General features: G+C 38.2%; 1 protein-coding gene across 1 annotated transcript; it reads right to left on the bottom strand.

The window, feature by feature from the left end:
- Positions 1-14,827: 14,827 nt before the first annotated feature.
- On the bottom strand, positions 14,828-38,826 carry CAND1 (cullin associated and neddylation dissociated 1). Its single transcript, XM_057377326.1, has 15 exons — positions 38,585-38,826; positions 34,124-34,267; positions 27,412-27,566; positions 25,513-25,636; positions 24,835-25,091; positions 24,647-24,752; positions 24,011-24,156; positions 22,626-22,918; positions 21,839-21,980; positions 19,724-21,217; positions 18,877-18,972; positions 17,009-17,178; positions 16,746-16,910; positions 16,408-16,515; positions 14,828-15,379 (listed from the first exon to the last, which is right to left on the bottom strand). Exons 1-15 carry the CDS (start codon positions 38,650-38,652, stop codon positions 15,155-15,157), a joined length of 3,693 nt encoding a protein of 1,230 aa, XP_057233309.1. The 5' UTR covers positions 38,653-38,826; the 3' UTR covers positions 14,828-15,154.
- Between the last annotated feature and the right edge of the window lie 25,704 nt (positions 38,827-64,530).

The following is a 64,530-nucleotide window of genomic DNA, read 5'->3' as shown; positions in this document are numbered from 1 at the left end:
AATCCTGGGAAATACCTGACTTTTCTTTCACTACACCTGGCTGGTGGCCATTCTCCTTGCTCACTTGGGCMTGGGTAGCAAATGGCTGTTTCTTGTATTTTCTCTTGCACCTGTCAACATCAATTAATTATTTTAAAATATTTTTTATCTCCATATATGGGGCTTTTTGACAAGGAGCTGCAGTCCATTCCTTTTTCYTTAAAGACTGACATTAAATCTGGAGCAAGGTCCCAACCTGGCAGATACCATAGTGCCTCATCAGTGATATCTGAATTAGAGGCTGAGCCCAGCGTTCATTATTCACTTAAACAAGTGTTTTGACAAATTCCTATCAAGCAGCGATCTGGATTTTAGAACAATAGTATTCTGAAGTGACTTTGCAAGAGCAAAGAGAAACCTAGCAAGAAAATTGCAGCAGCGGCTCTACTAATCAATACTTCCATTTATATTAAAGCAAAAATGGTTATCTTTGATTTTAGCATAGAACATGGTTCTTTCAGTTTTGCCATTACTTGCACAGAAATATATTCTGGACAGGGCAGCCCATTTTCATTCCTAATCATTTAAAGGGAAACATTGTCAGAAAAGTCTCTGTGGGTGCTGAGGGACACCAAATTGGGCAGGAGGCAGCAATGTGCCCTTGTGGCCAAGGCGGCCAACAGCCTCCTGGGCTGCATCAGGCACAGCCCTGCCAGCCCATCCAGGGCTGATCCTTCCCCTCTGCCCATCCTGGTGAGACACTCCTGGAGTKCTGGATCCCATCCCGGGCTCCCCAGTGCCAGGGASACATGGACAAACTGGGGCMGGTGCCGTAAAGGGCCRTGAAGATGATCRTGGGCTTGGAGAACCTGCCATGCAGAGGGTGAAGGTGAGGAGCTGGGGCTGCTCAGCCTGGRGAKGAGAAAGCTCTGTGAGGGATCTCATCTGTGTGTACAAATACTCAAACAGGGGAGGAAATGAGTAAAGAAGACAAAGTCAGATTCYGCTCAGTAATGTACTGTGACTAGGGACAATAGGCATGAATGAAGTTAAGCTAAAACAAAGTAAAAAATATTTGAAGTTTTTTGTTTGTTGGGTTTTTGKTTTTGTTTTTTTAATGAGGGTAKACAAGCACTGGAACAAGCTGCCCAKAGAGGTCCAGAGAGTTATTCTTTAATTTTATACCTMTGGTACAGGGTAGCTTCTTTGCTGGTGTTTCATGGTTAGTTGTAGTCTGGGTGGATCAGGGAATGCCCCATCCCACAGTTCTCCCCAACCCTCTATATGAATTTATTAGCCACAACCATACACCTGTATTTATTAAAGCCCTAAAAGCAATTATCTCAGGCTCCACAGCATTTTCACACAATATCACCATTTCTCCTTCAGCTGCCTCTCTTCTGACAGTAATTCTTGCCCTAATTCAGGATGCTTCCTCGCTCTGGAAAGATAATCTTTATTGTCAAGGCAGTGCTGTACAGTTGATAAAGCACCCCAGATTGTAGGAGCTGAGCCAGATAACCTCTGCAGGGACAGAAAGGAGAACAMTATTTTTCTCTCTAACTTGTGCAGTTCCTATAACTACTTTGGGGCTAAAGCAAGTACTTTAGGWAGTGTGAGATAATATGAAAATATTACTCTCAGAAGTAACTGACATGACAATCAGAGGATGCTACGTCCTTTTGTTACCATTAATATGCATTTTGTGTATTCATRGCCTCTGTGTCGGCACTGAGATGTAATTTGTTTAAAAACACACCAACGTTAAAYCAAAACAGATATATTAATGCTTGTCAATATAATTTGAAACATAAAAATTTATAAAAACTAGTGGKTTTTCCCTACCTAGAGAAATTAACAGGATTTTGCACAAGGTAACTCAGAGCAGACGTGCTCTCAGTGGTTCATTAGAATAAATATCATGAAGGAATTGGATCTGGAAGTTGAAGGTGAGTATTCACATCCAGAAAGKTACAATTTAGGCAGCAAAGCTGTAAAAACTGCGAACAAAGGCTCATCTTGGCCAGAATGATCAATGTAAMCTCTTTGCCATTACTGAAGCAAACTTATTCCTGAAGCTGGAGATGCAGGCCCTGCCAGAAATGGCCACACTGAACAGCCACTTTTCCCATCGTTAGAGCAATGGTGATGTTCCTGAGTGAAAGGAGCTGACAGCCTGTAARTGTACAACCCCAGCAGCCCTTGTGTTTGCTCCATTCAGCTCCTGGCTGAATTGCATTCTATTGTAGTGGTCTAACCAGTGGCACCAAACTGTTTCACACTGAATTTCAGTCATGAGTAAAAAATCCAAATCTCAAATATTTTCTTCACATTTACTTTTGGCATTACAYGAACTTAGCAAAACAGTTTTTGCTTTGTCAGCTAGATACCAAGGTTTTTAAATGGACCGTTTACCCTTACTCCAATACTTGCRTTATCATATTGGACCCCCACAAATAGGGATATTTTGAAACCTTGAAAAAGCTCATTGCTTGCTTGTGCATCTTAAATTACCCATTCATTTCTTAATAGCTGAGAGCACTCAAGCATGTCAGTTTTATAACATTCTCTGCAGCTTTATGTGCTTTGGTTCTTCCAGAAGCAACACCCACATGCAGAAAACTGGTCCATAATAAGTACTTAGCAGTCAAATAGTGTATTTTAAAACAGAAGTTTCTTCTTGAATTGTCTTAAGCCTCAGGATGTTCCAGTTTGTCCTTTCTAGTTAAGGTATGTCGGGGCACAGCAGGGGCACCCCTTACCTTCCTCATCTTCTGACAAAGGGATGACATTTAGAGTATCACTACAAATGAGAAAAATACAGTTCTGTCAAATTGACTTTAATTTTGTCTTAACTAAGATAAAATTTCAGCTGGTATTTTACTCTGAGAACACTGTAAGTATCATCCTTGACAAGCTGTTCATACAAAAAAATTGTCATCTTAGGAAATTCATTATCATTTTGATGCCTTAAATCCTGGTTGTTCCTGAAAGCCAAAATTCATAATTGAAACAGGGTTCTGGCAAAACCAGCAAGTTCTGATGGCAGCTTAAACAAATTGAGCTCTTTAGCACATAGGTCAACTTAAAACTGTATTTCTAACTTGAGTTTTGAAATGTATACAAAAGCTGGTTTTCCTTTCCTTTTTTTCCTTAGGTACACATCTACTTGTATCAAAGCTGCAGTTTCCTTCAGCGGTTTTTCAGCTATAATATTGGGCTGATTAGCACTGATTTTTGTTACATTTAGACCCCAGCAAGCACACAGAGTGCAGTTTCTGTAGGCATGAGAATAAAATAATTTTCAAACTGCATGATTTTCACAATCTTCACAAATTTTGTTTCAGTTTTATTCTAGAGCTGTTTTTCAGAAACAGAAGGTAAAGTTGTTTCCTGCATTATACTTGGCAGGAGAAACCACTCAGTGAATGAAAGTCTCAATTTAGGTGAAATTCAGAAAAGCAAGGTGGACCAGAGACACATCCTACCAGATGAGAAAACTCTGTTAATCTGCCACAGAAGCCAAATCACCGTGTACTWCTACTGAGAACATTGTAAAGGAATACCAGCGACAGTTCTGGGCTCAAAGAGATTGAGTCAGCATTAGAGTGACAAATTTAGATCCTGCTGAGCGAAGGAATCCCTCTGCAGGGGAGCAGCTGTGAACAAACTGTGCTGAACAGAACAGAGGCTCAAAATTAAAACAGGAGGCTGATGGGCTCATTGTCTGCTCTGAGCATCACAGATGAAGCCACTGAGGAGCATGGGCTTGTTGAGCTTAAGCAAACAGGGCAAAATAGCAAGGAGAGTTAGAAAATCAGAGCCTACTTCAGCTCACTGAACTAGTCCTTTTGGGGATGAAACTTCTCTYTCAGGATCTCCTTGACTGAATAGGAATAAACTCCTTCAAGACATTGGGAAGCTGACAGTGAAACTGTAATGGAAAGGAGCAAAAGCTGCTCAGGAGCAGGCAGTGAGAAGTCAGTCCACAGCCATGTCTCTGCAGTTTTCTCTGACACCTGAGCTCAATATTTGCTGCTTTGCTTTTTTTTTCCCCATTAAAAAGACCCTAACCAACATTCCTTTACAACTCCAGTACAATGTGGTGAATATTGTACTATCCTTGGAAAGAACATACTCCTTAGCAAGACAATGAAAGCATCCAGGAACGTTTTTTTTGGTCTGTGCTGGTGTGAGCTGTTGGCAGCTAAGAGAAAAGTTCTGCTCTGAGGGCTTGAGGATCAGGAAAAAGGCTGAAATTAAAAGCAAACAAATAAAACAAAACCCTCTGCAAGACTGAAAATAATAATAATTTAAAAAAAGATTAAAAGTGAGATAAAACAAGCTTCAGCCAGACATGCAGATGCTGCTCTCTCATAGCCGTGGCTGATAAGAACAGGAATCTGCAAGGATGTGTTTTGGTCTGTTTGTGCTCACACTGGACTCCACAGCTTGTTTTCTGCCTCTACTGCTTTCTAGAGCAGAAAGTAAGCCTCAATCTCCACTCACTGTTGCTCAGTTACTGCATTATGGTTGGACAGATCATTCAAAACACTAATCACTTCCTTTTCCATGTTCAGCAGCAAGTAGAGATTTATAGAAACTATCAGAGTTTTGGCTTTTTTTTTTGTTTGTTTCTTTCCACACATTTGTATTTGCATTTGCATATTTCAAATACAATTATTTCATGTTTTGACTTTTGTACAATCCTATCCCTAAGAGCATCTGATACAGCAGCATTTATTTCTGTACTTGCAGCATGAAGTGCAGTCTGCCAAAACCACCTCAAAAGAGCTTGTAGCTCCTGAAGCTGCTGTTGGCTTATACAAACACTTACAGGGACAACTGCTGGGCAGTTACCTTCCCCAGCTTTTCTTACAATGATGGTACAGGTTGTGCTTCATTAGAACCACACACAATTTGTTCTAGGTTACTAGTTTTCCTCCCTTTGGTCAGCCTTTCCAGAACAGAAATCCCATTCTGCAGCATCAGAGAATGCTGCCCATGGAATTTGGGTCTTATTGCGTATTTTGTTTGGTTATGGTCAAACTGTAAAAGAGTACCTGCCCATTAAAAAAAATAAAAAAATCAGTAGCCAGGGTAACTTAGAATAGAAATATTGTAAACATGTACCCATCCTTTTTTCTTTACATTCTAGACCTGAAAAGCAAGTCAGTGTGACATTGCCCAAATACCTTAATTTTACCACTTAAGAAGTGAATGCACTCATTCAGAGGAATCCAAAATCCAAAACCTAGTTTTGTGAGGTCCCTCATGTTAAGAGCCACCATTGCATTACAGCTGACTGCTGAAATGCYGAGAGAAGGGAAATCTTTAGAAAGGTAGAAAGTGAATACAGAACTATGGTGTGAAATCTGCTTTTTCAGCCACCTAACTCAGCAGGTGTGGGGCAGGGGTTTACTGCACTCCTTGCAGCAGTGCCCAGCCGTGCAGACCACACCCCCAGCAGCATTGCCCTGGTGGCACCAGCACCAACTTTGACAAAAGTTACAGCAGAGAAGTGAAGTTTAGAAACGGCTTATAAAGGATTGAAACGGAACTTTGAAGCAAGACAATCCTAACAGAAAGCTTCAGTATCTTGTCAAGAAGAATAAAACTGACAAGATCCATTTCAAATCCATTCTTCAAATACCTGCAATTTTTCATTTGTGAAGAAATCTTGCTGGTTTTCCCTACCAATTGGTTTGGCGTTTGTTAACGAGGTTACAACGCCATCTCCTGGAAGRAAACAACTTGTTGTAACTACTCCTGAAATTTAATTTTCATTTCACTGTGCCCATAGAAGCAGCTTATACGGTAGATTCTGCCATGACAGTACTGCAAGGTGAAGAAACTGGAAGGGCAAAAATAATCTGTCGACCTTTTTTTTTTTTTTTTCTCCTAGAAGACATACTGCAAATAGTTATAATGAGCATTGGGAAAGAAAGGAGAGATGGATTTTAGCTTATASTCCACTTTTAAGAGGCAACAGATTTACAGGTATGGAATCAGCACTTGGAGACACAAGCCTGCTCAAATAGATCTGGCCATTTACTGATGTAAACAGAAATGGAAGGGTTTCTGGTCCAAGAGGTATATATGCCTTTTGGTCAGAGAGTATAAAACCTGAGGTCCAAAAGACTTATAATAMCCCACGGTGAAATCAAAATACCACCAGCAAACTGTTTTTGGATTTGTGTTTCACTGCTTTACAAAAACACCAAGAAACTAATAGTGATGAAACTACTTTCACATAAAAAGTGCCATTGTCAGAATTAATTTTAGCTTTTCCTAAAAAAAAAAAAAAAATCACAACATGGTTTAACACCTAGCATTAGAAAAATATCAAACAATTGTCCTTTTAATCAGATATTTGATGTAAYCTCTACAAATGTAATTCTGATCATCCAGGGAGAGCAGTAACTTTGAAAGATTAAAACACTGAGAGATGGAAACCCCAGACAGACTCACCCATTCTCAGATGCATGTGTATATATATGCACAGACACTYAGCAGAGATTTTAAACTATTAAATGAAAGAACAGAACACATTAATCAAGAATTAATAGCAAGCAAGTATTTTAATCTTGCAGCTAAATGTGACATTTTTCCTAGGCACTCTGCTATATTCATGAAGCATTCTGAAAACTTTGTTATGGAGCATAAAGCACATACTTTATCATCTTGGGGTAACTACTGGCATTATAAGAAGAAATAATAGTTGTTTCCAAGAGTATTATTTATGTATCACCCCACTGAGTGGTATTGTACCCCATGTGCTTGTTACATCCAACCCTACAGCTGATAGAAGAAACAAAAAATACTTCAGTTACTTAAACCACTTTTCTTTCATTCAAAACTTCAGGGCTTGATATTTAAAGCTCTTTAGAAAAAAATGCAAAATGGAAAAATTACAGCAACTTTTATGATGCAAGCAATGTAATCTAAGTCTTGGGCATCATGGCTCCCTGCAGAAAAATCCCAGTGACTAGAATTTTATTAATAAGCCCCTGTCAAAAGGGTAACTTGGGGCTACAGGAATACCCTGTATGCAACACAGCATCTCGGTTTTGATCATAAAAATAACCTTCAGCACTGTCTATATTCACCAACATAGGATAGAGCATTTACTGGTACAGCCAGGCAGAAACTGTTGGATCTTCCTTCAGCAAAGGCCACTGATGAGCTGTGCAGACAGACTTCACAGTGAATAGCCTCTTCTTCAGCCACACGATCAAGAAGCTGTAAGAACAGATTTATCAAAGAAGCTTCTGATGTTGTTCTCAGACACTCTACTTTTAATAAACCTATTTCCACTACTTTGTCAAAGAAATAGCTGGTCTTCCAAATGAAGTGCATTACATATGACATCTTTGTAGTCAAACATACTATTCTGCATGCAGACCTCAGACATTTCCTAGGGCTTCTGTTTCTCTAACATCTGCTCTTGTCAGAAATGAATGTTTTTATTGCTATAGGCTGAAATCTGAACAAAACTACAGAAAAGTATGCAAGATTTAATCAAGGCAAGCAAGACTGGGGTTTGCAGCGACATGAAGCAAATGAACACTGACAGTAAGAGACATCATGTTTACAGTCCTAAAGTGCATGTGCTGGAACATTTGTCAATAAACAGTACAGAAGCACAGAAACAACATTGAGACATTTAAGGCTAACTCTGCTAATAAACACTTAAATCTCCTATTATATTTATTGCTTTCTCAAAGCACTGTCCAGAGAGATTGCTCCTTGATGTGTTCCAAGTATTAGCTATACTTTATAACACTGGCGGCTCACTTTCTGAAAAGAGAGAAGTGGCYTCCTTCAAAGCTATTTACAACAAGTCACTAAGTAAGTCTGCAAATAAATATATTTCCTACTAAAAAAGAAGCATGAGTATTCTTGATTTCAAATTATATTTATTCACTAAACCATGTTAAAACTCAAATAAAGGAGATGAGCATAGACTAAATGCTCTTCCACTTTACCACTGCTGAAGGTGGGAGATAGGAAGAAAATCTGACTTTATTCCGGAAGGATCTTTTAGCTGATCCTGGAAACCGTGCATTATGGTTGTTTGCTTTATTTCATTTGATGCCACAGCAGCATTTTAAGGTTCCTTCTTAGAAATAGATTTAATTTTTTGGAATTACTAAAAAAACTAAATCTTAGTTTCAGCTATTAATTTCTGCCAGAGGCATTTTTTTTAAATTGTATTGAGGTCAATCCTCTAAAAGATGATCCATTAAGCTAATTTTTAGGATGAACCTTCTCTTCAAATGTAACTGTGCACTCACTAAAATTATAGTTGAAAATACATGCAAAAAGTAGAGTATTGCATCCTTACAGTAAACTGTATAGACCTGCAAATGAGCGTAACTCTGCTACCTCTGCTTCCKTACTTCCACTTAATGACCTGTTACAACATGAACTGAATGATGATTAGGCATGACAGATTTTTTCTGCACCACACCGTCAGCATTTCACAACAGCATATTCTGCTCAGCATTCACACATCACACAACCATGGGCCCTCACTATGCACAGGCTCAGCAGCACACTGAAATAGCTCCCAAATTCTCTTCTTTCTGTAGTACAGAATATACCTTTTTATATGAAGGAGCTAAAAACATATGAAATGGCATCCAAATTGCAATGGCAGCCTTTGGGGGTTCCTTTAAAAAGGTTTGATTCCCTTCAGTAGTTCCTGTAAGTTYCAAGGAGACACTTGAAACTTACCTGGGAGGTCTGATCCCCCAGGCATGAAAGATATTACCAGGTCTATTAGGCCAATCATACTAGAATTCATTTGCTCCTGGTATGCACTTCTTTGACCAAAGAATGCTCATTGTATTCTACAGTCCTGGACTCCCATCCACAGAAATACCTAAACCCGCCAATGAACCTTTTACTTTCCCACCCTTCCACATTGCTGGCATATAGCAAAAAATCCCAGCCTGTTGTCAAACTGTTTCTGCACTCTTTCCAATCCCTTTACCAAAGACAGCTTGGGTAATGTGTCAAATACTGTCATGATAGCTAAGCTATGCAGTCTGGAGCAATAAATGCCTAGTGACTCCAGATTCCCCTTTGCATGTGACAGCCTGCCTTTTCCTTCCTTTTAGCCTGAAGTGTCCTGAAGTGTCCTGGAGTGTCCTTGAAGTATCCAGCCATGTTCAGCCACCTAACAGACCTGAAATAAGTAATTAATAGACAATCAGAAATTTTTACTATTTCTAAAAATAGTTTGTAGTTACATGGCCATTGATAAATCCAACTGTTTCTACTTGAATACATGTATTCAAACCATTAAAAATATACTTTCTCTGTGTGTTAATAACCTCTTCATTTTGCCTGTAAAACCATAGACTAGATGCTCAAGACTGAATGCCATTTGAACAAATTCACATTCAGAAATCAAATACCAATGCCACTACAAAATTACACAATTGTGGGGGGGGTTGTCTTATTTTAAAATGTTTGAAGTGAGTAACTGGAAAAATGGTATGTCATTTTCCTAAAAAATAACCTACAACTAAGGTAAAGTCACTGTCAGAATAGTGTATAATCTTCCATGTCATACTTCTTTTTGATCTTTCACACTGGCTACCTGGAGAGACAAATACTCTACCATTTTATTAGAGTTGAGTTCAACCCACTTTATTATATGCCCAAACTGGTACTAAATGAGAAAGCAGCACTGAGTTTAGTATTTCATTTTGCCTGCCCCCTGCCAAGATATTAAAATTAACCATCTGTCCATCTGCATCCTCCGTTCCACACTTCAGTTTTGATGATGAGATAGTTTTAGCAAACAAGTCACAATTCAAACCAGAGTTTCCAGATCTTCCACCTACCATATTAGAAGAAACAAGAACTCTGTACAACTCAGTAACTTTAGTATCTTCCTCTTTAAAAAGACTCATTTCTCCACATTTGGAAAAAATTATGATAATGTTGTTTGGCTTTGAAAAGGAACTGATGATGGGAAATCCAAATTCTTTTTTTACCCTTCTGTCAAATGTGGCTGACACTTYAAAGTTGCCAGCTGTGGAGGGAAAAGAATCGAAGTAGCTGCTCCCATAGATTCCTAGGCAGAATTTAGCTGCTACAATTCAAGACAGCTTCTTATTGGCAAGCTTGGCTTTAGATGATTTGATGCAGTGCGAGCATTTTGAAATTGAGGGGCAAGAGAAAGATTTACATGAAGCTACATTCCATAGAATTCCATGGAACACATAATTTTTTGTCCCTAGATGCCTTAGGTATTTTCACTGCAGGGGGGAGTGCTTGAGCTATGAACTCCCTCAAAAGCTGCATTCAGTTGCATGTAAGCACGGCATCTCTGCATGAAATCCCTCTGTAAAATGGCTACTACATGCAATTAAATGAAAGCAGTCTTGCACAATGGAAATGCCACAGATTTGGAAGACAAGCCTAAACCTTAGAGCTAATAATCTTAGCAAGGACTGAAGAAAACATCTTCCAGAAGCAATGAGATTACAACATCAAATCTCCCTAGGAAGGGTGACATCCAAAGTAACAGTAATCAGGAGTCCAATACTTGTTCAGTTGAAGAGAAGAAMGACTGGATGTTGAATGGAAACTACAGTCATGTGGAATTTGGGGTTTTTAATCTGCTAATAGAGRAGCAGTGGAAAAGAGGGAATTGCAAACTTTTTCTATAGGAGTATCTTTAGTGCACTGAATCAAGTGACACAGCTTATTTCCTGAAGTCTTCAGTAGCTTTATTGAACTGACTCATAATTGTCAGGTGGGAGAAATCCACCTAAGAAGGGAAATAATTTCTGCAGAAAAAAAAATAATGAAAATATAACAAAAACAAATATAAACTCTTTCAGAATAAAAGTATTTTCAAAATTACTACGCACTTTTATCAAAATACTTATTTTGAGAAGAAACAGAGAATAGAAATTACTCCTTTAAGTTCTGGGATCACAAGTCACCACTTGCCAATTATGTTTTTCTTTTCCCTCTGTATTTCCCATTCTTCAAAAATATGATCAAAGACAGCATACAGAATTATTTTAAATYATTCTTCATTTTTGTCTGTTTCTCAGCACTACACATAACATCTGTCTTCCAGCCAGTGTCTGTTCTGTTCTCAGAAAACACACTTATTTCTTCAGTGCTATGTTCTAAACCACAACACACRGATAAATGTCAGCACAAACCCTTCGATTGTTTTGGGGGATAGATGTCCTTTCTGATGGAAGTTTTGTCCTCATCTGAGATTATGTGGAATACTAAAGCCTCACGGGATGGAAATAAATCTAAAGAAGTYTAAATCCATACCAACACAAAATTTGCCTTATTGTCACATAAGCCTCATTTGTAGAAAGCTTCCCTGTTTCACCAAGACTGCAATGGAAGATTAATTTAGTTCATTATTCCTAAGAACTCCTTTGCCAAACTCAAATACAATGAAAAATTATAAATGGATGAAAAAGGTGGATTTTAGTGTGAGAATTATAACTATACCAAAGAGCTCTTCTAGGGTAGGCAGGGAACAACGATCACTGCCAGAATATCTACCTGCTCATGTTCAGTAGTGCAGCACTCAAATCTTCCCATCTTGTAGCAAGGAGGAATCAATGAGGGGAGAAAAAACCATAATAAACTGACTAGTATTTTTCATTTTTTTTCAAAATTAATTTTACAGCAACAACAAAACACACATTTTATCTGAAGTTCAGAGCAACAGGGAAATAAAACCAAGAGACTGCAGGTTTAACTGTTTGGTATTTGGCAGAAACAATATCATTTCAGTCAGAATGATCAGGATTCACAAAATAGAAACAAACCACACACACACTTCCAAGGCCACATGTTACTTTGCTTTTGAAAGTGGAGGCAAGAGAGGGGAAGTACCAGTAAATATGAGAACAGTTGCTAGATCCCTACTACTAAGTCCTCTAGTGCAGGGTSAGTTTGTTCTGAGCCTCATTACTGAGAACATCTGTTAAGGCAAATACAATAGGAGCAGACGGGGATTTTTAATTTGTTTTTTTAGTTATGAATTTTTAAAATAATCCTTCATTTGAGGGAAGCAATGCTGTTTACATACCTATGTACCGCTTTGTACACCTCATAAAAATACAACTGGAAGTGGTACAGCTCTCTTTATTTTGTCAACTGCTATATTTGATGCCATACTTTGAAGAAAAATTATATAAAAAATAAATTTACATGACTGAAGTGCAGCATTCTTGAAGTACTGGCATTTTTCAATTTATAATTTTAGAAAAAAAAACTTTCTTGTAAGGATGGCAAGTTCGAAAAACAGAGCATGAAATACTTTTGAGATACAAAAATATTTAAAGCCAAGAAACTACAATGCAAGGACTGGCCAATCATTTCTATATTAGGCACAAGCTTGTTAATTGGTCTCAATTGTCTGTGTGCAAAGTGATGAAAAATACTATAAAAATTTCTAATTTTACCAAACATCTTCAGAGCAGCCTTTCAGAATTCTGGTTTTGTTTTAGTGAGAGGAATCTCATATTTTAGTTTCAAATATTTAGCATTTAAAGAACAGCTCCAGGTATTCCTGACATCTTCCTTAACAGAATTACATGAATGTAACTGATCTAAAAGCATGAACACATCAGATTTATACAAATACTTGGATATACAGAGGGAAAACCAAAAAAAAAAAAAYCTTTCAGTCAAGCGATCCAGTGAAAGTGAGTGGAATTTCAACACCTAACATGGTTAGATTTTGTAACACTAATAAATTATTTCAGTAATTATGGTGCAGTTACAACCTTTATGAATCTGTCTTCCTGCATCACCAAAGTATCTAACTGCTACTTGGACACAACCACACTCGAAATTTCTGCAATATACAGAGAAGACTTAATTCTTACATTCCCACCTGCTTCATCAGTGGTCGAAGTGAAGATAACTCYTTAGCAAGAAAGCATTCCCTATGAAATACAGTTCAACTTTCTCTTCTGTCCTCAAGCTTGTTTCACTTTAAAATAATGTGAAGATAATTTGAATCCACCACATCATGTGCTATGGTAGCAYATAAGCACACACAAATCTCTCAACTACGAATATTCTGATTATTTACCATTGTCACCTACTCCTTTTTCCTGTTTTAGCCTTACACTTCATGTTTATCATACCATTCTCACATCTAACTTTAGATCTATAAAACATTTTAATATACTCTGAAAACTTAACAACAAAAGTTCAATCATTAGTCTGACAACTAATTAGCACAACAGATGCTTAATTAGGAGGCCTGTATATTGCTGCAATTGAAGCAGATGAGTTACACAGTAAGATAAAATATACCTAATTCACAGTGCTTTTTCTACTGTATGGTTTCTCTCTAGTCATCCCACTCCTTTTCATGACATTTAGATATGTTGGTATGTTTAATCTCATTTATTTCTACTTCTAGAAGACAATTGTTACATTAGTATGAAGACTTTGGAGACAGAGAAAGCTACATTTTAAAAAATTTCTACAGCATTAGAATTGTTACTACTGAATGACTTCAAAKACTTCTTTGTTCAGGTCCTTCTATTAAAGTAAAATGTACCAATACCTCCTCTGCTTTTCCCAAGCTGCAAACATGTAAGGTGAAGATTCGGCCCCCAAGCCCCAATGCTCAGAGGAGACTGCCTCTGAGGTCATAAAAATAAATGCTTGTTTAGTCCCATAGCAGCTTATGCCATGTACCCATGTAACAGGTTTCCAAAATATCAAACTAGCTCAAAAAATACCAGTTAACTAAAAAAACTGAAAGTCCTATCTGTCTTGGAAAAAAAAAGACAACTAAGCAGTTGCATTAAACAATAATGAGGCAGTGGTCTTTTTGTTATTAAATTTCCAAATCCAGTTCATAGTGGGACAGCCAGCTATCCACTTCTGGTCCATTTCTAAATTACCTCAGCATATCCACAGAAGAATGTTTCCTTCTGTTTGCTCTCTATCTCTCTCCAGTCTTTTGGCCATTCCCTGTTTCCTGTCTTACCAGAACACTGCACTGTAGTTGCAGCATTGCAGCCTGCTGGTGGTCCCATGTGCCAGAACAAAACRATGGTCTGGCAATATTTGTCTAGGTAACACCATATATTAGTGCCTTAACAAAAGCTGTCAGATGAAGAATAGGACTTAGAATCCACTGAAAAAACTTCCTTCATAGTTCTATAAAAAAACCAAAATTGAATCCAGAGTTYAGGAACCACTGAGCAGCTCTGGTGCTCATTTTATCTCCATCTCATCTTGTTTCCTTCCAATCTTGTGGTTTGTCCACCTCAATTCCAGTGGATCCAGTCTTTRGGAATGAAAGCCCCTGAAAACTGCAGAAATTGTCATGTTCACTGTAAGAACATCTGCAGGGTCATTTTACTGACATTTAAAAAAGCCAGGTTAAGACAACAAATCTTCATTCATCCCTTCCTGCATGAACGCCTGTACGTCAAAATACCTGAAAACTGCACTGATACAGTAGAACTTATTTTAACTTGCATTACGAATAAACTGCACATGCTGTTTACAGACAATATATATTTGTAACTTGCTCATGCAAAATTAGTGTGCACAACAGGGATATTGGTTTTCTAATCCCCACATCTGTAAAAATGACATTTATGTCTGCTCTTTTTGAACTGTGCCCAAACTCTCTTTTTAATGTAATAAATTTTACACATAATTAATCTCCCAGCCAAACCAATTTATGAAGCTGAAACAAAAAATAATAAAAAGTTTTACAAAAAACATGGTGCACCTGGACACTTGATTCCCACCTCCCCCCCCCCTCCCCCCTTTTTTGTTTACAAGTAGAAAGAATGAAAAAAAGAAAAAAAAATCATGGTCACAAAATTTTGACATTTTAATCCTAAACATTACAGGGCAAATGGATGTTGGAACTTATCTCCATACACCACGAGTCAACTTTTTAATTCCCAAATGTGGCCAAATCCACCAAAACAAGAGTGGTTAAACTCTGGATTATGGAAATACATTTCTGGAATAAATGCTAAAAAAGCAATTATGGGAAAAGCCAACTGTCTCCATAAAGGTAAATAAAGTGGAACAATGTGTAGATTAGATACTTTTTCTGTTTCTTACTCATAACCTGTCAATTCAGTGCATCATATGGTTCAACATAATGGTCCCCATTTTGGACAAACATTTAACTAGTGTCCATTGATTCCAAGTTAGTGGATGATGAATCTTTTTGGATACTTTCAAAGATTGCTGCCAGCTCAGGGTTAGAGCTTATCTGTGACTGAAATTCACTCATTAATGGACTCTTCTCTGCTTCTGGAATGGTTAGAAGTGCTGCTACAGCTCTCATAGCAGATCGTTTTAGTTCATCTTGCTTTTCAAACTCCTGCTTCACTGAGTTTGCCTTTACCTAGGGAAAGAATGAAARTATGTTTGAAACTTTATTTAACCCTCTTACTCACCTAAAAAATGTATCTTAAAAAAATCATATTCCTCTCAAAATTATCTAAGCTCTCAAAAAAACCCAATCAAACAAAAAATACCCACAARCATTTTTTAGCAGAATTTTTACCAGCAGTTTACAAAACAGACCGAAGCTTCAATAYTGCAAGGTAAGCAGAAAAAAGTTTTAAGCTGCCAAGTCAATCATCAAATCAAAGCAATTATAGTTGGCAACCTTTTGCTGGGCAGGTCAGTAAACAACATTAAACTGCTATTATCACAGTACTCTCAACTTCCAGAGAGCAGAACTTTATTTAAAAAGCTGACCTTCATTAGAATAACCRATTAACCTTCTGTTGTAATTCTCAAAGATGTTTCAGTGATACAAACATAAATTATAATTAAAGGCAGTCAATTTTCATGATATGAAATATAGCAGACTACAGTAATGGAAAAGCAAGGTAAATCAGACATTAAATGACTGTCAGAGCATGCAGGTGAATCAAGACCAGAGCAGGAACAGAAGGAGACTGACTACACAGATCCATAATCTTGTAATGCAAATGAAGATGTGGGGTAAATGACAAAAAAACTAACAAARCCAGGACTACTTTATACTGCCTTCATCAGATTGTCTGAAACAACCATCATCAGAAGTCAGAAAAGCTCTCAGTATTCCTGTTTCACTGTTTATAATGAAGTGAGATTTACAAATTGCCCAAGTGGCTGCTAAATTTTTAAGGAACAACAGRAAAGGCATCCAAGAAACAAATATTTTTTAAAAAGAAGTTTACAAGTCCACCTCTCCATATGTAATTGAAATAAATTTAACACTTGCTTAAAGAACCATTAATTTCTAATCTAATTATCCTGCCTACCACGCCTTAACTGTAACTCAGGAAATGCTGCAGCAGTACAGAGGTATTCTTTAAACACAAGTTCATTTATATTTCAGTAAGACAACACAAAATAATGAACTTGAATAAATGGAAATACCTTAGTTGTACATGTAGCACGCAAAGGTTCTACGAGCCTGTCCAATCTCTGCAGCACTGCGCTCGGACAAAGGGTAGACAGTCTCACCAACATTAAAAATGTCAGCATCTAGGGTGAGGAAAAAAGCCCAGTTCAACAATAGTTATATCTGGCACATATATGGAGATGTATTTCCTTACAATGCTAYGTAATCTTTTGAACAGTCACACTTCAATGAAAATGGCAAATGTAGTGAAATACTTAAGTATATGAAGTAATATTTTTACCATTTCAGTCYATTCACTATTTAAAATATTTTGACAAAGTCACTGTGTTCACAGAGAAAAATGACAGCTAACCTTAATATCATAGTGATCCTTCAGACCATCTTCAACATGGTTTAAGAATTCAAATATATCTAGTCTATCCAAACAGCTATCCAATAGAGTATACATGCACTCAAAAGCTGCTTTCCTTATGTCCAACCCATCATCAACTGTATGCTTAAATGGTCCCATTTCCACCTGTCAGTGAACAAAGAAAACAAAATTAAGCAATGCGCTTTTTAAAAAAAATAAACTACTTACATATATTTAGCACTGTTTTTSTCAGTTAAACATACCTCTCTGATTAATTCCTTTCTGACTTTTGTTTCATTGTAAAGATGAGGAAGCACAGTATCTAAGAGGTCCCTTATCAAAGATGGTTTATTGTGGGCAGCTGAATTAAATGTCACTAGAGCTACTCTCCTGACATTAAGATCTGGGTCCTCCAGAGTTTTCAGAAAATCACCTGCAATCACATACAGAAAGAACGCAACCCATGAGGAACTTTTTCATTTGCAACTTTAAGAATATCTTTGCTTAGTTTCAACCTTTCAAAAAGACATATTTAGTGCAGGAGTTACTTTAATGTAAGACACCTGCTATTTCAGCATGATTAAACAAATAAAGGATTAATTATAATAATATGAAAAGTTTGAATATAACTGATATACAGTGTTTYGTAAAATGAAACAGTAGTAAAAGAAACACCATCAAAACAAATTGCCATCACAATGACATTTCAACTTTTTTCTGAAGATATAGCATGTWAATTAATGAAAATTACATTTAACTTTTCCTTTTCTCCATTTATTAAAATTCTCTCAAAATATGCATTAGAAAACCAATTTAAAATCCAGAATTTGAGAACACCTCTTAAGGAAACTATCATCAACCCCCAAACTGGCTATACTCAGAATACCTAAATTACCAAATAATAGGCCTACTCAGTATATATTAATGTAGCAACATTTCTCCCATCCCACCCTTCCCTCAGGCATTTTTAATTAGATTCTTCTATACTTCTATAATACTGCCTTGTACAATAAAAGACTGCATGAATATATTCTTGATGTTTGTCAAGTTGTACTAGCTAGTACTATCTAGTTGTACTAGCAACGTCCATGAAGACAGAACATTTACAAAAGAGAATATGAACAAGGGTAAACAACAATGTGACTCTTACACTCACCAAAAAACTGGGTAACAAAATGACTGAGATTTTTTAAGTACTACATACTGGTAGCTTTTTGATTAAATAATAAACATTTCCAGAAACCAAACGGGCAAGGCAGCTTCAGTGGGAGGGAACAAACCTACAAGCGTAATTCTTGAATACATTATTTCAAAATACCCCAAAACAACTTAGTGATGAAAATAACACACAGTAACTGACTTCATTTCCCCATAAATAAAAACCTTGCTTTTCACAAAACTTTATGCTTTAAAGGATAAATCTTCTCCACCCTGTTAGGTTAAGAAACATAGACCATTTTTTACAGATCTTTAAACCTATAATTAATCAAGCATAAAACATTCACCATATTTAAAAATCTACAATAATTTGTTATACAAATGAAAAAAAAAAGCCACAGCATTTCAATGATCTTTATCATACTGCTGTTACACAGAAAGCTCTGATTACCTTATCCCTGTACAAAAATTGACATAATTCCAAATGCTTTCAGACCACAAGCATTATAGAATCGTAATGACCTATATTTACAATTCAAAACATGATAACTCTCAGAACAATCCACACATGCATAGATGTTTTAAGTGACTGAACGTCAAATATTTCCAAGACCACGCTTCTGGGTAAATAAGTACACCTTACTACATCAAATTGATATAATTTGGCAAAAATACAGGAATGGAAATCAGCTTTTGGGTCCCAACCTACTCAAAGTCCTCACTTCTTTTATTGCCTATCACAGGTTCAATACATAGAATTTTTAATCACACAATTTTTTACTGCTCAGAATTCAAATAAACTAGTATTAATAGAAATAACTGGCTATTATGGAAATACCTTGTAACTCTTACAATAATTATCATTAGCAGCTAATTGTATCTTTAAAACATTTACTTCTGGTAACACAAAGAACAAATTTTAAATGTAATTCTATTGCCTGAATTAATAAAAGCTGTCAGCATGACTACTTACCTATGCAATTCTTCAAGAGTGGGTCTATGGGTTGTGGATGATCAGAAATAGTGAACTTAACCGCAGTAACCACTGAACTTCGAGCATATGAGGACCCTAATATGAAACAAAAGTGTGAACATGCAATATTAAAATAGTACAACAACAGAACCCAAATCATGCTCAATGCCACTCATTCCTCTTAGACTCGTAAGAACTACTAACAAGAAATGCTATTCATTACTAGCAATGCAATACATAAAACATTTGGATACGTATGGATAAAACATTTTAATGGATAAAACACTTTAAACAGGGAAAAAAATACAGTAACATTTTAATAAGCATGTAATGTTATCTGCTACAGAAAACTGGAGCAATAAGCCTACTAAAACAATTATTTATGATCACACGTAGGCCCACAATTTATAGCAGAAGCACATGAAGAGAACATGTGAATACAGTTCTTGATACAAGACTCATTCATGAATTACACACAATGATCCCTACTAATCCTTAAAATTCAAAAATTATGAATAGAGTCATTTACACCAAAAGGTCAAAATGTTGCAACTGGTTGGTATTTTGTCCCTTTGTTGCCCATGCTCCTTCCCCTTTAAGTTTATAGCTTGTTCTTAAACATAACATTGTCAACTGAAATAGTCTGAAAGCAAACACAAGTAATTCTTGTAGTGTATTAACAACTAGAAAAAACAGAATAATTTAAAMTTCCATCGTTTGGCGTGGGGGAGCAAAACTTCAAGAGGATAACAACATTTAAGGAAATAATTTGAAAAAATAGATCCATTTATTAACAGGTATCATAAAGCCATCTGCTACAATGCATACATGGGTTATTACTACTCACCTGATGCCAAGTACCCCTTGAGTCGTGGAAGCAGAGTCTCTGGGTCTATTAACGTAAGCTTGCCCAAGCATTCAGCAACAACATTCCTTGTACCCTCTTCTGCACATTCACAGTGTTTCAGGAGTAAGGCCCAGATGTTCTCAACATATGGTTTGAGACCAATCACTGACGCAGAGCTAATTATTTCTTTCAAGGAATGCAGAAGAAGGTATTGCCTCTTAGGTTGACTGGTTATTTCTTGTAGGACAAATGGCAGATACTCAGGAAGATTGCCAACACTAATACTGCCTAAGGCGTATGATGCTGCTGACTTGACTTCTTCACTAGGAGAAGAGAATGCTTCCAGGATAACAGACTTCAGCTCAATTTGTCCACTTAAGTCAATGTGATGCCCAACTTCCCCAAGAGAAAGCAAAGCCAAAAGACGAATGGAATCTGTGGACCTTGAGTTTTTAACGTCTTGAATGAACTGACCTACGACAGCTGGTCCTTCCTTAGGACAGGCTCGAGTAAGGGCAGCTACACATTTGGCAATGGAATAGTAAGACTGCTTGTGAGTAAGTGCCGTGCTCTGTGAGTACACTGGACCCGTTAACATGCGCAGTAAATCCATATAGCCTAAATTATTTGTACCAGTCACAACCAAAGCTTGGAAAAATTCTAGCATGGCACTAAGCGCTCCACCCTGAAGTAGGGGYGATCTTACCAGCCCAATAAGTTCATTGAGAATGGAGCCACTAATCTTTGACAGGGAGGAAGGATATACTTTAGCCAGCGTTGTCAGAAAACTGATGGCCATCTGTGACACGTGCATATCACTTTCACTAATCAGGGGTGGAAGCTCATCCAGGACAGCATCAATCATGGCAGTTGTCAAGCTGTCACTGTAATTCTTAATTAAAATATCTAGCGCAGAAAGTGTGCCCAGCTTCAGAGCTCGCTGGTTCTTTCTCAAAAAAGAAGCAAGAATAGGAACTCCTTCCCCAAGGATTGGTCTCAAATCTATCTTCAAAGGAGAGCCAGCAATCAATGTCATAGCCTTCACTGTAGTTAACCGAGTGATCTCATTCTTCAGYCTCTCTAGAAAGATCTGAAGTGTACTAGGCAGGTCTGTGCCTAGACTGTCACCAAGGCTACAAATTATTTGACCCATGCAAGATATTGCCCTTTCTTTCACCTCCTGATCAATGTCAGCAGCCTTTAATCTCTTGATTGTACAAGTAAATAAATCTTTGATATAAGGAGTAGCATCAAAGGAAGTAGGCTGGTCTAAAGGACGAATAACCTTCACAAGTTGTTGGGTAACCAAAAGTGCCTCTGATGTTATCTTGTAAAATGGGTCACCAACGCAAGCTACAACTGGCGGTACCAATGCTTGAACATGAGGATGAAAGACCTGGGGAGAATGATTGCAGAGGATCACATACAAACAGGACAAAGCATCTATCTTCAGATTAGAAGAACTTGATTTGTCATTCAGTGAAAAAATTATTCCTGGAAGAAATAACAAATATGTATTTTAGGGCAGGGATTTAGAATCTGCTAGAACATTTCAAAATTTCCAAAGAAAGGCAGCTATACTGAATTTACATAGCACCAAATCTTTGAAAGCTTCCAAACCTCCTTCATCACTTCATTCAACCAATTAGTTTTCAAGCTTTCTCTACCAGAAGACATAGGTTATTCAATAGTTTATTATTTATTTTCTTAATTAGAAAGGAATTCTGAATTTTTAACATTTCTAACCTTACTTTTCATTGTTACTTCAAATTTCAACATTTTAAGTTTCAAAAACTCAACTATGGACAATATTTCTCTCTGTTTGGATTGGAAAAAAAGCAGTCTGATCTTGCAATTAAGAAGTAAATTAAATACTTTCTTTTAATAAAGAAGAAAAAAAACCTTCAATCTTATTTTAATGATTAATGGAAATCTGTCATTAAAATATTTATATGGATCCACTTAACAGCTAATTATTTTGCCATTTTCCTTCAACAGAAGCCACACTTCAAAGCTTTTGCAAAAAGCACAGTCAGGACTTTAATATTTTGAAGTTTCGAAACTGCACATACCATTTATTTCTAAGTATTTAAGTTAATGCTGTGGTTCTCATACCTGGTACAAGTACAGGAACATGCTGTGTTAGGGCTCCAGGTAACACATTTACTAGCTCAGTTAGCATGTTAAAGCAGCACTGACGAGTCTTCACACTTTTCTCCTTCATCTGTTTGTGCAAGGCTTTAACTATGTTGGGAACCTGYAATCATCACACACCTGTTAATTGATTTGATAGCTGCCATTTCTTTCATTATTGATCACTGGGAGGATATAAAAAAATATGTGCATCCTAACCCTCTGATTTCACTACAGAACTAGCGAAGTYATAGAAACACAGGGAAATAATGATTCAAAATAAATGCGTCAAAAAATAGGTAATTWAGCTTTGAAAAGGGATTTGCATTAATAAAACTGTAGAGAGCAACAACTGAAAAGTCACCTAAATAATTCACCTAGAGACCGTTTTCAGCATTATCCTTTTTATTCTGCAAATAAACTATGTTGCAGCAGATGAAGTTTTATCTTGATCATTAGAGCTTATGTCTGGGTACAGAATGCACAAAGTAACTTTTGCGTTGGCAATTTAGCTAAAAGACATAGGACATCTGTCTTTTACAGGTGAGTAAACAACTGAAATCAAATAAGCACATTTGTCAGTTTGTAAGACTGCTGCACTTCTTTGGGGCCAGTCTACCTGTCATGCTCTCTATGTTAGTACTACAAGAATAAACTGTAACCTCTGTACGAAGAAAGCATGTTAAAGCACATTGAATGAACTATCCTTATGAACAAGGTGCAACTTCAATATGCCCTCTCAAAGATAACAAAAATCTTCACAAATAACCTGACTCTGAAGCATTGTCAAAGGTGTCTCTCCTTGTTCCATTGCATCAGGATCACAAAGCCAACTTTGCACAGGTCGAGTTTGTTTTAAAAGAGAAAGATATGCATGAAAAACATCTGCTTTAACATTCTCTTCACGTTCTTTGAATCTGGCTATTAAAGCAGGAGATACAGTTTTGTAGAATTCTGGAAGCATTTCGTGTCGTGTGCTAACCACAGCATCCAGACATTTAGCAGCTGCACGCCTCACTTTCCAGCTCATGTCATCATCATCACTATATTCATCATCGCTCCCTTGAAAAAATAAATTATGCATATGTTCAAGTCTAGACAAGTAAAACATCGAGTTTTATTTTAAACATTAAAAAGAACACAGTTGGGTTCTTTGCACCAGATACCCGAAGAAATAGATTCAGAAGTACATTAAAAACCATACATACAAAAACCCTTCCAAGTAGCCTAACTTGTAATTCTCTACCAATTTTTTTCACACTGGTCTTATACAAATATTAATTTAAACTGCAAATAGGAAAAGGAGCTCCCCATCATATTTACAGACTGACTACTGATTTAAAGTATGTTCCTTTTTATTCATGACATAACAACAAAGTAACAATGAACATTAGCTAATCGAGATTCAACAAATAATTCTGTGTGCTTCTTTCCAGGGGTAAATCAAACCTATAAAGTATCCCCCAAAACAACAAAAAATATTAAAAAGTATCTAAATAAATATATATAAATATATATAAATAAAAGAAATAAGCAATACACATTTTTCCGCTGGTAAAGCAATAACCATGCAGCTCACTCCTTCCTCAAGTAATAAGAATGTTATGCTCTCTGTTCAGATTACTTGTGTGTCCAAGTTTTCACAAAGCTTACATGTGGCGATGCTTGCCACCCCATAAACAATAAAATACTTTATGCCTTTCAGTCTGAAACACTTTTATCCTACAGAAAAATACTGAGTGGTTTTCAAACTATTCTGATTTTATGCATTAGGTACCAATATGTTAGAGTAGAAAGTTGTGAGAAGCCTTTCCCATGTTGTATATGTATTTTCAATTCACTAACTGATGTTCTCACTTTAGTTATATCATAGCACATGCTTCTGCCTTTTCCCACCTTACAACTATTTTAAAGTATTTGTCTTGTACTTTATGTTTACCCTCAGAATTACTGATCTACAGCAACAACATCCTATACTTTTATCCCAAGAAGTGAGGTCATTAGCTATGTTTAAAAGAGGTACAAAATTCAAATAAAAGTACACAAATCATTCAAATGTTGGTAACTCAGGAGTAATATAACCCATACCAATTTTCTTAGATGGATGTAGGATCAAAAGCTCATACTCTCCCCCAAAATAAAAACAGAACATACCTTGATCATCATCATCACCACCATCAGCATCCATAGCATTTTCATCTTCATCTTCATCATCATAATTGTAATTAGGATCATAAGTAAGATATTTAAGACAAATGTTTATAATAGTAGATACATGAGGATAAACTTCTTTAGGACATCTGTGTAATATAAAAATACAATCAACATCAAGTTACTTTGAAGTACTAAAATATTCCTAAAAGATTTCATGCTGCATACTGTACTTTGGAGACATTAGCAAACACAGCATCAACACATCCATCTGAATTACAGAAATTCCAAAGGGAAGGTCACAGTGGCAATGCCACTGTGTAGAATGGAATGTTGCAAAGGACTCAGATCTGCCTTTGCATACCAATTTTCTGTCACCACTACTGGACACAAATATTATTAGAACGCTTCCCACCTCCCATTTGCACAAGTTGCAGTGGCACAGTAGAAAGTTTGTAGAGTATAGACATAACATCCTGATTAAGAGTTAAGTTACAAGACAGAGTTGTAGAAACTGTTCCAGCTCAAAGCTTGCAAGAATATGTTGTATGAAGGAGACCATCTCTTGACTGCTTACAACCAAATGACACACTATTAGATCTTAAGAAAGCCTGAAAAGRGTACCTATGAATGACTTACCTCCTAACAAAAGATTCAAAGGCTTGAATGCAGTACTCTCGTAGTTCATCATCATCTACATTACAAAACTTTACAACCAAAGGAATTATTTTCTCAAGATATTCACCTGGTAAGAAAAAAAAATTAGCTAAGTAATTACTTCCACCGAAAAACTTCMAAGTAAAAGATGATTTGCATATTTTTCTTACCTATTCTATGACCTGCTTGCCTACTGATAGCAGCAATACACTGTATATAAGTCCTAGTCGTTGACATGGAATCATTTTTAGACAGCTCTGTCAACAGATGTTCAATGAGGTCAACAAAAACCATATTGCCACAACTCATAACCAGGTGACCAAGAGCAATGATAGTTCTTTTCCTCACAGCAAGTCTTGGGCTGGTCAGCTGGGGGAGCAGACAGGTCAGAATTGAAGGATGGAAGTTAACAAGCAGTCCTCCTTGCCTTAAAACAGACAAAACACAAACTCAAAACCAATTGAATCTACATAACTTTGTTCATATACTGTAAGACAACCCTTCAAATATTCCCCAAACATCACAAAGATTGCAATTAAGTCTTTAAATTTCAGTTTTTGCAACTTTTTAAAAGAAGAAATGAGTTTAAAATATACCCTCAAAGCAACAAACATTAAAATAAGCATAAAACTACAGTTCTCAGAAGATTAAATAATAATTCATCTATCAATTACCCTCAATACATTCACCTTTTTTTTCTAAATTAAGTTTCAGCTACACTTAATATTACCATATTATTTCATATAATTTTTAGTAACTTAATTTTAGTATTAAGTATTAAAACTGAAGTTCAAGCTTTAAGGAGTATTTATGAGCATTCACCAGCATATTAAAAGAGGGATGTTTACCTGCTCAGCATATCAGCCATGATATCCAGTGCCTCCAGCTGAACAGACACATCTTCCTGCTTGGCTATAGCACTGGTGAGACGCCCCGTGATCTTTTTGCAAACATTAGCTGCTAATGCAGAACCTGAAAGTACAACAAAACCTCAGCATTTCCATAATATTAAAAAATCCACAGTTTTTAGCATCAGCGATCATGTTTGTGACCATGGGAAGCAACCCAATCTCTACACAAAGAAGCTTTTTCCAACCAACAAAACAAGCTTAAAAAGCCAGTGTGTTTGTTAATATCATGTATGCTCAGCATTATAGCTGAAAGATTATTTATATACAAACATACTAAACAGGAGGGCTTCTTGTCCCAGAAATTATACACAACAGAAGAACACTGCTTTTGGAAGGGGAAACAATGGAAAGTGAAGGCCAAGACATGTCTAGAGCAATAAATTCAAGGACTAGCGATAAAAACAGATAAATAGGTAAAAAAGATACTAACTATATGGTAAGGAAAAGCACAGAAGTAGATAAAGCCACTTCTAAAGAAAAGCAAAAAATAAGCAAATTAAAATGATTTTGCACTAGAAGCTACTTAAAACATAAGTACCTGAAATATTACCAAAACATTTGATAAAGGGAGAAAATTTATATTTGAAGTATTTAAAAATACAAGTAAAAATGTTTTTACAACAACTTTATAGCTCCTCTTCCCTCCAATTGTTTAACATTGTTCCAAGTAATTACAAGAAGGAACTCATGTCATGGTAACAACTCCGCAGTGGTTAGCACTCATCTTCATGTGCATTTTCACAAATTTCATTTTGCAAATTTCAGTGTGAAATTAACACCATTCCAACCTATGGTGAATCTAGTTTATATATATTAYGGCTCATTCTTAACTACAGCTAAAATTAATATATAACAAGTGGACAGTGGACAGTCAAATATGTTACCATGGAAGCTAAGAAAAAGGGACAACAATCTGTGTTTGAGTTGGGGGCAAGAAATAATACATTGCTTATTTTATATTAGGAATATTAACTATTCTGAAAGACTGCTACATTTTTGTTTGAGCTTTTCCTCCACCCAAATTCTCCCTTTGTTTTGTGTACACAAACAAATGTGTAAAAGCTTAAAACAGTTTACTTTAAATTAGTTATTTAAGCATCTCACTGCTGCTTGACAGAAGCAAGATTTATATGTCAACTTTCAAAAAGGATATTAATCTCAGAGCTTTTTTTTATTTAGGAGACCTCAGTCTCATAAAATGTAATTTACCAAGCCTTTTTAATCGCCCTCTATTTTCATACATATGCTACAATACGATCTCTGAAAAGCACTTGAATAAAAAAGTAATGCTATTAACTGATGAGCTGCTCAACATTAATATCTCTTTTAGAGGAAAGACTGCTTTTTAGACCTGAAGGTGAGACTTCCACTGATTTAACAGGCAACTGTCAGAAATACAAGGTAGTTCCCAAAACAATTCCTAGAAAGTGAAACAATAAATCAGATGGTAAAAGAAAACTATCTGAGTTGCAATCAATTTCAAAGTGTATTATCAATTAAAGACCAAGATGAGATTTACTACAGCCTAGAAATACCCCACCAGGCAAACACTAAAACAGAAGCTTTTACATTCAACTTGCTATACTGAGGTTCATATTCTCTGTTTGTTTTCCATATTAATGCAATCCTTCAGTAAAAAAAGTTCTTAAACTAGTAAAATTTGACAATGTAGTCAGAGATGGAGAAAGGCTATTTGTGCTGTATGTTTTCACCCTAACCAAAATTAGATCCAATGCTACATTAACTGAATTCTCTTCATTAAAACCCAGATATTTCTATTTTTTTTAATTAGTAAATGATACAACTACATAAAGTCTTGAGTACAAAATGCCTTACCGCTGGAAGCTGGGGGAAGTTCTCCAATCACAGTTTTAAGACCAATGCTTGAAATGTCACGTAACTGTTCTTTATCTGAAAGCATGTTTGTACAGAGGGTATCTACAATGGTTTCCACTTGATACTCCTTCACTTTACTCACCAGAGGTCCCAGGCTGCATAAACAAAAGAAAAGCATTAAATCTGCAATAGTATTATTTCAGTATTTTGCATTCAACTCATTAACTTAAAGGTTTGTTTTGGGAGCAAAACAAAACAGAATTTTAAAATCTAAAAACCTTTATTTGGTTGGGCTGATAACTTGCCTCCATACATCTAGTAACAGAATACTCGTTTAGTACATGATTTTTATTTGGTGCTGGAAACTGTTTTTGAATGGCTATTCTGCTTCAGTCTCAAAACCAGAGTCCCTCTTACTTCTCAGTTAACAACAAGATTTATAACAAAAATTACCTAGCCAGAGCCATCAGTTTAGTGCTTGACCACCAGTGCCTGCTTAATTCACAAATAAGCAACATTCTTAATTACTGCATCTTCATTCTATACAACATTTGGATTCAGTCATGGCTCTATGCACTAAGACAAACCCAAAATACATCTTCCATCCCCAAACCTGTCATATGTACCCCACTGCTGCTACCCTTTTTTTCCCAGGTCCAAGAATTCACAGGGGCAAGACCTAATTATCACAAAAAATGCCCAGCAGAAGCAAAAGGCAGAAAGCAAGACATGCATACAGGAGGACATGAGCAAGCATATCCTTGCACTCAGGCACCATGTGTGACTTACTGTACGACAGTAACCAGAGTAAAGTTCAAAGTTTTGGCAAAGAGGTCTGCAACCATGTTAGGCAAACCTGGAGCTTCTCTTTCATGCTGTGCTCACAATGCCTTACCTCCCATGAACTCAGAAGAGGGTTTGCACTTGAGGCACAACACTTAGATTAACACCCAGGAATATGAAATTCCCAAGGCAAGCAYACCTAGCACTTCCCATGCCTTCTTTCACAAACTGTAACCTGCTTGGTTTCTTTCTCTCCTTACCCAGCCTACTCATGTGCTAAAACCTGCTGAAAATGCATGTGTGTGTGTGTGTGTGGGCCAGGAGGCAGCAAAGGCAAAACTTATTTACCAAAACCAAGCACTAAAATATCACATACAACTAACTCAGTTTTGTTAATGCACAGAACCTAACTTGACATTAGTCAAACTGGGACATAGACATCTGAAACTGATGCTTTATGATCACATCAATGACACAAATTCAGGAAGATTGCAGTTTATTAATTTTCCAGAGTATTTTATGGATATTTAAAGATAACCTTAAAATAAATACATGAGAACAATTTTGGGGTTACATTTTTAGAAGATACAGCATACAGATAATCTCAAGAAAACTGTTAGTTGAGATATTGACTAGCACATGCCTTTATCAAAGGCATAAAAAGAAGCCCTTCAAGTGCACAGAAATGAAGAYGTAATGGACATTTCTCACTTGCTTCAGCAGATCCTGCAGAAATGAACAGATCTGACAAAATCCCCTTTGCTAAAAGCAGTCAGACCTCACGCCCCAACCTGACACCATCCTTTAATTTAGGGGAAGAGCACTGTGCTGAATTCTTTAGATTCAATTAAACATCTCTACAGCTACTACATCCCTGAGAGCAGGGGTTTAGAAGACCATATCCAAATTCTAATCTGGTCATTTTACTGCTTCAATAATGTTAAATTAATAATGCATTATTAAAATAATTTCTAAACACTGATGCTGGTAGACTTTTTGYCTCTAACTGATAAACTCCTGATAAATCTGTACAGAACCATCTGCAAACACGGATTATTAACCAGTAATTGTATCTGAGACAAATACATCAAGCCACATCCGGCTGCAGTTGAAACATTCTCTCCAGTTGCTGAAAAAGCTCACAGCTTTCTCTACAACTTCACCCTTCAATCAAGCTTTCCCTTCACCATGATTCATTGACACATCTATATATACTGTTTCTCTTCAAATACAGACCGTCAGTCAGTGGTTACGCACAGCACTACTCACTCATCTACCCTTGGTGCACAGTTAATTGTTTTGCAAGCAACACATCAACTAGAACAGAAACCTATAGAATTCCAAAGTACAGTGACCCTATAGTAGTCCAGAGAAATTAAATTCCCTGTGCATTTCAGTCAACAGACTACAGTATACAAGGTTAAGAAAACCTTCTTTTAAAACTGAACTGTTGAACAATTACTGAATTATTTTAAATTCAATGTTTATTCTTCAAACGCAACCTATGAGTAATTAAAACAAACACAGCAAAGGCCAGTCTCAAGAATAGGAAACACTTTTTTGCTAATGTTTTAAAAATGACCAAACCCCTGGAATGATAGTCACACAAACACTATAAATTACAGTTCCTGGAAAGTACTAAGCCATATTTTACCTGAATAAGCATCTTCAGACCTATTTATTAAACCTGTTAGTTCAGCAAAGTAGACATACCAGCTGTGAAGTAAATTTTACGAAAGATTACCTCAAGCTTTTCTGGCTTTCAAAATCAGTAGATATCCCTTACAGACTTTGTTATTATTAGTCCCAGATTACAAAACAATCTTATCCAAAGTCAAAAATAAACTACAACCTTCTTGTATAAAATCAGTTCTGACCACAAAGCTTTTGCACTTAAGTATGTATTTTACACATTTCAACATATTTTGGACAATCTTTTCCTTCTCACTAGTCACTAATTTGTGTCTAGGTTCTCTCAAAGTAAAAAGCTCATTCAGCTGCCTATGGAAATAAACAGCAACATACTGTCTCCTTAAGTTACACACATTTGAAAATAAAGGTGTTCATAGCATAGCTTCATATTACAAACATATAATCAATAATCATCTCCAACAGAATAAGCACTTTTATTTATAGGGAAGAATTAAAATTCACAGATTAAAAAAAAAAATTCAAATCACTAGTATAGCATATTATGCAGTTGTGTGTCACACATCCAAAATGCTTTAAAGCTGCTGAACTGGATCAGCCACACAGCAGCCAATACATGCATCATCCTGTTCACACTAATGACTCAGACTCACAGTGCCAGGCAGAGCTCCCTATACTGAACTACTGCCCAGAGAAGTCAYACCAGTAAATGCAGAGAAACTACAGGACCACAAAGGAGGACTCACTGATGGTGAGAATCCCACCTCTTTTTTCACCACAGAACGATACAAATGTGTGTGTTTGGCTTCTTACTGGTTTCAGGAAACATTTCACAGTGCGAGTCAAGAAAAATTCTATGTATAGGTTTAAATGGCAGAATATCAAAGCATTCAAAATGAGAAACAGTTCATCCTTAAACTGCAACACATGAAACAATCAATGTGCAATTTGGGCCAACAGAGCATTACCAGCATTATCAGAAATGAGGAACAAGCAATACCAACACAATACATGCATTTAGACAAACCACTCTGCTTGACTAAGCCAGATGCACATAATCTTAAAAAAAGTCACAGGCAGTGCAACTACTGCTGCCATAAGGTACCACACTGGACCACAGTTACAAACTAAGAATATGCTGTAAAAATAGCATTTTCCACACTGGCTGACTGTAAAACAGCCAATGATTATCAGGTAAAATATAAACCATTCCTTCAAAAAAAATGGAGACAACGGAAGTACATTTAGTATTTTACATGCAATTAAGAAAAACAAAGTAAACAACCTGCCGTTACTGACACAGGTTTCACCTACTGCCTCCAGTAAGAAGCTTGACAAATAAAACTCAGTTCCCCTCTGCAGGGTCAAAGATTAAAGCAGGCCAACTTCTACTTCAAGAGTACTAAGCAGCTCATTAATTTTAATTTCTATTCAGAAATGAACTAGAAAACTATCTTGCAAGGTAGCTACCCAAGTCCCCATGAACCCAAAACTGACTTCTGCTTTTGTTTTATCCTGCCCCAAACCAACATAATGTAATCGAAAGGATCAAGAACAAAATCACCAGTGTGCTTTGTAGAAATAATAAGRAAATAAGGTCATGAGCTTTTTAACCAATATGAGCTCTTACTCAAGTGTGAAAGCAAGCAGCGGATAAGGCAAAATCAGGAACACAGCTCACTTGTTGCTATGCTTGCCTAAAAATAAATACTGCTTTATGGCTGCTCTGAGTTGCTTTAAATCTGCTGTGTTCAATGACCTCGAGAATCAAATCTTGAAAGAGTGACTCTTATGCAAGTGTTCATTCAGAGCGTTTCCATGGATCTACCTGTAGACGAAGTTCCCTTAACAAGCTGCAACACAATTCACCCTTCCTCAAGGAAAAATCTATCTCAAAAGCAGATTGAACAGTACAGTGAGTTGTCTTAAATCTTCTTTCTATGAGAGAAGGAATCTATAATTTAATGGATCATCAAGTACCAGTCTGATGAAAGTTACTGCTGATAGTCTCTAAAGTTCACCACAGCATTTAAATTAAGAGAGATCTAAAGACAGTTTATGTTTTCCTCAGCTGAAAGTGTCAAGAAATCCTTAACAGAAATAAGTAAGAGCAAAAATATTTAAAATAAAGGAAGTCAAGAAAAATATGCTGGCTGAAATTAACTCCCCAATGAATCAGGCTTACACCCACAGTTATAGTAGATGGAAGACTTCAGATCAGCTTGAGCTGTCTTAAAAAAAAGCTACAGCTCAATAGCGTTCAGCCTCTCCCATCCTTCACCCCCACTAACATTTCTGCCAACAGGTAGATTGCACGAGGAAAGCAGTAAGCCAAAAGAAAAGTAASTCCCCAACCAGCCTGTAACAAAACCAGGTAAGAAGCAGTGTGAGAAAATACACAAGGAGTACAAGAACAGCAAACAAGAAGCACTATCAGCATTAAGCTTAAAACTGTCATTAACAGTACTCTGAGTACAAGCTGCTTTAATTACAGAATACTCTGAAATTAGAGTGGTGGGGTTGTTTTTGTATTCAAAGCATATCTGTAAGTGACTGGGACGCAAACAAAAACTAAAACAACACAGCTTGATGCGTTCCAGAATGTACACGTGTCCACCTTCTACATGGATGCCCAGAATTCACCTGAAAACTTGCTCCTGATGTTTCTTATCCATCACAGGAAATTTAACACTGCTCCTTAACATTATTTGGATTTCTCAAAAACACGCCAAACTTGAAAGAAGTTCCATCACACTAATTAACTCCAGGAGTTTTTTCAATATATCGAAGTGAACTTTAAAAATTGAAGAACTGGTAATGAGAACAGGACATGCACACACAGAGGCTCATTCTCTTCCTTTTGCCATCTTTCTGTAATGTTTTAGTAAGCATTACTTGTACTTTAGATCCTATATTCCAACACTGCCATTAAAGATTGTGATATTTGCATCTATGTGCATTAATCTAAAATTCAGGACAACTTGGGATGTACATTAGAAATGAGTACTGCATGTATGCTGCAATGTAACTTTTTCACAAAATGCTGTTTCACACAAAGACAATTCTAAGCCTGAGACTAGTTTCACAACAATTACTCTTCTGATTGAATACAAGCAATCTGTTTCAAAGCCATGAAATCACAATGAACCCAGACACTCCAGAATTTTTAATTAACAAGAAACAAGCTATTTTGTGTTGTTATGAAAAGGAGGTGGGCAAGACACGTTTTAACAACACTGCATCCCTGATGACAATAGTGAAAAAGTTGTGACAATTACAGTGTTAATATACCTAATATTRCTAATATCTGGCTTGAAACTTGACATTCCTACACTAGTTTCTCTGTGCAAGGTTTTGGTTACCATCACAAAATACTTCAGAAGCTGAAGCAAGCACTACTTTTAAGTACATAAGCAGAGGTACACACAGGCTTTTTCTGCTTTGCTAGTCTGAAAAGGCAAACTACCAAGAAAAATAAGCTGAAGAAAACTCTGCTGGTCACAATGTGAAACTTCTGAAGCTCTTGTGTACCAAGTTTACTTCAATCCACAACTCCTGAAATATAAGCTCTGTATATGGAGTATTAAAAAACTACCTGAGTTCACAAACAAGAAACTTTCTCAGGAACACTATATGCCTCTTAAGAAAAGCTCTCTAAAGCACACAAAAACTCAGAATGGCCAAGAAAGAGAAGTCAAAAGAAACRCAGCACCTCTTCAAAGGGTGCTTTGGAAAAGTCTCACCATATGTAAAACTCAATAAAGCAAGGAACAGAGGGCAGTGAAGCAACATAAGTCTCTGAAACACAAGTAAATGCACCCTGACCCCATAAAACATTTATAGTTCCTGTAAAGCCTGTAAAACCATTAACACAGTATTCTGAATGCTAGTGAAGAGGTRTGTTTCACATTTGATAACTGAGGCCATATCTTTACCTTTTAATGTTTTCATCTYTGCTTGAAAGCAACTTCAATACTACAATTCGCCCCCCGCACATCATCTGACTTCTCACTGTCAAACACCAATGTGGCAACTACCACTGAATTATATGCTCTTTGTATCTATTTAGCACATGAAACCCCAAATATTAATTCCCAATGTCAACAAAAGAAGTTTTGTAAATTACAACAGTGAAGGCAGGTGGTCTACAAGAACAATGGTTACTTTGTGGACATCAATTTCATAATTATTTTGTGTAGCAGTGGTCACTTTAATTTTCAAAAGCACTTTATGTTGTTTGGTCATTATAAAGTTTTTTACATAGAAAAAAAATACCTACCATTTGACAGCTAAGTTTTGCACCTCACCATTTTTATCTTCCAGTAATTTCAAAATCATCTTCACCACCTTTCTTTCACTGTCATCATCCAGCTTGATAGAATCTTTCTGTAGTTCTGTCATCAAGTCATTAGTAGCCATAAACCTGAAAAAACATTGTGAGATAATTATTGCTAACGGGATACGGATTATTCACAGTACTAAGTATTCAAGAGTCTCGGTTTCTATCATTTGTTATCAAACAAATCACATTTAACATTGAATTATTGTTATCTGTTTTGTAATGCAAGTACCATTTATAAAATAAAAAGGAAGAAAAACTGTATTTGAAAATTACAATAACTTTATGTCATAATCTTCCTCTTATGGAAACAGCTACATGTTTTACTTCCAGCATTTGCATTATATTCCATGTGATCTCCATAAAAAAACCTGACACTCTCACAGACTTTAAATAGTCCTTTCATTAGCTATGCTGATGTTGTAATAAACAAGTTTTTTTTTAAACTTTGTTAAAAAAAAAGAACTCAGTTTATTTTCAAACAAGTTTTAAGCAAGAAGAAAAATATAGTTTTGCAAACATTCTCCCATAAAATTCACAAAAGCCAAACTTTAATGAAGGGAGAAATAAAAGTTAAGCTTATGTTCCATGTGTTTTTCATTTTCTCGCCTTGTACAGACTAGCTTGTTTACAGCCCAGAAAACAGCTGATCACATTTATTCAGCCCACAATCCAGGGCGCCACAGTACAGAACATAATGAATTCTTGAGAGACAAGCAAATAAAATCATCTTTCATATCAATTAATTTACTATTTAATAACAGTTATATCCACCAATAGAAGAATATACTGAAAAATTACTTCCCAAAAATATTGCCTTTATGCCTTCTGCTTGTTTTCCTTCTAAAGTCTGTTTCCCAATCCATTTTTCTTTAATAAGTGCCCTCGCTTCCCAGAGCAGCAATACRGTATTACTCAATTACGAATCCCATGGGCTTCAGTACCAACACCAATCCCCATTCCATGCCCCAGACAACAAGGGATTGTAGTTGAACAGTTAAGGGTGACATCTGGACTTCAGGCACATCAGCCTCAAGCAGACATMACTTTAGCTCAGGTCATGCTTGGAAGGTTATCTCTACAGCTTGACATGCCAGATACTACTTCTTACTGAAAATTAAAGCCAAGAATCTGCATAATGTTAATATGCATCATAAATGCCAGCTGCCTAACCTCACATAATGGACCTCAACTTGTCCCATCTTATAGTAACTCCAGTCTAATAGTCTCAAGGTGTTTCTAAGATAAGACTTCACTCATTTTTCWCTCACTCCAACAGTCCCACTGAAGCAAGCCTGCAATCTGACGGGAGCCAGATGTGCACAAGAACAGGCTGTGAACGAAAACAGCATGGGCTTTTAAGCACAGTAACAAAACAGGCTACTTGATAAGTAAAGGTAACAGAACGGAATTTAAGGTTATACATGAAATGACACAGTACTAGAACACTCAAAAAATGTCTCCAAGTTACTGCTATATTTACTTCTTTTTCTTAAAAACGTAATAGTCTCTTCTGACTCCTTGGTGAAGAGCTCCTATTTCCTRGCCTTAGAAGTTCACGTCCACTCATCACTTACTTGTCAGTTCCTAAACTAAGCAGAGCATGGGCATCCTYAGTGCACCAGTAGCCACAGCACTCAACTGSAACTGAGTTCTCTGGGCAGTCTCCTCCACTGAAATGTGAAAACCAACCCAAATTCCACAATAGGGTAGGGAGACCAGGCAACTTTAAAGTAGCTGGCATTTAGAAACATAATTTTGAGTCGTTTCAATGTGACTTTTAGTCACAACTCCTTCTGCCTGCACATCAAACTTTACTTGGTGCAAAGCAGACAGCGTGTCAGCAGTTCCTCACACCCTGCACTCAGAGCAGTCACCCTCCTCCTCCAGTGAGGACACTGCTTCTCCCACAGCCAGACTGTAAACTGCCACCTTACATGACTGCCCCTTTTAGAACTTCAGCCCGAGTTTCCATGTGGACAATACAACCACAATTATGTACATCTTCCAAGAAGTGCACATTCCAACTCTGCATCAGACAGGTGAGTTTATCCAAAAAGGAGGATTACATTTTACAGAAGACTGGTTACTTGAACAGTGGTTTACACTCTGTTCCCTGACAACAATGAGTTAACTACACTGTTTCTATTTAAATAGACATGATCTAAGAATAAATACACTTAAAATTACTAGAACTAAACAATATTTTATCCATTATGCAAATACGTAATACACAAAAAGTTTCATAAAATGCTACTCCGTAACAGGAAAATGGTAAAGGTTTATCATCACTCATTTTTCCTATGGTTTGTAAAGTTAATTTTAATCTATGTTAAGAATTTATTTTTTTTAATATTAGAGACTTCTAAAATTGTTCAAAGTTACTAGAGCACATAATTTCTAAAGTGTGCTCTACTAACAAAACTACAAAACAAGTTTTAATTACACATAGCTGGGGGAAAAAAGTGTTTGCTACAATTGCACTGAACAGGTATAACCTACCCCTCCTACACAGAAAGTTTTTAATTCATAAAAATCAGTCTTAAGTCACAAATCCATTGGAACTTTTTGTAAGTCATCCTTCCCATAATTACAAAATGGAAATCTCACTTAATCACAGAAACAAATCAGCATGAAAATGTCTTTTGTAACATTTAGAGGAAAAAATGTTTGAATCTAGTTTCAGAACAATTTAAAGAAATCAGGTAATTCTGCCTTTTTAGACTAACCAGATTTTTTTCATTTCCAAAAATTTTTAGTCTGAACTATCCAGGTATTATCATGCTATTACAATTTGAAAGAAATTGACATAAAAATCCCATAAATACATCACATTTGTGTCAGTGCTACAACACTTTGTCAAAACCTAACAAGATTATTCAAAACCCAACTCTATAGTTAACTTTATCACCACCTCTGTTTTCCTTTAGATTTTAATATATCAAGAAGAGATTTCTTTGGATGTCTCGTACTTTAATCATAAACACTGTTGCAGCAAAGGAACAAAACACAAGTCAGCAAAGGAACAAAACACAAGTGCATTTTATGACTTTTCCCTCTCTGTATTGATAAGCTCTCATTGACAAGTAAAGCCTTCAAATGTGAATTTCTGGTTGCACTAAATACAAAAAGGATGTAATTATTTTTAACCTAATGCTTTACTTCGAGGTGCGTAAATCTATAATCTCTGCTGATTTTTAGCAACTTATTTGTATTATTTCATATTCTGATATTTTGCATTTTACTTGCTATAAATTTATTACAAAGCAAGTAAATGATCCATCAGAAAGTAGTACTCTTGCGACAGATCCTAAACTCAAAATTACATGCCAGTCCTGTCCCCATAAGACTTAATTTAATTTCTCTCTCGATGCACAGGGCAATACCAAACTACTTGAGCACAAAACACCACTGTCTAAAAGATGCTCTGGAGAACATCCAGTCCAACCCCCTGGCAAGGCAGGGTCACTTAGAGCAGGTGACACAGGAACATGTGCAGGTGGGTTTGGAATACCTCCAGAGAGGSAGATTCCATGCCGTTCCTGGGCAACCTGTTCCAGTGCTCTGCCACCCTCAGTGCGAAGTTCTTCCTCATGTTGAGGTGAAACTTATTGTGGTTTTGTTTATGGCCATTCTTCGGAGTCCTGTCATTGGGCACCACTGAAATGAGTCTGTCCCCATCCTTTTGGCACCCACCTTCRAAATAACTATATGCACTCATGAGATCCCCTCTCTTCTCTAGACTAAATAACCACAGCTCCCTCTGTCTCTCCTAAGGGAGATGACCCAGTCCCTTTATCATCTTTGTGGCGTTCCACTTCACCCTCTCGAGGTTGCCGTGCTGGCTGTCCCTTCCTACTCCTGTTAGTAGAACCCTAGGATCCATGCTCTTTGAAGACGGTCAGAGGCGAGGGAGGTCACCTCACCCGACCTCTGCTGCTCAGTGCAGGGTCAGCGACAGCTGGTTGCTCAGGTTTCGTCCCTTCGGCTTCTGAGCATCTGCGAGGTCAGGAATTCAGACCCCCACAGTCGCCTGACCCATGCGAGCCAGAGAACCTGGCGGCCGCTCGGCTTCTCCCGGCTGCCGGGGATCTCTGCCCACGACGCGTGGAGGCCGCGGCCGTGCGGGCACCGCCGCTCCCCGTCCTTCACAGGCAGCGAGGAGGAGCGCTCCCCTCACGGGAACTTTCTTCCCACAGTAGCACCAGCAGATTAGCGGCCAGCCCCGCAGCCGCGGCGCGGACACGGCCCGGGCCCGCGGCACCGGCCCCGCCGCCGGGCACCTGCCCCCGCCCGGGCCGCCGCGGCACCAGGCCCGGCTGCAGCACGCAGGCGACCGCAGGAGCAGCGAGGGCGCGGGGCCGGCGGAGGACACCGAGGGGCGGCGGCGGCGGATCCCACCTGAAGTCCTTGTCGCTGGATGTCATTTTCTCCAGCAGGTTGGAGATGTGGTACGAGGCGCTCGCCATGTTGACGGACCCGGCCGGGGCGGGGAGGGGGGAAGGGAGAGCAGAAGAGCAGGAGACGGCGGCGGCGTCTTCCCGGCCTCGCCGGCTCCACTTCGCCCGCGACTGCAGGGGCCGGGCCGGGCCGGGCCGGGCCGGGGGCGGCGGGGCGGGAGCGGCAGCTGCGGCGGACGCGGCGGGAGGGGCGGGCAGGCGCGCGCGGCCGCTCGCGCTCGGCGCCGGGTCGAAGGCCGGCGCTGCTGATTGGGCCGCGGGCGGGCGGGAGGCGCGCACAGCCCTCTGACACCATGTGACGTCAGAGCGTACGTGGCACAGAGCCTGCGCGGGAAGCTCAGGCGCCGCGGGAGAGTGGCAGGAAGGGGGGAGGGGGGCCCCGGTAAGGGCCGCCAGGACTGCGTGTCCCAGCGTGCATCGCGCCCACGCCCAGCCGGGGCTGCTGGCGGTGCATGCCGGGACGTGTAGTTTGGAATGTRGCGGGTTTCCCGCACCGCGGTGGCCGCTGGGATGCGGAGCCTCGTTGTTGCGGGGTGGAGGCGGTGGCTGCGCGGGGATTCCTGAGGGGGAGTCGGCTSAGGCGGGGTTGGAAAGGGAGCCCTGCAGCCTGAGTGCTGTCCGCATCGAAAACGTTCAGCAGGGCTGCGGTTGCTTCGCAGTGCTGTACCATTATGAGCCCGCGACATATCCTGATGTTACTGGCACCGCAGCTCCTGTTCCAGGCCCCCGCAGAAATGTGAAGTGGCTCCCGTCGTAGCTGAGCACGCTCAGAAAAATGTCATAAAAGCTGAAAATGCTGTGAAAAGTAATTACCTTGTTAAATAAAGGCATGCTTCCTGAAAGCAATTTGAAAATGTGTTGTGAGTGCTTTTAGAAGTCTCGGAAGCCAAAGGACACGTTTTAGAGAATGGGGCTGTTTTGTACGTACTGTTACTGTTCATGTCAGTCTCATTTCTGGGCCTAGTTCATGGTTTGTCTATGCATAGATAGATGATACAGAGTAGCCACATTACATCTTCCTTGAGGTTCATATTAAAGTTCAAGAACATAAATAAAAACTCTTAATCCTTMTCAGGTTCATGTGTTTGCAGCAAAACTTCTAAAGAAACAGCTTTTGATCATGTTATTAAAAATAAAGACTTGAACTACAAAGAAAATTTCCTTAGGTATTTAATTTTGCAGCTTGTGGGCAGCCTTGCACAGGAGCTAATCGAAAACGTGCTCTTTACTCAGTTGGTAGAGTTAAAATGTGTGTCACCACCGTGGCCTGTCACCCAGCCACAGCGTACAGACAGCTGTCTTGGAAGATGCTCATGCCGTTAATTTTCTGGCAGCTGTGCTGGAGAGAGAGAGCTTCATATGTCCTGGTGTCCTTCCCCAGAGCAGCTCGTCAGGAGGTTAAAAATGCACAGCAAGATGATGGACAGCGTAAGGAAGAGGTGGGCAGTGTGGTGCTGTATTAGTGGCACTGCAGTCGAGGGTGATGTAGGGATGGAGTAAGGAAGGTGGGAGTAGTCAGGAGTGAAAGGATRTCCTGGAAATGGGAACATCAGTGTGGGTGGAGGAACTCCAGTGAGGGAAAGTGCTCAAAAGGAGAGCTAACCCCGTGCTGACTGATTTTCAAATAGTCTACTTACTCCTTCAAATGTGCAATACTTAATTTAGTGATTACCTTTAGAGACAAATTCCTCATTTTGCTTGAATATTTGTGTTGGATATTTAAGGAAGCCAGCTGGAACAATGCAGATGAAGATAGACTCAAACTTGATTTGGTTCTGACAGCTGAAAATGTTTTGTGATGATATTCTATACACACAGGAAAACTGTGTAGATCCTCTTCAAAGTACGGATGCATGGAAAGTTTCAGTACCAATGTTTGACATTTGCCACATTGATTCATATTTTGCCATGGGAAGGTCAGCAAATTCTAAATCATTTTGGTGACCGCGACTTTTGAGCATCTTACGGTTCCCAGGAACAACTTGTTTCTGGGACATTAGAGCGCCATAGTTGTCTCATARTGCAGGAAAAGACTGTTCTAACCTTATCTTTATTTACATTTTATGGCTTTGGTACTAAATGGGGTTTGAGTGGTTATGGGGTGGTGCAAGATCCAAATGTTCCAAAAACATTCTGCCCACATGGTTACCATGATGCATTATACTGGAGAAGCTAAGACAAGCCAGACAAAAGAAAGTCCTTCATGGCAATAAGRTCATTTTGTTGATTGCTCTCATGGAGTGAAGCATTGCCAGTGGTCCCTGTGAACCACTGTTGGGATTTACCTTTTTAAATCCTTACCATTTTCAATTAGACACTAAACCAAGCTATTTCCCTCTTTGGGAATCCTACATTCATCTACTTATTATAAGAGAGAGTATGAGAGGAAAAGAAATCAGAACAATTCTGTTCTGGTCTGCTAGACAGCCTTGAACACTTGTAAATTTTTTTTTAAATCCTCAACATCATCCTTCCCTTGCTGGTTCCTACAGTGGCCACAGTCACCTTTTACTGCCACTGCTCAAACCCAATTACTACCAGGGACACAGGCCATCRCAGAGGAAGAAAGTATTTTTTTGTTCAAGTACATTTATTACAATTGGGATTGAGCTTTAGGAGATGCAGTGTTCCAAAGGAAGTTAAACACAGAGAGAGACTAATTGAGTTGAGATTTTTTGCAGCTGATAGCAAACAACTTCACAGAAGGAGTGGTACTCCTGATCTGTTCCCTATAGACATGCATATTAGATGCTCTCCGGTTCATTCACAAAGATAGCTGAAAGCTTAATTAAATGCTGGAACCTGAAAGGATTTATCTTGCTTTATGCTAACAAATATATTCCCCAAACGTTAAGGAAGAGTGAGTTAGTTTAGAAATGCATTCACAGCTCTAGAATTTGAGCCCTTCCCATTTTGCAGTTTCACTTCACACCGGAGCTGTGGAGCACTGATGGACAGAGGATATTGAGAATATGCTGCRTCTCAGTCTTAACTTTGGTGTGGAAAGAGTTACACCACACAGCTGTACTCAGCTTAAAGGGAATCCTTTTGGATGACAAGTTAAAAGCTGGTTATCATTTTTTTACAGCTGGTTTTGAGGAAATAAAAGGAAAAATCCTGCTCTAATTCAAAAGCTGTTCACTGCTGCAAGCAGATATTTGAACCAGAGAACCTTAAAGTTGTGGTTTATCACTTAGGTACACGTCTGACTTTGAACATATGAACTCTGAATTTTCAGAAAGATGTCTGGAAAGACAGTTTTACAAATTYATTGTCTGATTTTATTAACAAACCATATATGGTTTCAAAGAAGTCATCTAGATTTAAATATGAAAGAAATAAAAAGGAATTATATGGCAATCTTTAAATTAAGGCAAACAATTTGAAAAAGCAATATAACGTACACTGAAAAGGTCATGTTCCAAGCCATGAAGATGAGTTAACTGTAGAACTTAAATCAGCTTTGGAATCTTAAACATAACAATACTTTGCTAAGGGTGGGTCTTCTTTTCCTCCCTTCTTTTCTGTTTTCCTTGTTTTTCAAGTCAGATGGCATTTCATAGCAAATGATAACAATTTCCAAAGTAGGACACATTTCAAATTGAATAAATCATCAGCTGCCTTTAACCTCATAAGGCAAAATTTTAYTTAAGTTTTTCTTTCTTCCTAAAACAGGAAATTTGTTGATGTGCAGGTTGAGTAAGAGTCCCAAAGCATCTTTCCAAATGGTGCTGCTCTGCTGATTTTCACTTCAGATCGTTTCATTTCTGGACAATAGAAGGTCCTGTTGGACTCATTTAGGAGATACTTCTACACACTTACCAAGAAGAATAAGCAGTAGGTACAGCCATCCTAAACCGCCTTCCTAACCCAGTTAATCCACTTCTGAAAAGCAAAGCAAAGCAAAACAAAACAAAGTGTTTGAGTATCTGATTCCATCAGCTTTAAAAAGAGAAAGATAGGAAAGCTGTGCTGAAAAGAATGTATTCATCTGGGTAAGTAATGGAGTGAAACAACTGTCACATGAGCTCAAATTGTCTCTCTAAAAGAACAGAGTTCCAATAGSTCCCTCAATGTAAGATTAAATTTCAGGAAACATATCTTAAAGGAAAAAAAATAACTGTTTAGATTAAAAGATTTGAAAAAAAAATTTAAACCCCCTACAATAGTGCTGAAAGAAATTTCCCTTCTTATTGCTTAATGTTGCACATATTTTTTCAACATCTGTGGTCATTTTTCAAATTTATTGAAACACACAAACCACCCAAAAATAAAAAAGAACATCAGTCTTTCAAATGAAATCTGATTTAAAATATAAGCCAGAAATTTAGATTCAAAGATTTTTATCATTGTATTATTTTCATGCCAAATGAACTTGGTTTACAGAACAAAAGACTTCTTTCTCCTCGGTAGCTCTGCTGAAAATCAGTCCAGGTTGTTTTTCTTTTTGCTTGACCATTTGTATTTTCATGCCTTCTGACAACTCGAAATTTGTAATTCCTTCAGAGCCAATYATGTTTCCCTCTAGGTCAGCACACCCAGAATTCTTCATGGAATGATCTCAGCAATGTTTGCACTCAAGACACTTGTCTTCAACAAACTTAAATGCTCTTTTAAAAATTGAACTTATTTTATTGAACAATACTCTCTGTATTTAAGAAGTTGTAAAAATACCAATTAAATGTTTGCACTGTTTAGGCTTATTAGAACCAGAGGTGGCTCTACTGTGGATTTTCTTTACTCTGGATCCCTCATTTCAGGAAAGCCTTGACCATTACTGGTAATTTAGAAATTTCAATGTTAGTACAYTGGTTAATTACAATATGAGTCAATGTTTGTCAGAGTGGACATAAAGGCTAATCTGTTTCATTTCCTGACACAACAACACTGAATTCTGTTGATCCTTGCCTTAGAAGTGCTTCACTTCCAGCCAACAGAAAGTGCTATCTCGCACCTTCATGAGACTCAGCAACTGCAAAGTTGAAAAAATACAAATACAATTATTATGCCATTAATCAAAGTGGACAGAGAGGCATAAAAATAAATTGGAATTAATGAATTGAGGGAATGGAGTATAACTTCGCAGAGTCTGATTTCTTGGACSAAAATTGACTCATCCATAGGACCATACAAGGTAAAGTGACTCAGCGAGTACTCTTGGAGCAGGTGATGCCTGTTGCCATCACTTGAACAATGAACACAATCCACTGCCTGTCAAGATGTGTCCCTGTTGGCTGCCACAAACTGACTCATATTTCGATCTTTTCCGTACTCTCTGAATGCTCTACTGAAGTCCTTTATTAACTCTCATGCTGAAGGTGAATGGCTCTTAACATATGATGTATGCATTTCTTTAAAATTTGCTATTTGAGAAATAAATAATACTAATTACTTAATAAACACTGTTATCCACATTCTCACAGCAGAACCTAACAATATCTGCTGACTTCCATAGGCCCTGCAGGAGAGACTTCTCCAGGAGTACCCATGTAATGGACTGTAGTTTCTAGACCTGGAAAACATGCTTGCTAGTCTTTATTAGGGACTCTTCTGGGGCTGAGAACTCTATGTTCAATCAGCTTAAAAGTTCTTTGATTTTTTTTTTAATTTTTCTYTTTTTTTAGTGAACTGAAGTACTTTTAAGGAGTACTAAGTTCAAGTACTGATTAGAGCCTGTGCTTTTATTTTCCTCTKGTTACTTAGTTTTGCAAAGAGAACAAGGGTAACATCTGCAAGTTCCATGCACAGGAACAGACTAGAAAGCTGATGTAAGATTGCTTTCACTATTTGCACTGAGAGGAACTGCCATTTCTCCCTCCAAAATCTTTGATTGCTTTGAATTGAATCCTTCCAAAGGCCAAAAGTGAAGATCCAGCCCCCAGAACTTATGAATCTGCTAATGTGTGAGAAAGCTCCATAACTCCTTGTCCTCATTAAAGTTTTACCTAACCTTAGCTAGTTCACTGGTCACTTGTGCCAAGACCTTTTCCCCTTTTCCCAGGAGGCAGGACTGCTGGAGAGGCCGGGATCTCTGGGGTCTTTCCATTTTCTGGCCGGCTTGAATGGAGGTGGTGGTACCAAATTAGGGATGACCAATAAATGGTCTCTTCAGCTCAGCACTGAAGGTCTTTGTGGGTGTCAACAACCGTTTGAACAGAAAAAAGAAGTAATTTCTGTTGCAAGAAGTCCCACCATAACCTATTGAACCATGGGGCTTAGTCTTTCAACATGATTTTGTTCATTTGTATAAATCATTAACCACATGTTTGTGTGCTAAAATTAGTTTATACAGAGTTATAAGTGTGAAAGTTGTTTAAATGCATATATTATTAGGCTATTCATATAATTCTAGGCTTAGTAGCAATGTATTATGATAGCAAGGTATATGTTTAAACATTTCAGAGCCACCATTAATTAGAATTTTTAAGCCCTCTGGGTTTGTAAAATTTCATAATGAATATGTATTAAATGGAGGACTGCCAAGTATTCGTATATTATTTCTGAATTTATGTATCTGAGTGGCAAATATGACTCAAAGTATCAAATGAAAATCTCATTTATCTCATGTACATTATTCAAGCAAGTGGAAGCTCCCAAACGAAAACATCTACAATTAGTTATAATATTTTTGAAATCATTACATGCCAGGAAGAAAATATATATCAAAAACTACATGTTTAAATTTCAAAACAGTCTTAGCACATGCCTTCCATTATTTTGTTATCTCTCGGGGGGTTAATGATGCTCTCACTGAGAGATCTATTTTTTAATAAGTTCTATCACAAAAGTCAACCCATGTGCTACAGTATGATGCAGAGGAATATAATTTCCAAAACAAAAATAGTTCTCTAGAACTTCTAAGTCTTTTCATTCATTGGAAATTGAGTCATATTACTTATGTTAGAAACATCTCCTGCCTGTCATAGTCAAGGTGACCTATATGATTTTTATTACCATCTCTGTGGTACTGGCAGTGTAAGGATGTCATTTTATCTCTGTATTCGGCTATAATAGTACTAGATCTGGGCTTTGTTCTGTTATTGTCTTGTAGAGGCCAAAATTAGTCATTTTTCTAAGATTTTTGCATTACTAGCCAGTGCTTCAGAGAGACTGGGACAAATGTATTACAGAAGCAATGTCATTTGGAAGGATGAGATACAGGGAGACAATTGTCTGCTCACATATTGCAAGATAAGGATGATTTTGTTTCTCAATGATTTGTAAGAATGTCCTCAAAGTCTGTTCCTATAGTGTTTCTGGAGGCAGCATTTTCTGTAACAATAGAAATAAATATGCTGATTTCTTTGTTTTCCCTTACCTGATGTCATCATTTACACCAACACCTAGTCAGTGCGTAAAAGCTGCTCTGATGGCATTTTGCAGTCACTTTGCCCTGCTGTGAATAGTGACACTCTCTGCAGCTGTGATGGGCTCGGATGGAAGGAAGGTACAGTTTTGCAGCCTTGTCTTCCATGGGGAGGTCATCAAAGCSTGCTGCTCAGACAGAGCTGCTGTGAGAGCAGTGGATCTAGTGTCCCTCAACTCGCTTCCGAAACCTGTGCTGCCACGGACCAGAGAAGCAGATGGAAAAGCATCTCCTGTTTTCTGCCAGTGTGTGGCTAAGGTTTTTCTTTTGAGATACAGAATTATTCCACGAATAAACCACAGAAGCTCATTGCTCTCAGGTCCTTGTCATATGTTGCTTTCATTCATTGCTCTCTTGTTCACTCTGCTTTTCTACATGGAGTTAACAGGGTCATTCTGGAAACCCATCAAAGGCTGAGAACAGTATGAGATTTGTGTTATGTTAAATTAACACAGCATGAGCAGCTGGGGCTGAAAGAGACTTTTCATTACCCTCAGCAGTGTATAGTCTGGGGCATCTAGCTGAGAAGCTATGATGCTATCCTGAAGGAATAGTTTGTACATGCTTCAAGGTCAGTTTGTAAATACAGATATTTTATTGCAATTGAAATATCCTATTTTAGTCAACGTTCATAAACAAGACTTTACTAGAAGAATACTTGTGGGAGTAGTTTTTTTTCTGTTCAGGACTATCTGTCCTCAACTGATGCAAGTAGTTTTTTTGTCTCAAGAAGCTAACTCCAAAATTATATTTCCTTGAGATGACTCATCGGGTGGTACAGTAGTGCCCCTGCAAGGCAGTCAGAGGAGGTTGGCAGTGATCCATGGTATTTCAGACTTCACTGAATCGTGGAACATGATTGGCTTGTGTGAGCCATCTTGGTTGATTCAAGGCTGGTTTGAATAAAACAAAGCACTTAAGCACATTGCTTAATTTTAAACCAGAGTGGCAGCTTACGGCTTCAGGTATGCTTATACTCTTTGCTGGGGAAAAGATGTTACTGTGTATTGCAGGTGCATCAAGCAGGGAGAAAATCTTTATCACTATTAAGATCCGATCCTTCTTTAGTTCTTGTATTTAATTCATGTGCTTGAGAGGTCAGGAAAAAAAAATAGATTTTCATTTCCTTAATGAGTGCCCAGATTGTTAAAGTTCTTAGCTCAAGTTAGCACTTTACAACATGAATCCCATTTTCATCATCAAGCAGGATAAAACTCTGACGCATTTGCAAAACCAAGTGAAGTTTTGAGATAGTGAAAACATTTCCAGAACTGTGGGAAGTAAACGAAGGCAGCATTCAATCTACTTGATTCTCTTTTATGAGCAACCACCTGGGTGTCCAGATAGGTAATGCAGAACAAATCTGTTCCTTTGAGTGATTAAAAACAACTGGAACGAAAATCCATTTTCACATCAATTGCAAAACACTGATCAAAGGAGCAAATATGATGCTGAACCATGTTCCAATCTGGGGTTGGGGGGGGTAGAAATCTGTCTATCTGTCTATCTATCTATCATCTATCTATCTATCTCTTTCAAGATAAAGCACTGGGTCATGTATGATTCACTGTTGGAAGATGGAAGGAAGAAGAGCTACATGTCACAATTATTCCTGTATTTCCCAACTAAAACATCTCCTGTAAAATTGCCCTGTTTGGTGTTTCTGCCTGCAGATAACTTTGACACCTGCTGTTCAAAGATTAAGTTGCAGCTGTTGAAAAGAAACTGCCATTTGGGGTCACATCTATTATCAAACAACATTCTTTATTTATTTGTGCAGCTAGGGCCACCGAATCAGGAAATCTTGTCCTTCATTTTGAGCTTTACTGTGGATCTTCACCGTAAAATATATTTTTTTAAGCAGTGAGAACACTGAGGTTGTAAGTTTTATAGCAGGAAATAAAAGAAAGAAGGACATMGTTTCTTCCCAGATTTCTCTACGATAATTTATCTGTATTATTAATAATTAAGTCACATAAGTAATTCTATACTCACCCAAAAWCCACTCAGGTACCCCAAAAAGTTATAGATTTTGATTACTAAATACTTTATTCTTTSACTGTGGTCTCTGGAAAGGACTTTCCTCCATGCCATCCTCACACCTTTAATGATGTAATCTTTATGTCAAACACCAATTTATCATCCTTCTGATGTGTACAGAATATAGCATAAGACCAATAAGAGAGTAAGAGCAGTGTCTACTTCGGAAAAATAAGCTTTATGTTCCCAACATGCAGTCTTCTAGAATTTTTGCAGAAAGCTTATAATGTGGCTACTCCTAATGTAAAATAATATTCCTCTAAAAGAGTTATTTGATGACAGCTATAGTTCTTTATCTTTGTACAGTTATTCTAGAATAACTTCTTYATGTACCCAAGCTCAGTAACAATCAACATTAGTAAACTAAAGTTATCTACGTTCAGTGTGTTTTAATATATAAAAGCTGAATAATCAAAACCTTTGACAAAAAAGCAAAAGAGTAATGGCTGAAAATACACTGATATGAATCACTCACTCCCTCCGTTGCCCCCTGAATGCTCTTTCTCTTTTGACGAGGTCATTTACTCAAAACTGCCTCTTTTGGCACATACAGTTGGTGGCATATAGAGTCAAGTTAGCCCCAGTTCTTCATCCTTTTTCCCATCAGGGAATAAAATTTCTATGTAAATGGAATCAGGTGATGCTATAAAATGGAAGCTAGGATTTCAATTTTATATGCTCTTAGACCTTCTATTGTTGGTACCCATTCACAGTTACTTCCAATTGAAATCTATCTATCTCATGCATATTTGTTTTGTTTACCAACAGTTCTCATGACAAACTAGTGTAAGAGGTTTAAAATGTATTTACCATTGTCCACATGTCTCATCGTAAGAGTCATCATAATTTATGCTCAATGTAAATCCCTAGAGAACAAGACTCTGCTTCTAGGAATGGGAGCAAAATAGAGCTTCAGCAAAAAAATATTCTCTGTCTGGATTATCAAATTGTATAAAWTTTTCCAGGGCATTACCAGTGATTAAGGAATGCAAATGAAGTGCAAAAGAAATGCATGTTGTCCTAAGTGCTGAATGATATCAAGAACTAATGGAGCAATCAGCCCTTTTTATTCCAAAGAGTCATCTTACAGTAGAAGGAGAAAAATGTGGTAATCACAACCTCTAATGTGATGATGGAAGATGCAGTGAGAGTGATATTCCATTAAAGTTCATATTTCATTTTTCACTAAAGATCAACAAGTTCAACAATAGCTGAAGTCAAATTTCCATAGACAGTTGTTGTTTCAGCTGTCATTACTTCTTCATTACTTGGTATCAATGAAAATTTTCAAGCAGCAGATCCAGTGTTTGGCTTATCTGTGCTCAACTGATGCACCAAAACACACTCAGAAAGGAAATACTGAATAATTATTTAATATGGAGTGTGAAACATGAGCAAGAATTGAAGGAAATAATAAAAACAGTGTGCTCTGAATCACAAACTGGAAATAGTTTCTTTTTGCTAACAGGGCTACATAAAAATAAAGACAAAGTAGTGGACATGCTTCGGGTCCAATTGATGCTGACAGAATTAAGGTTCCTGATATTTAATATTGAGTCACAGTGTGTGGCAGTGGTGGTAGACTTTCTCTTGGCTATAAAAAACCCTTGTGATTCCAGTAATAAAAACAGTTTCACTCAAATGCTGCAGCTTAATTCTTTTCGCTTCAAGCCAAACCCAAGGAGCTGATGGCACAGAAGATACGGGAATTATATATCACATCAGTGCAGAATGATCTAATTTGCTCTGATGCAAAAGTCCTAAAGAAATATGCTGCTAAGGCGACCCAATCAGGCAGGATTTCTTCTTTTCTGTTCTAGTTTAGAAAGCAAAAAAATTATCTGAAAACTAAAGCTATGCCCTCCAGAGAGTTACCTTATCACAAAATCAGTCACACATGAAATGCATAAATCTTTCAGTGAAAATAGACATCAAATCCAACCTGGTGGTGTTATCTTCATTTTAGAGCTTCAGAAATGATATTTCAGAGAAATTCAGAATGAACCCACAGAAAGAAAGAAGTCTCAAAAATTCACTTTAATTTCATACATGAATTAAAATAACAGCTCCCAGACTCAGATTACTCTCTCTAATGATAGTAAGCAAATCTACGCCTAAAGAACTGTCAAAAAAATCTTGGTAACATAAGTAGAGTACAAGAATGTCTTCAGAGTTTATTTAGCCAAATGCAAAGGTACTGAAGTGTGATGTCTCTTTCTGCTACTAATAATACAACCAAGYACAAAGATCTAGAAGGCTCAGTGTGCTCTCAAGTGCTCTCTTTTGTATCTAGTGTGGCAATTCAAATTTTGAAATAAGTGAAGACTGAATTCTGTTGCCACATCTGCTCTCAGTGAATTGGCCAGAGTTCCTGGTAAACTGATATTAATCATGTACAAAATGTCTCACCATAATTGTTGCCCTCCTAATCCTTAGAGAAAGAAATAATATAGACTGAAGTAGGCAGGAAGAACAAAATTCTCACTAGTTCTGTAGGTTTTTCCCCTTTGGGCAACAGATTTACATTGAGGAACTGAGCCAGGAACAGCAAAAGAAATCCTGTAGCGCTTCCCACCTACATCTTTTTGTACCAGCCTTATGCTTAGCCAAACTTGGTCAATTTTGTTTCAAAATTCTTCATGAAAGGCATTTTCAGTTCTACATAAAAATACTAAATGACAGCTAGAAAAACAACTAACAGCAACTAAGGGAGTTAAAGCAAGAAATCTTTTTTTTTCACTGAAGAAAATATATTTCAGATTTGCATTCTACTCATTCTCTCTCAGTAGTAATTTATTCTTTAGTCTTGTGCAACAGGTCATTAACCTGCTTAACAACCCTAAATTGAGATGTTTTCCCTTTAGAGAAATATGGTGAAAGTATCAAATCTTTCTTCCACTTCATTTTCTTTGATAGTTTGCAGGAATGCATGAACTGGGAATTTTCTTTCACAGTGGCAAACGGTAGTTTAGCTATTAACTACATGGGATCTAGATTTCAGACCTTATGTCTCTGTACAGTCTTTTTATCTGCTGAGTCTGATTATATTCAAATCAATATTATCTAATGACTGTGAGCAAAGATGGGATATGTCAAGGATATTTCAACTTCCACCACCATTTGACAGTAGGCAGAAGGTATCACTGCAAAGTTATTCGGTCATCTTGACCTTTTTTTCTTAACCAGAAACAAGATTAAAGTCCTTGAGAGGATAATTTAAATTTTTCATCCACATCTCCCATTTTTTACCTGCACCATAAGCCACATGGCTGTTTAAAATACAAGTCATATGAAGAAAGCAGAAGCTAGAGCTACTCCTGAAAGCCTAGTGGTAATTCAAAACCCTTCCTGGGTTTTGCCTCTCTCTCATTTGAATTGGTGGACAGAAGTTATGTTATGTTTAGATTTCCTATGTTTCCTTTGATGTATTCAGTCTTGTTCTCACCCATATTGATGTTCTTTTCAAATGCATAACCTGGAGGTGAAGGCCAAAACCTTTCTAGCTTAGAAGCAAATGTATTACTCGTTTTTCTTGAAGGATTATAAAACCCCGTCATCTCTCTGCCAGAGATGTTCACTGAGAGAGACGCCAGCCAATATGGTGTTCCAGGATTAATTAAAGAGTTTGTCTGCCAGACATTCTTTAAGTCTGCTATTTCTCATTTTATTTTTACTTTTTGGCATGTAATAGTATTTCCATACTTATTAAATCCTGACTGATAACTACATGCAAAAGAGCAATTAGCAGCAGACAATTTAGTGGCAAAGAATCTATAATTTGAACTGTTTACCATTCAGAGATGACTGAAAGTGATAGCAACTGCATCAAATGAAACTTCATCAGTGATATTGTTCCAGTGGAGTTTCCACCTGGGGTGCTCTCTGTTTCTTCAGCCTATCTTTGTATTAAGCATAAAATCAAACCTGTGAATAGACAGTTACTGAAATGTCATGCAGTATATCAGGTGTTTCCTAAAATSAAAACCTCATTTCATTGTTCAGCACTGTGTGTGTCGAGGGACCTGTCCATGTGTGGCCTCCTGTTCTTATTAGAATGCCCAAGTGTCACAAGTTAGCATAAATGATATTTCTTAGTCAAAGAAACCCTGACTGATTGAGATCTATAGAGGTTTTCTCTGCTTGTTTTTTATACTCATTTTAATAGAACCTTTACTTTACTGTCTGCAGGAAGATAGTTTCTGTGTTCCAAAAATAACACTGCCACTTCAAGCACAATCACTATGCCAGCAAATGCAAAACCTGTATCAATCAGCTTATATCTGAAAGAGGGAAAAGATTTGATGATTAATAAAAGAAGCTCATTCTGAGYGAGAGGGCAAGTATTTCAACACCTCTCTGATCATGAACTAAGCAGGAACCAAAATGTCTCACTTTTTTGACAGCCCTTTGAGCTTGAAGTGTTTCAGTCCATTTATGTATGGGCATGATATGCACAGGCATTACCAGTTTTATAAGAATAATTATCAACTTTTCCTGGTTTTTCTAACACACATCAGAGAAAAGATGAAAATGGTGCTGGATAATCAAAAAGAAGGGRAAGGTCTGGAAAACAGAAGACACTCCTTCCTCTCAGATTTTGCGATCACTCACCAGTTACTGTGACAGGCAATACAGACTAAACTTGAAGAAACCAGTCTAATTTGTYACCAATCAAATCCAAGTAGGATAATGAGAAATAAAATCTAATCTTAAAATACCTTCCCCCTGCCCTCCCTTTTTCCTAGGCTCAAGTTTATTCACACATTTTCTATTCCTCCCCCAAAGCAGTACAGAGGGAAGGGGAAGGGGAATGGGGGCTGTGGTCAGTTCACATTGTCTCTGCTGCTCCTTCCTCCTCAGGGGAGGACACCTTACACTCTTTCCCTGCTTCAACATGGGTCCTTCCCATGTGAGACAGTCTTGCACAAGTTTCTCCAATGTGAGTCCTTCCCACAGGCTGCAGTTCTTCTCAAACAGCTCCAGCATGGGTCCCTTCTATGGGCTGCTGTCCTTTACAAACAGACTGCTCCATCCATCGGTCCCCCTGAGGATTACAAGACCAGCAAGCCTCTCTCCATGGGGCCATAGGTTCTGCCAGGACCCAGCTGTAGTGTGGGCTTCCCACAGGGTCACAGCCTCCTTCCAGTATCTATCTGCTCTGGTCTGGAGTCTTCCATAGGCTGCAGGTGGATCTCTGCATCCCTGTGGCCCTCCATGGGCTGCAGGGGCACCGYCTGTCTCAGCACACTCTGCACTACAAGTTGCAGAGGAATCTCTGCTCCAGTACCTGGAGCACCTCCTGCTTCTCCTTCTGCACTGACCTGGGTGCCTGCAGTGCTGTTGCTCCCACATTTTCTCACCCCTCTCTTCCAGCTGCAGCTGTGCAGGTTTTTTTTCACCCTTCATCAATCTGTTATTCCAGAGGCACTTGCTACYGTCACTGATGGGCTCAGCCTTGGTCAGTAGTGGGTCCATCCTGGAGCTGCCTGACATTGGCTCTGTCAGATATGGTGGCAGCTTCCCACAGAAGCCAGCCCTGTAACCCCTCAGCTATCAAAACCTTGCCACACAAACCCAATACAGCCACACAGATGTTTGCTCCCTGCTCATACAAAAGAGAGTCCGCTATCTACTAGTGAATGTTTCCTTTCTGATTCACTGGTTATGTGTTTCCAACCAAGTATTGGCCCAATCAAAATTCATTTAGCTTATTAGCTCTGATGTGACTGCAGTCTGGCAGGTATGATTTGGAATATTTCAGAACTCAGCAGAAGAAAACATGTYCAGTTTGTATTTCTAACATCCAACCCTACCTGCACTTTGATTCATTATGAAAAAACATACTGATGTTTTTARTAGGAAAGCAAGATAGGATCAGTTTGGAGGCTGTGCTATTTTTTTAGGTTTATTTGCATGTGTAAGTACTTCTTCGATCTAACTGACATAACAGGAAACTCTTGTTTGCTTTATAGTAGAAGTGAAAGTGTAATRAACAACATCCCTCAGAATCTATCATGAATATACACAACTGAGGCTCCATAATGACCTTTCAAGCTAAGATCAGGGAACCTGGGAAGGCTTTTGTATGGATATATTTGTCACATCAAAGTCCTTGAGGTCCTTGTCTACATTGTACTTACCAGCAGTTTTACAGCACCATGAGAGATTGTGCCTCCTCATCTATGATCTATTGCAGAATGSTAACTCTGGACGCTTGGTTTAATTCCTCTGAAACCAATGTTCACTTCTAATTCACAAACCCTAAATGAAAACAGGTAAATCCAGTAAACTATTAAGACAATACTGCTTTTAAGACAAAGGGTGTGTTTCTTTAATAAATTAAGAGACAACCATGCAATGAGACATTAAAACATTTACACCTGCAAAGCAAGTAAGCATAGTTAGCCAGGCAATATTACTTAATTGTATTGTAATAGAGTCTCCTGCTCTACTGGAGGAGATGCTCACCCCTATAAAACAATTTGATTTGCGTATACAAAAGAGGCACAAAACTTTTCAAAATAACAAAGGGTCATTCAGGCATTGAATTGTTGTAACTTCTCTGTCCTAGTCTGGGAAAAAATTAATCATTATGGTAGATTGCAGGAGTCCATCTGGTCGGGAGGGGTGTGGCGTCTGTACCAATCCTTTCCCCCTTTTGTGGGGCAGTGTCTGTCTTTCCAYAGAGCCCATTCTTCCCTGCCTGGCTGCCTGCGCATTAATAACAAGGAACAGGAACCATTCAGCGATTGATATCAGCTTATGCTAAACAATTTCCCGTCCTTTTTCCAATAAACATGGCTGTTCAAATAGATTATAGTGTCTCAGTGCGTTCACATCCCTTCCAATAMCCCTCCTCTCTTCCCCCTCCCGCCTTAGATGTCCTTTAGCTGCTCTTTTATGATGGTAATGAAGCTAAACAGCCTTTCAAAGCAGGCTTTGATTAGCATGATAACCGTGTAGAGGTTTGATGGCCAGCATGGAATGGTTGTCTAGCCTTCCAGCACCAACAGCTTCGAAGAAAAGTTACACAACTTGTTAAAATGCGTGCCTGYGTGTAGATATGTATGTATACGTGTTTACATTCACGTAACTGAGATATCAATAAAACCTGACAAGGTCCATTCATCGATACCGCCCTGATGGAACAGTGATTTCCTGATGCACAGGCTAATTGCACCAATTTGCCAAAACTTGCCTGGATAGTCTATATGCATTTAAGGAGTGGACGGGAGGTGGAACTGCGGTAGAGCTCAGTAATTACTCATCATGTACAGCATCACCACATTGCTGCTACTCAAGCCACTAGGCTGGCGGTGGGTCATCTGGAAATGGCAAGCAGCAGAAAGACTGTGGAAAACTCCATGTCTCAAGACCTGTGTAACAGTGTCAACGTGCACACCAAGRGCTGAAACTAAAAATCCATGGTACTGCTAATACAGCCTCCCAATCAGATCATTTAGGGTAAGAGTATGCTGAGAGCATGCCCTTYCTCTGTTGCAGTATTTATTCCTTTTTCTGAAAATTACGTGCAATATGAAAGTTTAGTTCTGTGCTGTTATCTGACATTCATTACAGTTCTAAAGTGTTAGAGCCACACAATGAGCAGTAGTAGCCCATTGACTGTTTCACAGTAGTTAGACTTCATGGGACATGACTGAAGCCTCTGGTTTCACTTCTTTTTGAGTTTCAGCTTTCAGCCTCCCCTTTGTAATCATTTGGAGCACGAACATGAAAAGCTGCCTTAATTGAAATAATGTTTCCTCTGGATTTCTTTTTTACAATGTTTGTATATATTTTGGCAGCCCTTCAGGATGCTCTATATTAAGCAAGTATATGACAAGTGACATCTTGCTAGACTGCAAATACTTAAATTCCAGAACATGGAGGAGCTTCATGTCATCTACACTGGCAGCATCTATCTGCAATCCAAACAGAAAGTAAGAGAAGGTACATTGCAGAGGCAACACCGGATGAATTCAGCAGCATCATGAAGCTAATCACTATGATAAAAAGCAGTGTGTCACCTCTGTAAGTGTGCTCAGAACTGGCAGCTGTGGTTACTAAAGAATATCAAAAAGGCTTACAAAGAAGTGCATCTGCCTTAACTCTAGAACTACAAACAGTATGCATCCAGTGCACACTTTGCTATAATACATGTGGGTTTAGGCAAATATTAACAAAAATGCTCAAAACAAGCMAACAGAACCCAAGGAGTTATTTGTAACAGAGAAGAAAACTTATTCTGCTGTGTAAATTTTGGACCTGGGGGTCCTGTGTTACCAGCTGCACACTCATGGGGGGACTGAGCAGCTGGAAACAGCTCTGTGGGAAAGGACTGGGACTCCTGGCTGACAGCAGGATTAAACACGAGTCAACAACATGCCATGAGCAGTGGGGACGGCTGAGAGCATGCCCAGCTGTGTCAGTAGGAGCAACATGGCCAAGAGATTTCCCTTCTCTCAGCACTCATTAGAGAGCAGCTGGAGTTCTGCATCCAGTTTTGGGCCCTACAGTACAAAAAGGACAACAATAAACGGGAGTGAGTTCAGTGAAGGGCTACCCTTGATGGTCAAATCTGGGGCATTTGCACTTAAAGGAGACACTGGGGCATCAGGACATCTTCAGTCCAGGAAAGGGATGGCTCTGGGAGAACCTGCCAGCAGTACCTACTAACCAGTACTGACCAGCACCTCTCAAACAGTACCACTGCCTCACTGAGGAGCTGAAAACAGGGTCTTCCTGGTGCTGCATGGCAGACAAAGGACAATGGCCATGAAAAGCTGAATGGCAGTTATGACAGGGTATAAAGGAAAATATTATCCTGATGAGACTGAAAAATACTGGAACAAGGTTGTGCAGTTCCCACCCATGGAGGTTTTCAGCATCTGGCTGAATAAAGCCCTGAACAACTTAATCTGACCTCGTAGCTGACTCTCCTTTGAGCAGGGGGCTGGACTACAACCATCTTGAGGTCACTTCCAGCCTGMATTATCCAGTGATCTGTGTTTCAAACAACTCATAGCAAAGCTGCACAACTCTGCTGCAGGATGCTGCAGACACTGTAGGTGTCAATGTAGGTTTAAGACAATGGCCAGGACCACCAAAGGGAAATACACCAATGTTTTGGGTGTGAACCCCAAACACATGGAGAATGGGAAATGTTCAGAGGAAATATTACTGTAGGCTTGCTATAATCTCATATTCTTCCTTGGGCAGCTGCTTGTGACTGCTGTCAGAGTTGGGGACTGGCTGTCCATTTCCCAAACCAACACAGCTCTTTTTGTCTTTTTATTTCTATAAAACACACCATCAGCATGGTATACTGTTTCAAACCTAAAATTTTGCAGAGCTTTTAATTACAGGGAAGTGCAGTTTTTAGAACATCATCCCTACCCTTGGAAGGAATAGTAAAATAATGAGGCTTTTCAGACTACTTTTTTCCACTCAATTTTCATAATGACAGTATTTGGGGGGAAATTGAAGATTGTAGCATATTACCAAAAAGTACCAGAAATGTTGTAGAGAGATCTATTTTTATTTAATTTTTTTTTTCAGAAGTTCAACAAGTTCATTTCAATCTGCCTTTCAAGGTCATCCATCTGAATCAATGATCATCTTAGCTCCACCAGTTCTGATTTTTTGAATAAAATTGTAATTACCATCCTTTTAAGCACCAGCTGTTCTATTGAAACATGATACTGGTGGTGTACTCAGTCCTGGTGGAAAAATATCTGTGAGCTGCTCTTCACTGAAGCCTCAGAGCTGATTGCAAGAAGCATTTATAGTCACAGAATTAAAGGGGCCACAACCAGATTCTTTATGGATACAGTTCCTTCTCCTTTTGTGCATTTGAACCTCCACTGTATTCATTCCTTCTAAAATAAGGAGAAAAGGGAAAGTACGATATCATGTAGTGGAACGTGCAAAGGAATAATCTATTAGCTTGTCCACATGATGAGCCATAGGATAGCAGTGCACAGAAACACAGACACTTTGGGGAAATGTTTCTCTGCCATTCTTTAGCAGCGCCCATTTTTTAGCAGTGTGTACCATCTTTATCAACAGGCAACCAAGGTTAACAATGTAAGAGGAAGGCTATAATCTACGTACAGTAGAACACTGTACTAAAGAAGAAATCAGTGATGAAAAGAGAAGCAGAAGTGCTTTTCCAGCAGGATTTGCAGGAGAATCGAAAGGCTGATTGGCACAGGAAGTGGCATGGGAAAATAAAAGCAAGAGGTAGAATTTGTCTTGGCAGGAAAGTGATGTTCTACTATTAGAAATGCCTGCAGGCCAAAAAGAAAAAAAAAACCCTGTGCTGAGATTTAGAAAGGATTTTCCAACTGCTTTAAAGCTCACATCTTACATTAAACATCTTCCTAAAGCACATACAGTTTTAGATGTGCAGAAGCTTTTGGTCACATTCAGAGAAGGCAGAGACCAGAGTGCATTTATCCTCTCAGACTGGAATAGTGACAGTTTCTGTGCAGAMAGGCAAGATGCAAGGAGCAGCCAGGCACTGGGGTGTACCTGCCAACTTCTGCATCTCTTCCTTCCTTCCTTTCCCCTGAAAGATTTTTTCTTCATTATTCATTATTATTTCTTTGTTATTATTATATTGTTTCATATTTTCCTTTTTTCTTCTATTTTTATAAGAAATGAGGACAGTGGTAGTTTAGCAATGAACTAATGCTAATGTCTGAACAGTAGCTCCTGCCAGGTCAGGGTGCTACCAGAGGGCACTTGGGCCTGAGGATGCAGGGGAGGGAACTTGCCTCGTCAGCTGCCAAGTCTGAAGCATTGCAGTAGTGCTGACTGATTAGGCATTGCTGTATTTTTCCCTATTAATTATATGGCCTTTTCTCCTTCCAAAGCCAGGAAAATGTCCACACTGTCAGAAATCTTTACCTACGAGGACACTCATCCCTCTGCAGTGTGCTATCAGGAATCAGAGTGCATAGCAAGCCCCTGCTCTCTGTAAGCCTTCCTTTCCCTTAATCAACAGACCTTGAGCAGTATTCCTGTGCTCATTGCTCCTAACCATTAACTCGTAAGACCCCAGTTCAAGATGGCCTTAATGCACACAATGACATATCTCTTTTTCTAAGGATTGCACGTAGCATGTAACCATTATCCCCAAACCTGGCCTGAAGAAGTGTTTCTTCCTGAGACAGAGATAAGTGAATATCTGGAATGAAAAGGCAATACTCAAAGAACAGTGAAGGAATGCAATGCAAAGCTTTTTCTTATTTATTACACAGAAATAAATACAGAAAAGGAGAAGAACAGTATCAAGAGCATATTGAAAATTCTAGTATAATTGGATGGACATAACAAGATTATTTCTTTTGTGACACACCTGTCTATCCCTGACTGCAGGTATTGCATGGGAATTGTATTTTACTGCTTTTGTGTACAGCAGCTTTTGCCACAGTTGTTCTTGATCTCATGCTGGATCTTTAGACAGTGCTGAAGGACAGGTAATAATAACTGGTAACAAGTGTGGAGGACTCTTGTACCCATTAAGGTATTTCTGAAAAGCATTGAGAGAAAAATCAGAATGACCACAGGTATTAACAAAAAAGACTTCATCTCTGGAGAGCTCCAGTTATTTCATTTAAGGTAATATGAAAGATAGAGTCTAAATATTTCTTTTCAGAGATTCTCATTTTGTCACTTCTTTGATATTTCCTCTTCCTTTAAACAGTATCTTCTTTTATCTTGGTAACTGAGGTTTAATGGAGAGTCTTTAATTTTGAGATACGTAACTCAACACATCCCCAGATGGAGCCACTGCAAATAGTCTGAGCAGTTCCAGTTCCTGCTTCTCACTGTGCCTGGCTTCCACTAGCCAACACGAGGTCATTTCGTCTTAATATTTCACTGAATTGGGGTATTAGTAATACATCAAAGATGATGCCTTAATGAAATGCAGCAGCTGGATGTAGTCACAGAATTTGAAAGCAATGTTAGGAAAAAAAGGCTGTTTACTCTGAATGGAAAGGGAAGGTTGATATTTGTTCTCCCAAAAGCTGGAGGCTCCAGCTCTGCAGTAGGTGAAATAGACAATATGCATTTGGTGTTATGTGAATTTTAGAGCTGGTGATAGACATGTAATCTCAGTCAGTTGGCAGAGATTCACAGAGCAGGCAGAGGCTGCTGCAACCAAGTAAGCTTCCATATGCTGTCTTGTCTCAAAACTAATCTGGAAAGCAGGCAGAAAATACTTTGTCATACCATGGCAAATTCTTGGCTTAGTAGCCAAAAATACTGCAGGGGTTTGTGACCAGGATCAAACACATGGTGCTTGTGTTTCTCCCCTGGGTGCTGGGCTGAGAGCACTCAACTCGCCCCGTACAGATGAAGGGGTGATCCTTAGGGGTTGGCAGTCCTTGCCCGCTAGTGACTAGTGGCTGGTGTTGGAAGCAGAGTTCAAGGTGAAGGATGTCCATATACCACTACCTGTGCTCTGGGCTATCCCTCTTTTCTCAGAACACAAAGCAGAAAAATATAGAAAAATAAAGACTCCAAATTGGCAATTGATATTTCATTAACTCCTTCTATCAGTGTGATATTTTTTTCCTTATTAAGTTTTGCATATTAATTATTTTATTTTCAGGTGATCACTGCTTTTCTTTTTCCTCTGTGAGATTATAATCTTAGAGAAATAGAAAGAGTCCCTGTCAGCTTTTATGACACAAGGTGATTACAGGAATACTGTGCTTTGTTTTTCCTCAAACAGATTTCATGGATTTTTTACCCTTTGGTCCTGTTGTTTCTTTGATATCTGAATGTCTTTACCTCTGAAAGAACCTCAGAGATGTTGAAAACTCTTTTCCTCCAGGGTCCAGTGATATAGTTTATACATTACTTACCAAAGCAATAAACAAAGACTCTTCTCAACTGCAATCTCTTAAACATGCAGTATAACTGATCAGACTTTTGGCTCAATTTGCTATCTGATCATTTAGTTGATGAGGTGAATCTTGACTCAGTCAGATTTTCCATGGTGGATCAATCAAGTGATGGAAGCTGAATATTGCATTTTCTCACCCTAGTTAAATCAGGGAAAGCATCAGGATCAGTAGACACCTATTTGGCAGGTAGTTTAGGCTCTAAAATGTGATTTGTATCATCTATTAATATCCATTAAAAATAACTCCATATCAGAATGACATTAATTATACTCACTCTGCTGTTATGGGAATAGCTACGTGAAGCGCACAGGACCCTGGGTTTCATACCAGTGACCCACTAAGTCAGTGTGTCTTACTGGTAAATAATTTCGCATGAGATTGCCTACAAATGACTAACAAGTGGAACACTCTCAGCTAATGATAGAAATGTGTAGGAGAAGTGATCTACCCTGAGAAATATTTTTTTTTTTACTTTTTCCTTTTAAAAATAATTTTATTTTGTCTGAACTAATTAATTTCTTATCAGTTAGAAGACAATAAGAAAATTACTTTTGGAGAAATATAATGGCAAAGCCAAAGAAAAAAATAAAAGGCTAAGTATAAAATGTATCCTTGCATAAGACTATAGGTGGTACAATAAGGACGTGAGACAAGTTCCCTTGAACTCATCAGAATTGAATGGGAATCAAATGAAAAATATCTTCCATCTTACTAAACAATTATTCTCCCTTATATAGATTGTACTATCAGTTACTGCAAATGCTAATGAAACTGTGCTTCATTAACTGTACTACATTACATGACTTTTGGAGAATATTTTTTAACACATTTGCCTAGTTTGCACATTATTCTTTCCTTTCTTCAAAATGTGTGCAAATGACCATAAAGTCCAGAGAGCACCTACCCTTTGCCTAACTTCTCACATTTTATTGCAAAATATGTCAAATCCTGTGGATTTCAGACCCCTCTGAAAACAAAAAATATCATTCTTTAAAAATACATTAAAACAAAACATAAAGCTTTCTGAAGCATTTCAATTATTTGTAATAATTGAAAAAATGAGTGGGCTCCTTTGTTTTTGTGAGTATAAAAACAATTTTTAGTGGCAAAATAAAAAAATAATTGATTTTAAATGCCTTCACTGAAAATGAAGTAATCTGAACAAATACAGTATTCAATCCCTCGTCTATGTGCATCCTAATAAAGTTTAATTAGATATAATTACCGGTCATTTCCACTTCCACCTTCTGAAAGTGTGGCATTATATAAAACCAGCATGCCTTTTCACACAGGATTCAATTTCAGGAAATCAAACGTGTTTATGCAGTGTAACTTTTTGGAAAATGATTTTTGAACTACTGAGCACTTTAAATCCCTCTTAACTTCTTTCTTAGTAGACAGTGCATCCTTGTTCTCTGTAACTTCTAATCTGAATGACTGTTACCTGCTATTAAACTTAACAAAGGTAGAACTGTTGCCTGTAGATTTTCCACATTGCATCTCAATGTTACCAAAGTTAATATCCCCGATAACCTATATTGTCAGTTTACTTACGTGTGTTTTTATCAGGAAATCCTATTAGTTTAAAGAAAATCATGAAATGGCATCATTTAGTTAAAGGAGAAGTACTACTGCTCAAAACCAAAATTTATTATACTGCTGAATCCAAAAATTCCCTTTCTTACACTCAGTCTTCTGTTGTAATTATGTTTCAGCAAAACCTCACCCAAGTCTATAGAAGACTGGTAGCTCATTTTATGACCTTTAGTACTTAAAAAGGGAAAAAATATCAACTTATCATTTTTAGACCTTTGTGGAATTCTCTGTACCAAATGGAAAGGAACTCTCTCATCTGCTCAGTGACTGATGTGAGAAAAAGCAATATCACCTGTGAATATATTATCAGGATGAAATAGCTGCTTTCCCATAGAGGAAGAAAAGGATGATGTTGGCCATGATATCCACATCCATGTAAAGCTCTGTGTTTTGCTGATATCTTTATTTCCACACCAAGCAGAAAGGTGAATTTTACCATTTCTAAAAAAAAAAAAAAAAAAAACCGTGATGCTATGAAGTTGCTGAGAACTGGGTTTGGCACATTTTTTTCCCATCATTCTCTTAAATTCCCCAAGTCTCATGCTTGCTTGTTAGGCTCATAAATGCAGACTCCTTCCTTTTCCACTCTGGCTGCTTTCCTCGATATTGGCTGGCTTCAAAGGACAGGGAAGAGGAAGAAACATGCTGACAATGCTTGCACTTTCTGTGAATCTCTTTCCCTTATTGTAGCCTCTAGCTCATATGAATTTCGGCTTTGAGGTGTTTGCTTGTGCAGCCACCTCATCTCCAACCTTTTCTCCAACTGCCCCAAATCCTTTTCAGCTCCACTCTATTTTAAGGACCTGGCTGCGCCACATCTTCTGGGTGAAGAGAGGGAAACAAAAATAAGCGTTTATTTGCCAATGTCTTCTGGATTTAAAACAGCTCAGCAGCTAACCCCTGCTGGGGAAATTGTTGCCACAATTGTTTAGTTCAGAAAGACCTAGGACCTTTTCTGTACCAGGGGTTTCAAGTGTTTCATAAATATGTGCTTCAGGATTTGTGCACTTAATCCTTTTTATGCAGAAACCACTGAGGATATTATTCACTAATTAATGAATCTGAATGTATGTTTCTATACATGGATGTTGATGTGTGGGTGTGAAGTGCTGGTTGCAGGCAGTGGAGAACCAGTTAATGCAGGAGCCTGCAGAGCATTTCAGCTGCCTCCCCTGCAGGGAGACTCAAATGGGATGCCCACATTGAACTATTTTGTGCTACCTGAGCTGTAACTGAGGCATTCACATCAGGATGGCAGAGATGAAGCAGCACCTCCAGAAGGTCCACATCCTCCCAGAGCAGCAGGGGAAGATGAGGAGRGAGGTGCTGGTGTGTGTACAGCAGCTCCCTACTCTGCTCTGAAAGGAGCTGAATTTCCCTCTCACAAGTGTCTGACTGCACTGATTTTTCATGTTGGCTTTAACACATGGCTTCCCTGTGGACAATCACAAGTAGCCACCTATCTTTGGGTTTCATAATCTGGAGTTGAATTTCTCCACAAGATTAATTGCTAGGCCCTCACTTTTGCCACTTTGTATCACACTATGATTACACCACCAGATTCTGGAGATCTTCTGGAGCAGGTGTCACAACAAGGYGCTCCATTCTACAGGAAGCATGGAAATACACAGTCAAGGAGCTTGGTTGTGAAACAGCAGATTTAGAGGGCCCTGAGTGCATGCAATGGAATACAATCTGGCCTTAAGGCAACTGAACATACACAGGGCATGTCAAATGTACACAGACAGGGCACTGGCTAATGCAARTTAGAGCCATCCCTAAGGCAAGTTGGTCCCAAATATTTATTTGGACTGACTAGCCACTTTGGACTGTTGTTTTTTTTGCCATATGACTCCTCAGCCCCTGCACCAAATATAGATTGCAGGATCYATGGAATGGACTATGATTCTTCACTGAATGATGTAATAGAAGACACAACACTGCCTAACTTGTCTGATGGTCAGA

This window comes from Malurus melanocephalus, unplaced genomic scaffold (assembly GCF_030028575.1).
Source record: "Malurus melanocephalus ecotype Western Australia unplaced genomic scaffold, MMel_1.1 scaffold_10, whole genome shotgun sequence".
NCBI classification, from domain to species: Eukaryota; Metazoa; Chordata; class Aves; order Passeriformes; family Maluridae; genus Malurus; species Malurus melanocephalus.
Note: the sequence above shows the minus strand (reverse complement) of the source record. Positions and strands in the feature narration are given on the sequence as shown.